The sequence below is a fragment of the Rattus norvegicus genome, chromosome 20 (genome assembly GCF_036323735.1).
Source record: "Rattus norvegicus strain BN/NHsdMcwi chromosome 20, GRCr8, whole genome shotgun sequence".
Taxonomy (NCBI): Eukaryota; Metazoa; Chordata; class Mammalia; order Rodentia; family Muridae; genus Rattus; species Rattus norvegicus.
The window spans coordinates 55,947,848-56,013,379 of NC_086038.1; the positions used below are offsets into that span (position 1 = coordinate 55,947,848).

At 45.8% G+C, this 65,532-nt stretch overlaps 3 protein-coding genes and 1 pseudogene across 39 annotated transcripts; 1 reads left to right on the top strand and 3 right to left on the bottom strand.

Annotated features, from left to right (window-relative positions):
* Positions 1-31,203: 31,203 nt before the first annotated feature.
* On the bottom strand, positions 31,204-42,380 carry LOC102556677 (uncharacterized; annotated as a pseudogene).
* A 6,751-nt stretch (positions 42,381-49,131) lies between these two features.
* LOC103694460 (uncharacterized) lies at positions 49,132-52,603 on the bottom strand. 32 transcript variants are annotated; one of them, XM_063279646.1, is made up of 9 exons: positions 52,473-52,603; positions 52,022-52,159; positions 51,235-51,282; positions 51,102-51,128; positions 50,945-51,007; positions 50,731-50,811; positions 50,384-50,407; positions 50,051-50,173; positions 49,629-49,862 (listed from the first exon to the last, which is right to left on the bottom strand). In XM_063279646.1, exons 1-9 carry the CDS (start codon positions 52,498-52,500, stop codon positions 49,837-49,839), a joined length of 558 nt encoding a protein of 185 aa, XP_063135716.1. In that variant the 5' UTR covers positions 52,501-52,603; the 3' UTR covers positions 49,629-49,836. The 32 variants fall into 32 exon arrangements, with proteins under 32 accessions (XP_038955268.1, XP_038955264.1, XP_038955266.1 ...); XM_063279645.1 differs by having other exon boundaries at positions 50,372-50,407; XM_063279643.1 differs by having other exon boundaries at positions 50,384-50,449.
* A 43-nt stretch (positions 52,604-52,646) lies between these two features.
* Cd99 (CD99 molecule (Xg blood group)) lies at positions 52,647-57,293 on the bottom strand. Of its 6 annotated transcripts, NM_001100804.1 has the most exon segments (9): positions 52,647-52,812; positions 53,016-53,129; positions 53,316-53,360; positions 53,570-53,620; positions 55,256-55,333; positions 55,522-55,554; positions 55,997-56,050; positions 56,415-56,450; positions 57,161-57,241. In NM_001100804.1, coding segments are annotated over 9 exon segments (498 nt in total). In that variant the 5' UTR covers positions 57,231-57,241; the 3' UTR covers positions 52,647-52,795.
* A 636-nt stretch (positions 57,294-57,929) lies between these two features.
* Positions 57,930-60,728, top strand: Dhrsxl1 (dehydrogenase/reductase X-linked like 1). The gene is made up of 7 exons (XM_039099361.2): positions 57,930-58,068; positions 58,496-58,518; positions 58,932-59,000; positions 59,355-59,414; positions 59,630-59,726; positions 59,840-59,911; positions 60,401-60,728. Exons 2-7 carry the CDS (start codon positions 58,503-58,505, stop codon positions 60,699-60,701), a joined length of 615 nt encoding a protein of 204 aa, XP_038955289.1. The 5' UTR covers positions 57,930-58,068; positions 58,496-58,502; the 3' UTR covers positions 60,702-60,728.
* The last annotated feature ends 4,804 nt before the right edge of the window (positions 60,729-65,532 follow it).

Sequence of the window (65,532 nt, forward strand, 5' to 3'; positions counted from 1 at the left end):
CAGGAACTTCAAGTCTCCGAAGGAAAAACTTGAAGACCTCAAAAGATGGATCTTCCATGCTCATGGATCAGTAGGAACAACAGAGTAAAAATGGCCATCTTACCAAAAGGAATCTGAATACTCAATGCAATCCTTGTCAAAATTCCAACTCAATTCTTCACAGAGATAGGAAGAGCAATTCTCAACTTCTTCTGGAATAACAAAAAACCCAGAATAGGGAAAACAATTCTCAACAATAAAACACCCATTGTTCTTAACTGCTAAGCTAACCTTCTAGCTGCTTTTTAACTTAAATTTTATTTTTGTACACATTATTTGAAAATAAACTACATCTATTTCCCCCTTCCTGTCCTCTCTCAATCCTTCCCCAAAATCTTCCCAGCCTATTTTTTTCTTTTTAGGTATGTGTGAATAGTATGCCGAAATATATGAATAAAACTTGCTGAATTCATTCCTCTTGGTCATGTGTATACGGTTTCAGGACTGACTGAAAACAATTGCACCTGATAATCTGTTTAGAAGCTTATCCTTCCCTGAGGATAATTTTCCCACTTGCAGAAAATTCTACTTTTTAATGATAAACACTGTGCTGTGGGCACAAGGTTCTTGCACCTGAAGATCACTAGGAAACAAGGAATGTCAAATATATAGAAGGACATAAAATACCTGCATTCAATCCAAATGGCTGTGAATGGATTTTGTTAATGACCTGGTGACTCCTTAGAGGAGATGTCATGTGTATTTTGTGGCTAGCTAAACTCAGTCCTATTGGTCAGAGTCCACATCAAATTACAGATCTTTTAGCAATAGAATCCACACCCATGGTCGCATGTAATTTGTAACAGGTCCCCCCTTTTTTTTACATTTTTCTTTCATTGGATATTTTTATTTACATTTTAAGTGTTATCCCCTTTCCTGGTTTCCCCTTCAGAAACCCACTACCCAATCCCGCCTCCCCCTGCTTCTGTGAGGGCGCTCCCCCAACCACCCACTTCCCCTCACTGACATTCCCCTACACTGGGGCATCAGGCCTTGACAGGAGCAAGGGCCTCTCCTCCCATTGATGCCCAACAAGGACATCTTCTGCTACATATTTGGATGGAGCCATGGGTCTATCTCTGTGTACTCTTGGGATGGTGGTTTAGTCCCTGAGAGCTGTGGAGGTTCTGATCAGTTGATATTGTTCTTTTTATTGAGTTGCAAACCCCTTCAGCTCCTTCAGTCCTTTCTCTAACTCCTCCATTGGGGATGCTGTTTTTAGTTCAATGGTTGACTGTGAGCATCCACCTCTGTTTTAGTCAGGCTCTGGCAGATTCTCTCAGGAGACAGCTATAGTAGGCTCCTGTCAGCGTCTTCAATATTGTCTGGGTTTGGTATCTGTATATGAAATGGATCCCCAGGTGTTCCCCCCCCCCTTTTTTTTTCCGGAGCTAGGGACCGAACCCAGGGCCTTGCACTTGCTATGCAAGCGCTCTACCACTGAGCTAAATCCCCAACCCCTGGTGTTCCCTTTTCTAAGAAGGACTGAAGCATACACACTTTGGTCTTCCTTCTTCTTGAGCTTCATGTGGTCCATGGATTGTATCTTGGGTAATTAGAGCTTTGGGGCTAATATCCACTTATCAGTGAGTGCTACCGTGTGTGGGGTTTGTTTTTGGGTTTTGTTTGTTTGTTTGTTTGTTTTGTGTGTGTTTGTGTGTGTGTGTGTGTGTGTGTGTGTGTGTGTGTGTGTGTGTGTGTGTGTGATTGGTTTATCTCACTCAGGATGATATTTTCTAGTTCCATCCATCTGCCTAAGAATTTCATGAAGTCATTGTTTTTAATAGCTTAGTAGAATTCCATTGCATAAATGTACCACATTTTCTGTATCCATTCCTCTGTTGAAGGTCATCTGGGTTCTTTCCAGCTTCTGGCTATTATAAATAAGGCTGCTATGAACATAGTGGAGCACGTGTCTTTGTTATATGTTGGGGCATCTTGTGGGGATATGCCCAGAAGATGTATAGCTGGGTCCTCAGGTAGTTCAATGTCCAATTTTCTGAGGAACCTCCAGACTGATTTCCAGAATGGTTGTACCAGTCTGCAATCCCACCAGCAATGGAGAAGTGTTCCTCTTTCTCCGCATCCTTGCCAGCATCTGCTGTCACCTGAGTTTTTGATCTTAGCCATTCTCACTGGTGTGAGGTGAAATCTCAGGGTTGGTTTGATTTGCATTTCCCTGATGATTAAGGATGTTGAACATTTTTTAGTTGCTTCTCAGACATACAAGATTACTCAGCTGAGAATTCTTTCTTTAGCTCTGTAGCCCATTTTTTAATAGGGTTATTGGATTCTGTGAAGTCTAGCTTCTCAACTTCTTTACATATATGTATATGTATATTAGCCCTCTATGGATGAAAGATTGGTAAAGATCTCACAATCTGTTGATTGCCGTTTGTCCTAGTTACAGTGTCCTTTGCCTTACAGAAGCTTTGCAATTTTATGAAGTCCCATTTGTCAATTCTTGATCTTAGAGCATAAGCCATTGGTGTTCTGTTCAGAAAATTTTCCCTTGTGACAATGTGTTTGATGCTCTTCCCCCACTTTCTCTACTGTTAGTTTGAGTGTATCTTGTTTTATGTGGAGGTCCTTGATCCACTTGAGCTTTGTACAAGGAGAGAAGAATGGATAGATTTGTCTTCTACTTGCTGACCTCAAGTTGAACCAGCACATTTGTTAAAAATGTTGACTCTTTTCCACTGAATGGTTTTAGCGTATTTGTCAAAGATCAAATGACCAAAGGTGTGTGATTTCATTTCTGGGTCTTCAATTCTATTCCACTGGTCTATCTGTCTGTCTCTGTACCAATACCAGGCAGTTTTAATCACTATTGCTCTGTGTTTTAATCATGGTTTCTATTCCTGCGCAAAACATCATGATCAAGAAGCAAGGTGATGAGGAAAGGGTTTATTCAGCTTACATTTCCACATTGTTGTTCATCACCACATTGTTGTTGTTGTTGTTGAGTTATTGGAACTCAAGCAGGTCAGCAAGCAGGAGCTGATACAGAGGCCATGGAGGGATGTGTCTTACTGGCTTGCTTCCCCTGGCTTGCTCAGCTTGCTTTCTCATAGAACCCAAGACCACCAGCCCAGGGACCACCCCACCCACAATGGGCTGGATCCTCTGCCTTGATCACTAATTGAGAAAATGCCTTACAGCTGGGTCTCATGGAAACATTTTCTCAACTAAGGCTCCTTTCTCTGTGATAACTTCAGCTTTTGTCAAGTTGACACACAAAACAAGCCAGTGCGCTCTGTAATACAGTTTGAGGTCAGGGATGGTGAGCCCCCCAGAAGTTCTTTTACTGTTGAGAATAGTTTTCTCTATCCTGGCTTTTTTGTTATTCTAAATGAATTTTCAAATTTCTCTTTCTAACTCTGTGAAGAATTGAGTTGGAATCTTGACGGGAATTGCTTTGAATCTGTAGATTGCTTTTGGAAAGGTGGCCATTTTTATTCTATTAATCCTGCCAATCCATGAGCATGGACAATCCTTCCATCTTCTGAGAACTTCTTCGATTTCTTCTTTCAGAGACTTGAAGTTCTTGTCATACAGATCTTTCACTTGCTTGGTTAGAGTCACACCAAGGTATTTTATATTATTTGTGACTATTGTGAAGGGTGTCATTTCCTAATTTGTTTCTCAGTCTGTTTATTCTTTGAGTAGAAGAAGGCTACTGATTTGTTTGAGTTAATTTTATATGAAGCCACGATGGTGAAGTTGTTTATCAGCTTTAGGAGTTCTTTGGTGGAATTTTGAGGGTCACTTAAGTACACTATCATATCATATGAAAATAGTGATATTTTGACTTCTTTCTTTCCAATTTGTATCTCTTTGATCTCTTTTTGTTGTCTAATTGCTCTAGCACCACAAATTAACTCCAAATTGATCTTGCACCTAAATGTTAAATGCTAAGGATAGAACTTATAGACAATTCTAGAGAAACTAGGGATCTCTGAGTTTTTTCATCCTGCTAAGGATGTTTCTACACACAATCCTCTGCTTGAAATGTTTTGCCTAGATGTATGTTTTACAACCATAGTGAAGTTCTTCTGAAGCCAGGTGGCTAGAACCACAAGGGACCTCACAGCTGGCCACTTCTGGCCTAACTTCCCACCAAGGCCCAAGGAAGACCCACCACCCCAACTCCCACTGCTCAGTAGACTGCTCCTCCATTTTTTGGGCAGTGACCCAATACTCATCATGTCAAGGGTTCAGAGCTTGACTGAGTTCCCCCTCAGAGGACCTAGCATCAGCTTTTAGACCACCTCTCACTGAACCCTTCAGGCCTGCTTAACTACAGGTGAGGGGGAGCCTGCAACATGATACCCTAAAGAACACTCTTTTTAGTCTGACAAACACTGGTTGGACAGAGAGTCTTGAGTAACATAAATACCTCCCCTAGGGTTACCCTGTGCTGAAGGGACACAGCATAGTGGTTCCCGGCTCAGACGTCCAGTCCAGGGCTAGACTTTTTCCAGATGTGCAGAGATTTACATTCCAGTAGCACTTGTGCCTGTCATCCAATTCCCTAACCATCTCTGAAAGGACCCATCACTTTAGTTTCCTATGCTCAGCAGCCTATGCCTCCCCTTGAGGGCAGGTGACCCTGAGCTCACCATGTGGCTACTTCCCAGCTTGCCTGAGCTCCCCTCACAGCACGCAGTTGGCACTTCCCTTGTTTCTCCTGGAATCAAGGTGGATAACTTGCATAGATCATTATTCAACTTGCAGGGGAGTTAATCTGTCCTACAAGTGGAAGGATTCCCAGAATATTAACAGTTGTAGAGAAATTTTAGGAAACAAGATTTTTGTTTTGTGGCTTTATTCTGAGTTTAGATAAAGGTTGCTACTTTTCACTTGGTAGGTATGAGAAAACCCTGGGGAAAAGCAGGAAATAGATTACAAACGCTATAGAGCACATGTGTTAGTCAGCACATCTTTTTCAGTGGGAAGATGGAGAAAAATCTGTATTGGCAAAGCTGTATTTATAAATATACCTGAAAGAATGAATCTCTCTATGGATGTAGAAAGTGTATTTATTAAAATGTCTCACAAGCTGTGCTCCAACTAGTCCAATAATGGCTATCAATGAAATGTTAAAGAAGTCTGTAGTGGTTCCATCCCTGTAGCTCAGTGTATAAGATGGTCTTTCATATGTTCTAGAATTCCAAAGAAGTAGGCTCTAGTGCCAGTAAAAAAATAGACTTGGTAGACAGAGGAAAGACAAGCAAAGAGAAAAAGCTACCATCTTTATTGTCTTTCATATATGTAAGCTGCAAACAGAAGCCTAGACCTAGATTAGAGGTGGATCTTTTCACCTCAAAACATCCAGATTAATGTAGGGTTTTCCCAGTGCAAAAATGATAATTAAGAAAATCCCCCCAAAGCATCCAATTCTCTGGGTTTTAGTTAATTCCAGAGGGACTTCATTTGACTTCCAAGCCATCACAAAAGCCAAGACAGAGGAGATGTGAAAGATTTTTCCTGTGGCAGGGAAAGACAGCATGGGAGTCATTTCCAAAGCAGTGATTTCCTTCAAGAAAGGAAGCATTGGGTTTTTACTGAGAGTGTGTATATGCTCACTTATAAATTGGCCTACTCCTAGGTATCCTAAGTTAAACCCTCTTCTGAATGTGTTCACAGTGTAAAGTCAGAGATATTTAATGGCACTCTTAGCTCAAAGTCATGCAGAAACATATGTAAATCATAAAAAAAGGTAAGTCAGAAATGCCTCTAAAATGTTCATTGATGGATGACATGCATCCCCAAAGAGCTGCAGTGGGCAGGTGAGCTTCCTGCAGATGGCCCACCATTTTGCCTGGAAGTGATAGCTGAATCCTGGAAAGGCATTGCCTCAGGAGCTTCATCCCAGGATTGCTTCTTGCTATTGAAATACCTTCTCATGTTTGTCATTGCTGTAATCCTCATTTTTCCGACATGGTGTGATTGGGCAAAGAAAGACCCTTTTACTTATAGTCTGTTGTGATGTATTCCTTGGTATTAGCACACCCTATTAGCAAATTTCTTATAGATCAACATGAGGATGAACTTTCATTAATTAATGAGATTTAGATGAATTAATGATTTTATAGAATTACTGATTTGATTCAAATAATTTTAGGAAATTAGAGAAATTTTAGGGAGATGGTTTAAGCTGTTTTGACAGAAAGACATAATAAAGTTATAATCAAGAAAAGAATGTGCCCACTCCTTATTGAATAGTAAGTAAAGGCTGTATGAAAAGGAATACAATGAGCTTTCACCCACTACAAGCACATAAATTGCACTAGAAAGAAAATAGAAATTAATGACTTGTTCCAAGAAAAAACCTCCATTCTAAGTCAGGTCCAAGGATGAGACCACAAGTGTGTACCATGAAAGTAAGGCCATGAACTAGAAGTGGTAATTGCATTTAAAACTATTGCTCTGACCTTATAATGACCAATGGAATAAAAGAAAAAGAGAACTATTGCTTTGAACTTATAATGAACATATGAAAGGAAAAATAAAACTACTAGTATATTACTAAAAATATATTACTTAGAACTTATAATCGGCCTATAGATTAAAAGACAAATAAAACCACTCCTTTGAACTGATAATCAACAATCCTGCTACAATTCTCTTTTGGTCACATTTTATTTGTTTCTGAATGAGATCATTTTTCTTGTCATATAGAAAATATTGTCTTAGGGGATGTAATTGGAATGAAGGAAAAAGTAAAGTTTGCATTGCTTCATCCACCAACAAGGCATATATATATATATATATATATATATGGTGTGTGTATATATAAATATGTATATATGTATAAATGTATTTATCTGTATATATAAAGTTGTTGGAGCCAGCTCATTGGAGCTTTTTTTACATCCAAATATGTGTGTATGTATATATTGTGTAGGGGTCTGTGTATATATGAACATGTGTATGTGTATACCTGCGTATAGGTATGTATGTGCATATATATGTACATGTGTATATGTATATATGTGTATATGTATATATTGTGTAGGTGTGTGTATATATGTACATGTGTATATCTATACATGTGTGTAGGTGTATATGTGTAAATATATGTACATGTATATATGTATATATGTAAAATGATTGGAGGCTGCTATGCCCTATACATCCAATGTGTACATATGTCTGTCTGAATGTATATATGTATGTGTATGTGTGAAATTGTTACAGCTTGCTTGTTAGAGCTTACCTGTTGGAACCTGCTTTGCTTCATCCAATGTGTATATGTGTGTCTGAGTGTGTATATGATGTTCTCTTTATCTTTTTCTTTCTTGCTGGCTACTTAAGAGTTAAAATAGGGTCCTTTCTGTGCTCCATCTTCAGTCCACACCTCTATCTACAATAGTGGATCCCCTCCCCACACCACAGCTTTGCCTGCCCGCCAGGAGGCCTGCTGCCACCTGAGACAACCAGGCCCAGAGGCCTGCTACTACCAAGGACTATGAAGCCAGCCAACACCAGAAACAACCAGATAGCTAAAGGCAAGGGCAAGAACACAACAACAAAAGCCAGTGGGATATGGCATCATCCAAAGCCATATTCCTACTACAGCAAGCCCTGGATAGCCTAAAACACCAGACATGCAAGACCTTAAATCTCATCTCATGAAAATTACAGAGGCATTTAAAGAGGAAATAAATAAACTCCTTAAAGAAAATATAATCAAACAGGAGAAGGAAATGAATAAAACTGTTCAAGGCCTAAAAATAGAAATAGAAACAATTAAGAAAACACAAATGGAGGCAATCGTGGAGATGGAAAACCTAGGAAAGTGAACAGGAACTACAAATGCAAGCATCACCAACAGAGTACAATAGAAAGAAGAAAGAATAGCAGGCATAGAAGATACCACAGAAAAAATGGATACGTTAGTTAAATAAATGCCAAATGTAAAAAATTCCTAACAGAAAACATCCAGGACATTTGGGACAGTGAGAAAAGATCAAACCTAAGAAAAATAGGAATAGAAGAGGGAGAAGATTCCTAGATCAAAGGCCCAGAAAAAAATCTTCAACAAGATCATAGAAGAAAACGTCCCTAACCTAAAGAAAGAGATCGCTATAAACATAAGGAAAGTTTACAGAACAACAAGAACATTGAACCAGAAAAGAAAGTCCTCCTAGCACATAATAATTGAAACACTAAACACAGAGGAAATATTAAAAGCTATAGTGGACAAAAAGGCCAAGCAACATATAAAGGCAGCCCTATTCGAATTACACCAGCCATCTCAACAGAGACTTTAAAAGCCAGAAGAGCCTGGACAGATGAGTTGCAGACCTAAGACACCACCAAAGTCAGCACAGACTCCTATACCCAACAAAACTTTCAGTCATCACAGATGGAGAACTATAGAGAGAACATCTTGTGTATTATGCGGATGTATCATCTGTCAATTAAAAGCCTACGGCTTAGGTAGTAAGTAGAGAAGAAACATCCAGGAGGCAGAAAGGATTCTAGGATAGAGCAAGTTAGGAGATTCACCAGGAAAGTGTGGCAACATGGACGCATGATACCTGAGCACAGGTAACAAGCCATAGAACATAGAATATTCTGTTCTATCTAGTCAGATAAGAACCTAGTTATGAGTCCAAGGTATTTACAAATATATTTTGAGTCTGCGTTTAATTCCTGGGGGCATGGAGCTGAGAGAAGAACCAGAACCCCTACAACTTCAATCAAATGGCACTCAATGTGATGGCAATTAAGCTGTGAGCCTAAAAGGGCCCAGCTCAAAAGCAGGGAATAGTCAGACTAGCTGGACAAGATGTGTGGAAAAGAGAGAGAGAGAGAGAGAGGAGAGAGAGAGAGAGAGAGACAGAGAGACAGAGACAGAGACAGAGACAGAGACAGAGACAGAGACAGAGACAGACAGAGACACAGAGACAGACAGAGACACAGAGAGACAGAGAGAAACAGACCAAAACCAAAGCTTCCCTGAACAAGACAAGTGACTTCTTAGCCAAGGAGCAGGTACCTGCAGAGAAATGGTATGGACAGAGAATTTTTTTTAAGAAGTCCCTACTAAATTTACAAACAAAACACAGAAGTCCGGGGCTTCTCCCAAGGGCAAAGCACAGCAGTGGCCAGCCAAAGGGGAGGAACCAACGCCAGGTTACACACAAACTGAATGCAGCCAGTACAGTGGCAGACGACGAAACCTGCAGAGACTTTCTGGAGACCACAGCTGTGGGATAAGCCACTTCAGCTTATCCCAAGCCTAGCACAACAGGTCAACCCAGTCTCATCCTATGGGAATTAATGCTCAAAGGTCATGTCTTGCAGAAATGCAGCCTAGGTTTGCTGCTATGGAGAGAATTGGATGAAAGCTCCAAACACCTCTCCCTGTAATCCAAGGGGCAGGGGTATAGAAAGGTGCGGCACAGCATCTGAGCTAAATAGCAGCAGACACAAAAGACAGAGGCAGGCGGAGACCTGTGAATTCTAGACTAGCCTGGTCTATACAATAAAGCCAGTGCGGGGCCCTGTACTGTTAAGTCAGCCACTTGCAAATGACAATCTCAAATTCAAAATGACATATTCTTCCCTAAAGTTACTATGTATGTTTCTGCTTAATGATAAATACAAATATCCTAAATAATTGGAAAAATAAATACACAACAATGTTGAATGGATATAAAGAGAAAGGAGAATATATGCATATTTATCCACATAGATATTAATTTCCAAAGAGGGGAGAAAATGGGAATTGATATAAACACATTCAATGGTACATAGATAATAAATAAATAAACTCAGGTCATTGATCATGGGAGCCAAAGTCAGGGACACATAGGCTGTTTTGTGAGATCGAGGCCAGCCTAATCTACAGAGCAAATCCAAGTCAGCCCAAGCAAGACAGAGAAACCTTGTTTCAGATGATGATGATGATGATGATGATGATGATGATGATGATGATGATGATTATAATAGCTTTAATTGTTTTAAATTATCAAAATGATGGTGGTTATAAGTCCTATGCTTGTGATGGTATTACAAACCCTCTATGAGAGAGGTCAAAATAAAAAGGGAGCTAGTAAATGGCATTGCTCAGTACTTGTAAAGACTTCAAACTGCTGGACCAAGGACATGCTCTGTTGAGAGAAAGGTTTGTGTTAACAGGAAAGAAGAAAAGGCTTTTGTGGGTTGTCCTAGTGATGTTTTTATTATGATGCTAATTACACTTCTCCACGAGGGGCTGTCCAGGAGAAGGAGTGAAACTAGCACTCCTTGCTTGGAACCTTCTCCCCACTTTAACTTGTAAAATAAAGGCTAGAGCCTGCGATTGGGCAGGGGAAGGGCAGGTGAAGCTGAAGAGTTGGGGGGAGAGGGAGAAGGGAAGAGGGGGACGATGGAGGAGAGGAGGTGCAAGGAAGATGGAGATGAGTTATGTGGCCTGGAGAAACCTCAAGTTATAAGGGATCTTTGCTGGGGAATAGAGTAGTGTAATGGTCGATCTGCCCAATCTAGGCGCCCAGCTTGTATTCATATTATTTGAGTTGTGCTTTTCATTGCACCGGGCTTACCTGGGTTGGAGAATTTACCACAACAAATTGGTGCCTAACGTATGGATTAGAACTCAACTAACCTGAGATAAAAGTTCTCTGCTCCCCACCCCATAGGGCTCTGGCAGCGATCTGGGCTGCAGCAGTGGTGGATTGAAAGCTGACTGGGTCTGAGGGGTCTACAGAGAACTGCAGAGAGGCTGCCTCCCTCCAGGCAGAGAGCCACAGCCTGGGGCAGCACCGCAGCCTGGAGCTGGGCTCGAGCAGCGCTGCCCGGTAAGAATCCTGGGGAGGGAGCGGAAAACATGGAGCACAAATGCCTGCAAGGTAGTTTTCCCGGCAGACACAGTGATGTCTACGCCCTGGAGAGCCTTTCTAACGTGTTTGCTTCTTCCAGGTGTCCCACCGCGTCTACACAGGAAACGGACAGCCAGGCTGGATCTCTGAACTGCTTGCTTGCGACAGATTGCCTGAGATCCGCACAGGAGCAAGCACTGCCAGCTTCAACCCTGGGAATAAAAATAAATAAATAAAAAATAAAAAAAATCGGAGAGGACTGCAGTGTTCTGAATCGAACAGCAGAGGGAGACAAAGGTACAAAGGGCTCCAGATCAGGTAATAAATTGGTATAAAGAGAGATGTATAACATTTTTAATACTTAAAGATGAGAAACATAATAAATACCTTTTGGGCCTCATGAGGTGATATTTTTGAATGGCCTGACAGGGATGGATTTAGAGGAAATAGACACCTTACCATTTACTAGTATTGCAATATTTCTTCTCTTGATTTACTATGCCTTCTCAAAAGACAGGACCCTAGATAAAAAAAAAAAAAAAAAAAAAAACTTCTCGCCTTAGAGAAAAGACTACAAGCAACACTAGAACTGAAGGCACAGGAAATTATCGATCAGATTAAGAGACCTAAAGATGAAAGTGAAGGTGGGAGACAGGAGCTGGAAAAGATGTTAGAACAAAAGATACAACAGCTCATAAATCCGACTGCGTAGCAAAGAGAAAATAATGAGGATTGGAAGCAAGACTTGGAGAATAACCTTTTAAAATTAATCAATCAAAATAAAATGGGCAGCAGACTATGAGGATTGCAATATAAAGAAAAAATCAAAATGTAGAGGCAGAAACTTGAACAGAGAATACAGGAACTCACGGGACGGGAGGAGCAACAAAAGGAGAGGTTGAAGCGTGGACATAGGCCTTAAGGGAGGAATTTAAAATTTCAATTAAGGAAGATACTCAGGTAGAGATAGAAGATGAAATTAGAGAAAGCCAACCAAAGGTGATTAGAAAAGAAACTTTAGTCTATTCACTTAATATACAGCAAAGACCTCCAGACGATGATCATCCACAGGGCTATCAGGAATTTGAATGGCAACCCATGGATGTGTTAGAACTGAGGAAATTTAAGGAAAGTGTCACTAATTTTGGAATGCATTCACCATTTGTAGAACAAATCCTGATTTCTTGGGCTATTAAAAATAAAATAATCCTCCAAGACTGGAAAGATATGGCAAGAGCAATACTAGAGCCTGCTGCAAACTTACAATGGATCTCAGGGTGGAGAGAAGGGGCGAGGGGATAGCATGACAAAATAGAGCCAGGGGTAGAGAGATTTCCACAAACCAGCTGCTTAATGAAGGTCATTTTGCTGAGGTAGAGGTGCAGGCTGTATGTGATGAAGAAACGCTGGCATTGTGTTGATTGTCAGCCTTAAAGGCCTGGGACAAAGTCACAGAATCAGGGAAAAGACTTGAGCCATTCACTCAAGTCATACAAAGTCCTAAAGAAAACTTCCCTGACTTTTTACAAAGTCTAACCTCAGCTATGGAAAGGAGTGTATCAGATTTAGCAGCAAGAAAGGCAATAATTGAATCTTTAGCCTTTGAAAATGTGAGTACTGAATGCAAGGAAGTAATCAGACCACTGAGGGCAAGGTCAGCATCAATAGATGAGTGGATTAGACATTGTCTTAGTCAGGGCTTCTATTCCTGCACAAACACCATGACCAAGGAGCAAGTTGGGGAGGAAAGGGTTTATTCAGCTTACATTTCCACATTGCTGTTCATCACCAAAGGAGCACAAGTCAGCAAGCAGGAGCTGATGCAGAGGCCATGGAGGGAGGTTACTCACTGGTTTGCGTCCCCTGGCCTGCTCAGCTTGCTCTCTTATGGAACCCAGGACCACCAGCCCAGGGGCAGCACCACCCATAATGAGCCGGATCCTCCTCCCTTGATCACTAATTGAGAAAATGCCTTACAGCTGGGTCGCATGGCAGCATTTCCTCAACTGGGGCTCCTTTCTCTGTGATAATTTCAGTTTGTGTCAAGTTGACACACGAAACCAGCCAGGACAGATATACAGCTGATTTTGGATCTTGCTCGACTGAATGAATGTAATAGAAGAAGCTGCCACTAGAAAGCTAGAGGTGACCTGAGATTTCAAATGTTTTAATTGTGGTGATCAGGGTCATCTCAGAAATAACTGCAGGAAAAACCAAAGCAATACCAAGAAGGGGCCTATGCCTTCTGAAATATGTCAAAGATGTGGCAAAGGCCAACGTTTGACTAGGGAATGTAGAGCAATAACAGACAAATGGGGCCACACCCTAACAAAAAACTCCCAGGGGGGGCTCTCAAAGGCCCCAACACCAGGCAGGAAGAGTTCTCTTCCTCAGAACAATTAAATGTCAGTTTCAAAAACAGATGTTCTGAGACCAGACAAGGCTGAGGCAAGTTCTGTAGACAATTCCAAAAACCTCAAAGGGAGCCAAAAACAAATATTGTGGCAAACTTCTATTGATGATCAAAGGCCAAAACTAAAAGTACTAGTAAATAATATTGAAATCGAAGGAATTGGTGACACTGGAGCAAATGTCACCATCATCTCTCCAAAATCTTGCCCTGCTAGTTGGCCACTTCAAGACCTGGATATTCAATTTCAAGGAGTTGGGACTTCGTCTCAAATAAAGCAAAGCACCAGGTGGCTTAAATGTATTGGACAGGAATTCAGGTAGGAAAATTGAGACCATATGTGGCTGATATAGCCATATGGGGAAGAGATCTATTACAGCAGTGGAAATCCAAATTAATATCCCCTCGGTTGCAGTGTCTGGCCATGAAACCTGTCAGGCTACTAATAAAAATTTTAAATTAGTCAGGGAACCTTATCAAAGGCAGTTACAGACTGCCCAAGCTGTCCATGAACAAGATACAGCAGGGGCTGACGATTTAGCTCTACACAAAGAAGCCACCTTTGATAAGACACCAACAGCCTTACCACTAAGGTGGTTGACGGACCAACCCATTTGGATTGATCAATGGTCTGTGACAAAAGAAAAACTACAGACATTAGAACAGCTAGTCCAGGAGCAGCTGGAGGCTCAGCATATAGAGGAGTCAACCAGACCTTGGAATTCTCCAGTATTTGTCATTAAAAAAAAATCTGGCAGATGGAGGATGCTGACAGAGCTCAGAGAGATTAATAAGATTATTCAGTCAATGGGTTACTTGCAGCCTGGGATCCCATGGCCTTCCTTGTTGCATAAGGAATGGCCAATCACAGTGATTGATCTAAAAGATTGCTTTTTTCACAATTCCTCTCCATGAATGTGATATGTAAAGGTTGGCTTTCTCAGTACTTACCTTCAGTAGAGGTCACCCAATAAGAAGATATCATTGTGTCAATATTTTGTACAACAGCCATTGGAGATGATTCACAAACAATTTCCCCAACCCATTACTTATCATTATATGGATGGCTTCCTATTGGCTGATCCAGATATAAATATCCTGGAAAGTATGCTTGATGAAGAGAGAAAAAAAACCCTTGTCTCTCTGGGGATTGCAAATTGCCCCTGAAAAAATACAAAGAGGGGATTCTATTAATTATCTAAGGTATAAAATAAGTCTGCAAAGGGTTAGGCCACCAAAGGTGCAAATCAGAAGAAACCAATTAAGGACCCTTAATGATTTTCAGAAGCTACAGGGAGGTATTAACTGGCTGAGGCCTGTGATTGGCTTGGCCACTCAAGAGCTAAGCAATTTTTGTCAAACCTTACAAGGTGATAAAGATTTAAATAGTCCAAGGAAAGTATCATCTGAGGCTGAGAAGGAGTTAGGTTTGGTAGAAAGGATATTGCAGGATGCACATCTAGATCCCATTGATCCAAAGAAGACCTGTGTCTTGGTCATCTTACCTTCTACGCATTCCCCCACAGGAATCCTTGTGCAGAGGGAAGATTATATCTTAGAATGGATTTTTTTAGCACATAAACAGAGTAAGAAGCTAAAAAAACTACATTGAGAAGGTCTCTAAATTGGTACAAAAAGGAAAAATGAGACTTCAACAATTAGTAGGAATGGATCTGGCTGAAATGTGGAAACTTTTACTAATGCAGAAATTGCCTCATTATGGGCACCTGATGAACACTGACAAGGAGCAAGCAGTGATTTCTTGGGAAAGAATAACAAAGACATCCTAGAACTTATGGCTTCAGTTCATAAAAAATTTAATTGGATTCTCCCTCGTATAATAAAGGGAACGCCAATATCTGGAGCCCCTACATTTACACTGATGCCAGTAAATCAGGAAAGGCAAGATATAAATTAAAAGATGTAAGCAAGGTGGCTGAGAGTCCCTATAAGTCAGTTCAAAAATCTGAATTATTTGCAATACTCATGGTGTTGTCAGAGTTTCAAGAGTCTCTTAGTAAAGTAACTGACTCTCAATATGCAGAAAGGGTTGTTTTACACACAGAGACCGCTGAACTTATTCAGGATGATTCCGAATTGACTTCACTATTTATTCAGCTACAACAAATGATTATAAATAGAATATATATATATATATATATATATATATATATATATATATATATAACACAAAAGACCTCATACAGGTCTGCCAGGCCCTCTGGTGCAAGGTGATAATGAAACTGACCAGATATTGATAGGAAGTATATTAGAGGCTTCAGAATTCCATAAAAAACGCCACGTTAGCAAAGGTTTAAAGAAAGAACCACTTGGCAACAAGCCAAGGAGATTGTGAGGCAATGTCCTATTTGCTCATTATATAACCAAACTCCATTGCCTACAGGAACTGACCCTAAGGGTACCCAAGGAAATGAAATTTGGCAGATGGACATCTTCCATTTTACAGTTTGGTAAAGTGACATATGTGCACCATACTATCGATGCATATTCAGGATTTCAATGGGCAACTGCCTTAACGTCAGAAAAGGCTGATTCTGTAATTACACATTTGTTAGAAATTATGGCCATTATGGGAACACCCATACAAGTTAAAACAAAGAATGGTTCAGCCTATATCTCTATAAGATAAAGCAGGTTTTTGCATATTATAATATAAAACATGTTACAGGCATATCACCCAATCCTACGGGACAAGCGATTGTGGAGAGATCTAATCGAACCCTAAAATAGATGCTAAATAGGCAAAGGGGGGCAACAAAAAAACCCCAAAGAGATTGCATAGTGCTTTATTGACCTTAAAATAAATGCTGATGAACAAAACACCACAGCTGCTAAAAGACAATGGATTGTGGGAAAAACTACTGAACTAAGTCAACCTGTTTATGTTAAGGATAATCTAACATCAGAATGGGAAGTGGGAAATGTGTTACGCTGGGGAAGAGGTTATGTCTATGTTTCCATAGGAAAAGAAAAGCTGTGGGTTCCTTCCAAGTGGATAAAATCAGACATGACAAAGGGAGACCTGAAGACCTTGGCGACAGAGAAGAAAAGGGAGATGAACATAGTCTCCCCACATATACGTCACCTATTTGTGGGGATGTTTATGTCTCTGTGTATGGAGACAGCTCTGGAACCCGCTGAGACTAAAATGTCTATACACAGCCAATAGCATTTATTGGGTACAAATTTCTCATAACTTGTGATTGCATACCATCGTTTAAGATGGCATGTATACAAAATTATATTACAGTTTGATTATGTGATCAAACTAACCTGAAGAAAGGCGGTCATCTTTCTTTATTGATCTTCTTTAATCTTTAATATGTGCACCCTGCACACTCCATGAGAATGTCTTTGCAGAACCATATGACACTTGAAAGCTTTGTGTACTACAGGATGAAAGAAAAGAAAGACAGCCCTGACAAGATCCACACTCCGGATGCTGAAGTTCTGGGACCTTCCATTCTAGCTCCGCATTTGATTCTACCTCAACTACATTGAAGCTACTTCTTTTAAAATTTGCTTCCATAACTTTTCCAGAACAGCTAGCTTGCCTGTCCAACCTTTCAGACTGTCACAGTCAAGATGTCAGCTAAGCCATGAACTTTCTCAGCACAGAATGACAGGAAGGCAAAAGATGCTGCTGGCTCTCCTTTGACAAAGGCAATTTTCCTATTTCCCTTTGTTCCCCAGATGGAAATTCTTTGCCCCAATTCAGCTGAAGCAGACAAAAGAAGATCATCATCTCAGTTCCTTATGTAGGGGTGGATGGTTCTGGTTATTTTATGAGTTATAGACATGTTGTCATTTTAAGGCATACTTTACAAAGGGGGTGGAAGAGAAAGGGGAGATATAGTAATATCATAGAGGTTAGAGAAATGGACAAAGAGGGATAGGTTAGCAAATTTACTCTTAAACAAAATAGTACATAGCTATATCTTACATCGGTAGAATTCTTTGTAATTGATACAAAGTTGAAGTTATAATCTCTCACATTGGTACAGAGTTTATTTGATACAAATTTAAGATTTTCATTGGTATAAAAATCTTATACCAATCTTATTCTTTTTTATATAAAATTGGAATTAATATTGTTACTCTTTTATAGGCATTGTGCCTATACAACACAGTGAAGGATACAAGGCTTAGACCCAATCCTATAACTGCTATTATAAACTGTTTTTAGATGATTAAGCAATACGAGTTAAGGACCAGATAGCAAACTCATGGTTCCGAATTAATTAAAATGGCATTTTTGAGATAATTCAATTAGAAATGGCCTGGACTGGAGAGATGGTTCATTGGATAAGAACACTGACTGCTCTTCCAGAGGTCCTGAGTTCAATTCCCAGCATCCACATGGTGGCTCACAACCATCTGTCATGGGATCTGATGCCCTCTTCCATGTGTCTGAAGACATTGACAGTGTACTCATATACATTAAATAAATAAATAAATAAATAAGTCTTCATTAAAAAAGAAAGAAATGGTTGAGAGTAGTCAAAGCCTAACAGTTCAGAAATGCTTTGCAGAGAAAGATATCTTCAAAGGCATCAGAAGTCCACAGTCTATGACATTTATGGACATTTCTTTATTAAAGCTTATTTGACTTGAGACCTCTCTGCTCCTGACAGAACCCCTTCCTTGGATTCTAAGAAGAAATTGAACATCAATGGAGCTGCTCCAATTGTGGCGAGACAGCCACTAGGCAAGAATTGCCTCAATTCATCTACAGACAAAATACTGTCCAGAAAAAGAATAAACTATGCAGAATAGTCAACTGATAATCTCTTCCAAGACAGGGTAATCAATCAGCCCTTCAAAATTCTGCAATACAAAGGTCTGTCAGATGATCCTGGGCCATAAGGCTGAAGTCTGATGCTCCAACTTTTTGAGGAATGCGGGACTGTCCAGGTGATCAGTGGTCTCTATAAATTGGCTTAGTATTGGGAGCTATGTTTTATGCTTCACATATTTTCAGGTAATATTAGTTGTTCTTGAATTTCTGACGGGGTTGAAGACTGGTTGAAACCCAAGCTGTTTAGCATTGAGAAAGATGATATAGATTTAAGAGGATGGTTTTCAGGTGACATACAATCTAAAACCAGGACATAGGTCAGGTGTAGAATTCTAAGTCTTTTAAGTTAGGATAGATGGCAGATTGCTTTCTTTAACGGACAAAAATGACAGACTGGGTGTTAAGTGTATCTTATACTTTATAAATTATAGAATAGTAATAGTGGTACTGGATTTATATCTAAGGGAAAAGAGTCTTTTAACTGGACAAAAAGGGGGGAATGTGGGTTGCCCTGGTCTGTTTGTATTTTGATGCTAATTACACTTCCCCAAGAGAAGCTGCCTAGGACAAGGAGTCAAACCCTACTCAGGTCCCTTCATCTGGACCTTCTCCCCATTTTAAATGCTCGAGCCGGTGATTGGGCTTCCCTCTGGGCAAAGAAAATATCTATGTTTGAACTACAGACAAATCTATCTAAAACAGACAAATGGATATAAAGAAGTTGACTGCCACGCTCTGCCAAGGCAGAGTAAGCAAGTTCTTCATATTCCCTGCTAGGCTGAAAATACATGCTCCAACATGATAGAGAATATTGAGGACTGTCCAGGTGATCAGCTGTCTCTGTCTCTTTCTATAATTTTTGGAAGCTGCATCCCTGTACTAACTGCATACTCAATATTTATTCCTTCACAGGTCCTCTTATGGGGTTAAAGACTAGAGAGTCATAGTTTTACTATAGGTTTGAATTGTTTATGACTTTAAAAAATGTTCTAGATCTAAGAAGGTGGTTTTACAATGGTAATACAAATTAAGATAGAAATTGTGTTAAAAACAAAACTTTGAACGTACCAAAGTAGGATAGATGATAGAATATGTTCTAAAGTTCCAAAATACATTAGACTGGACATTGTAAAAGTATATTACACCTTATAGTTTTCATAATTGTTTCCTAATTATTATAATTGCATTCAACTTATATTTAAAAGAAAAAGGGTCTCTTTGGACTAAAGGGGGGTATTGTAGAGAAAATATCTTGTGTATTTTATGGATGCATCACCTGTCAATTTAAAACCCTATGACTTAGGCAGGAAATAGAAGTGGGGCATCCAAGAGGCAGAAAAGATTCTGGGAATGGAATGAGGCAGGGTATTTAGGAGGAAGATGTGACCAGATAAATTCATGTACCTGAGCACATGTGGCAGAATGTAGACAAGAATAAATGGGATATTTTAAATTATATCTAGTAAGAGAAGAACCTAGCTACATGGAAAATGTATTTGTAAATTATTTTGAGTCTGAGTCTTATTTCTGGGATCATGGGGCTGGGAAGAAAAATTAGGGTTTAACTTTAACAAAGAAACAAAGATATTCCATAATGAAACCAGCTTTAAACAGTATGTATCTACTAATTTAGACCTACAGAAGATACTAGAAGGAAAACAGGAAAACTCCAACAAAAGGAGGGTAACTACATCCAAGAAAACACAAATCCAAAAGAAGAGAAACAACACACACACACACACACACACACACACATACACACACACACACACACACACACACACACATACACACACACACACACACACACACCACTACCACCACCACCATCAAAATCACAGGAACTAACCACATTGGTCATTAATACCTCTCAACATCAATGGACTCAATTCACCAATAAGAAGACACAGGCTAACAGTGTGGATGCATAAACAGAATCTGTCACTGCTGCATACAAGAAACACAACTCAGCAACAAATTTAAATACTACCCCTAAGCAAAGAGCTGGAAATAGGTTTTCTAAGCAAATAGTCCTAAGAAACAAGCTGGAGTTGCCTTTCAAATATCTACTTTCAACCAAAAGTAATTAAAAGAGAAGAGAAAGGACACTTCACATATGTATCAAAGAAACAATCCATCAAAATGACATCTCAGTTCTGAATATCTCTGCCTCAAATGCAAGGCACATTCATAAAAGAAACATTTCTAAAGCTTAAGTCACACATCAAAACTCATACATTAATAATGGTAGAATTCAATATCCCACACTCACCAATGGACAGGTTATTGAGACAGAAACTAAATAGAGAAAAAATGAAACTAACAGATGTTATGAACCAAAATGGATCTATCAGATACCTATAGAATGCTTTATCCAAACATGAAAGATTATACCTTCTTCCTGGTGCCTCAAGGAACTTTCTCCAAAATTGTCCACATACTGTCACAAAGCAAGAGTCAACAGATAAAACAAGACTGAAATAACCCCTTTGTTGTGGATTTGCCTTATTGCTTTTACTATGTTAATTGGGTTCCCAAATATCACAGGAATTAACATGACTGTACGTGATATGCTGAGGGACCCTGCCCCTAGCTGGTTTTAATTGGGAAATAAAGGTGCCAGTGGCCAATGGCTGGGCAGAGTCAGAGGAAAGACTTCTAATTTTCTAGACAAGGGAACTATGGGAAGAAGAAGGATTGAAAATTGTCATGATGGGGAAGCAGGAAGATCGGGCTTGATAGCTGGAGAATGGAGAGTGTACAACTATGGAAGAGCCAAGGAAGAATGCTCTCCACCACATGTTTGGGTCTAAGGTTGCAAAAATGGAATTTAGATTTTAGTAAGTAATAATTCAGGAATAATGGAGGTGAGGTGTTAGCAATGTGGAAGTTTGAAAGTGGCCTAATCATTGAATTGTTTAAGGCATATTAAAATAGACTGTGTGTGTGTGTGTGTGTGTGTGTGTGTGTGTGTGTGTGTGTGTTTCATTTAAGAATTCAGCACATTTTGGCGGGTAGGGAGGAATTCACACTGCATCTGCTGGCAGGATGATTTGAGTAGCATTAAGATATGCAACTCCTTGCATTTTATCATATCACCATTGACAAAAGTTGGACTTCAACAACAACAGAAACAACAGAAAGCCTACAAGCTCAGAGATACTGGACAACCCTATATTCAATGACCACGGAAATAAGGAAGAAAGAAAGAAAGAAAGAAAGAAAGAAAGAAAGAAAGAAAGAAAGAAAGAAAGAAAGAAAGGAGGAAGGAAGGAAGAAAGAAAGAAAGAAAGGAAGAAAGAAAGGAAGAAAGAAGTCAAAGACTCTCTAAAATTCAATAAAAATGGAAGCACAAAATACTCAAACTTATGAGACACAATGAAAGCAGTTCTGAAAGGAAAGTTCAGAACACTAAATGCCTTCATAAAGAAATTGGAGAGAACTCATTCTAGCAAATTAACAGTACATCTGAAAGCCCTAGATCAAAAGGAAGCAAACACACACTCAAGAGGAGTAGATGCCCAGAAATAATCAAATTCAAAAATGAAATCAACCAATTAGAAACAAAGAGAACAATACAAATAATCAATAAAAATAAGGGCTTGTTCTTTGAGAGAATCAACAGGACAGACAAGCTCTTAGCCAAACTAACTAAAAGGCAGAAAGACAGTATCTAAATTAACAAAATCAGGAATGAAAAGGGAACATAACAACAGAAAATGTATTAGTCCTACTTCAAAAACTTGTACTCCATGAAACTTGAAAATTAAACAAAATGGAGGATTTTCTAGAGAGATGTTACTTACCAAAGTTAAATCGAGATTAGGTAAACTACCTGAACAGTCATATAACCCCTAAGGAAATAGAAGCACTCATTAAAAGTCTCCCAACCAAAAACATCCCAGAGTCAGATGGTTTTAGTCCAGAATTCTAGCAGACTTTTAAAGAAGAGCTAATACCAATACTCTTCAAACTATTCCACAAAACAGAGACAGAAGAAACATTGCCAAACTCATTCTGGGAGGCCACAGTCACACTGGTACCTAAACCACACAAATAGTCAATTAATTCCAGACCAATCTCCCTAATGAACACTGATACAAAAATACTCAATAAAATACATGCAAACCAAATCCTGTACTATAAAATACTTTGGTGCAACTCCAACGAAGCAAGTGAAAGACCTGCATGACAAAAACTTCAAGTCTCTGAAAAAAAGAAACTGAAGGAGACATTGGAAGATGGAACGATCACCCATGCTCAAGGAACAGTAGGATTAACATAGTGAAAATGGTCATCTTATCAAAAGCAATCTACAGATTCAATGTGAGTCCCATCAAAATTCCAAAACAATTTTTACAGGCCTTGTGTGAGAAATCCTCAACTTCATATGGAAATAAAATCAAAAAACCCAGGATAACTTAAACAATCCCTTACAGTAAAAGAACCTCCGGAGGAATAACCATTCTTGATCTCAATCTGCTCTACAGAGCAATAATAATAATGATAACTGTGTGGTATTGGTATAGAAACAGACAAGTTTATCAATGGAATTGCATCCCACATACCAAGGGACAAATGATTTTGACAAAGAAGCCAAAACCAAACAATGGAAAAAAAGAAAGCATCTTCAACAAATGGTGCCGGTCTAACTGGCAGTCTGTAGGTAGAAGAATGCAAATAGAACCATATTATTCACCCTGCACAAAACTCAAGTTCAAGTGGATCAAATAAAACTGGATACATTAAACATAATAGAAGAGAAAGTGGAATAGCCTTGAAGGCATTGGCGCAGGAGACGATTGTCTTAACAGAACACCAAATGGCTCAGTCTGTAAGATGAACAAATGATGAATGAAACCTCATAAAACTGATAAGCTCCTATACGTCAAAAAACACCATCATTAGGACAAAATGTCAACCTACAGACTAGGGAAAGATCTTTACTAATCCTACATCTGACAGAGAGCTAGTATCAAAAACATATAAAGAACTAAAGAAGTTAGGCCCCAACAAAACAAATAACTCAGTTAAAACTGGGGTACAGAGCTAAACAGAGAATTATCAACAGAGGAATCTTGAATGACCAAGAAGCAACTAAAGAAATGTTCACCCTAAACATCAGGGGAAAGCAAATCAAAACAACCCTGAGATTCCACCTCACACCAATCATTAAGGCTAAGATCGAAACCTCAGGGAACAGCACATGGAGAGAAGTGAACTCTCTCCATTGCTAGTGGGAGTGCAAACTTGGACAACCACTCTGGAAACTAACGTGGTAGTTTCTCAGAAAATTGGAAATAGTTCTGCCTGAAAACACAGCTATATCGCTCCTGGGCACATGCCCAAAAGATGCTCCCCCATACTACAAGGACATGTGTTCCACTATGTTCGTAGCAAGTTCATTCATAATAGTCAGATGTCCCTCAAGCGGAGATTGGATGCAGAAAATGTGGTTCATTTACACAGTGGAATACTATCCAGCTATTAAAAACAAAAACAACGTGAATTTTGCAGGCAAATGGACAGAACTAGAAAATATCACCCTGAGTGAGGTAACCCAGACCCAAAAGGGCTTACACGCTATGTGCTCAGTTGTATGTGGATTTTAGCCATAAAATACAGGACACCCAGGATACACTCCACAGACCGAAACAAGAAGGAAGGGCCAAGTGAGGGTCCTTGACTCTCACTTAGATGGGATAGTAAAATAATCATAGGAGACAGATGGAGGGAGAGAAATGAGTGGGAGCTAGGGAGTGGAGGGGAATGGGTGTTCAGGATCGCTTGTGGGGAGAGACAGAAGAGAGGGCCAACGGGCTGTGAGAGCGAATGGATCTGCAGCTGGTGGGTCTTGGGGTGGAGTTGAGGGGCGTCTGTAAGATGTACCAAAATCTAGGATGGGGGAGGCTCCCGGGCATCTATGGGGGGTGACCTTAGCTAAATCTCATAGCAATGGGGATGTGGAACCTGAAGAGGCCACCCCTGTAGCCAGGAAGGACCCCCATTGCAGGGATACGGACATCAATCCACCCACAAAACTTTCAATCCAAAGTTTGTCCTGTCTGCATGAAATGCAGGGACAAAGACAGAGCAGAGAGCGAGAGAACGGACAACCAATAGCTGGCCCAACTTGAGACCCATCCCATGAGCAGGTTCCTGACACTGCAGAAAGGAGCCTAGCACAACTGTCCTCTGAGGGTTCCACCCAGCGGCTGACTCAGACTGATGGAGAGACGCACAGCCAAACGGTGGGTGAGCTCAGGGACCCTTTTGGAAGAGTTAGGGGAAGGATTGAGGATAGGAAAGACACAGGAAGACCAAAGAGTCAACTAACCCGGACCCCTGGTGGCTCTCCAAGGCTGAACCATGGACTGAGGCTTTTGGCAGTATGTGCAGCTCAGTCTTCGCATGGGTTCCCCAAAAACTGGAGCCGGAGCTAACCCTAGAGCTGTTGCTTGCCCGTGGAATCCTTGCCCCTAACTGGGTTGCCTGTGTCTGGCCTCAGTGGGAGAGTTTAATGCCTACCCCTGCAGAGACCTTGATATGCCAAGGTAGGGAGATGCAGGGGCTTTGGGGAGGAACCTCCATGCTCTCAAGGAGACTGTGAGGGGTACCAGGAAGGCAGGCAGTGATTGGGATGTAAAGTGAATAAATAAAGTGATTAATAGGAAACAGCAAAACAAAGAAACAAACAAAAAAAAGGTTAAGAGTTCAAAAATGTTTTGTTGCTCACAGAGAACACCAGTCCCACGTAATTAACGTTTCTCCCATCAGCACTACCAGGGCTGACCCCGTATGTAAATCACCTGCTGCTGTCAGCATTTGGGGGAAGGGATCGGCTGCCAACTCCACACTCCACTCTCTGCTGACTTCGATCTAAACCCAGGCCAATGGTGAACAGAGGTGATCCTAGAGAAAAAGTCTGCAGGTTCCACTGAGTCCTGCCTTCGGCTAGGAATCTGCGACCAGAGCGTCCTCCTGGGCTCAGGATCCAGAGCTCTGCCCCCGGGACAGAGGGCTCTAAGTGAGAAAGCAGGGGTGAAAAAGGAAAAACAAAAATAAAAACAAAAAACAAGCAAAAAAAAAAAAACAACTCCACAAATTCCAGGGCAGGACTTAGGCTTTCTGATGGACCTGGTCAAGCAGCAGCACCATCCCCTTATTTTTCCCAATAGGGCGCTTAGCAGCTACCACTACCCACATAGATCGCCAGGTGTAACCTCCTAGATAGAAACCATTCCCAAACAGGACACCATCTAAGGGGGAACACGAGCATTGCAGAAAATGTCACCACTAGGTGTCGCCCGACAACCACCTCGACCATCAAAGAAACAACACAGATGCCCCTCAGGTACTCATTCCCTCTGGATGGTCCTAGCTCAGGGGGACGAGCACACACAGTGGAGCGGGGGACCCACCACTTCTCTGAGTGGCACAGACAGTGGCTGTTGTCTTGCCCGAACAGAGTGGATACGGGCTGGACTGGCACTACCCCCCTCAGGTCTGCAAAACAAAAGTATGACCCGAAGCTGTGAAAACGGGCGAAGTCACTAAGAACAAGGCTCAAAAAGTATGTGACTAAGGAATCAGTGAGTGGGACAAGGGACAAGTAGGGGAAGGAAGCTTCCAAACCTGGTGTGAGGGTAGGAAGGTGGTTACTTATGCCAGTGGGAAAGGAGCGCGGGTCGGGAGTGAAGCAAAGGATTGATTGCTAGGTCTTTTTTTTCCCTCTCTCTTACCTGGAAGCCTCGCCTCTCACTCACCAGGTGAGGGAGAGAATTGGAGTGATAAATCTTTTATTGAACCAGGAGAAGAGAGTCACACTAGCAAAAGGAAAACTTTTTACACAAGCAAATATGCATACACACACACATACATACATACATTCATATAGACATTCACACACACACACATACTCATACAGTCCTGTTGGGTCCCAATACTTATATTTACACACACACACACACACACACACACACACACACACACACCACAATCTCTACGTGCATATTCACATAGAGCAAAAGCCCAAGTGCAAAAGAACTCGTTCTTGATGAAAAATAAGCTCCAACCTTTATAGCATAGAGAAAGAAAAAGTTTCTACCCTGTTATTGCTGAATGAATTAAACCCAGATCTGTAGGGGAAAGGGCTTTGTTTTCTTTAATAAGACTGAGCCTGCTTTGCTGTTAAGAAAAGCCCTGTTTCATACAGAAAATGTGGTACATCTACACAATGGAATATTACTCAGCTATCAAAAACAATGCCTTTATGAAATTCATAGGCAAATGGTTGGAACTGGAAAATATCATCCTGAGTGAGGTAACCCAATCACAGAAAAACACACATGGTATGCACTCATTGGTAAGTGGCTATTAGCCCAAATGCTTGAATTACCCTAGATGCATAGAACACATGAAAGTCAAGACGGATGATCAAAATGTGAATGCTTCACTCCTTCTTTAAAAGGGGAACAAGAATACCCTTGGCAGGGAATAGAGAGGCAAAGATTAAAACAGAGGCAGAAGGAACACCCATTCAGAGCCTGCCCCACATGTGGCCCATACATATACAGCCATCCAATTAGACAAGATGGATGAAGCAGAGAAGTGCAGGCCGACAGGAGCCGGATGTAGATCTCTCCTGAGAGACACAGCCAGAATACAGCAAATACAGAGGTGAATGCCAGCAGCAAACCACTGAACTGAGAACGGGACCCCCATTGAAGGAATCAGAGAAAGAACTGGAAGAGCTTGAAGGGGCTCAAGACCCCATATGAACAACAATGCCAAGCAACCAGAGCTTCCAGGGACTAAGCCACTACCTAAAGACTATACATGGACTGACCCTGGACTCTGACCTCATAGGTAGCAATGAATATCCTAGTAAGAGCACCAGTGGAAGGGGAAGCCCTGGGTCCTGCTAAGACTGAACCCCCAGTGAACGTGATTATTGGGGGGAGGGCGGCAATGGGGGGAGGGTGGGGAGGGGAACACCCATAAAGAAGGGGAGGGGGAGGGGTTAGGGGGATGTTGGCCCGGAAACCGGGAAAGGGAATAACATTCGAAATGTAAATAAGAAATACTCAAGTTAATAAAAAGAAGAAGAAGAAGAAGAAGAAGAAGAAGAAGAAGAAGAAGAAGAAGAAGAAGAAGAAGAAGAAGAAGAAGAAGAAGAAGAAGAAGAAGAAGAGCCCTGTTTCATGCCATGGTAAGGAGAAGCCGGCTCTCTGTTCTCTCTGCTCTCTTTGCTCTCTCTGCAGCTTCTTTATCTCTCTTCGTCTGTTTTTCATGCTTTATTACATTTGGCACTGTTCTGCTGTCTCTGTCTTCTGCCTTAGTTTCTAATTCTCTCTCTGCATTGTGCTCTCTCCTGCTACCTAATGTCTTTGTTTCTATTGTTCTGTACCTTTCTAAAGGAGAGTAGATCTCGTGGGATCTATCTCAACAGTTCTCTGTAGGTATTGAACATGAATTCAAATCATAAATGGGATAAGAAGCTTACAACAGAGATGTTTACATGTGCTTCCACGAAGACTAGTTATCTAACTAGACATTCATTTCCTGTCACTAGCTCCACAGGTTCATTGAGAGTTAAAATCTATAATTCTCATGTCTAAGTTAAGAATGAAGTTTTGTATAGATAAATGCGGTCTTCTTTTCTTAAAGCTACAATAAATCATCTCTTCCCTTTTATGATCCTTGGTTAATTGTTTTACAGTCCCAAAGGGAGGTGTTCGTAAATCATAAATCTGTATCAATGCCTGCATTCTAGCTAAAAGGCAATAAACCAGTGACAAATGAAGATTAGCAGAGTTCTAATTGCAGTTTTCATATCATAAAAGGCTCTAATTGCAGCCCTTATGTAAAGGGCTTAATTACTGCTAGTATAATTGTAGGGATTCTTATAGATCATCATTCAGGATTAAGAAGTCATCCATTTATCTGTATATCATCACTAGAAGAAACCACATCTTTGTTGGTCTGCAGAAAATCTGCCCAATAGTGTGGACTAATGCCCGGGGATTGTATTTTAATTTAATAATGACATGAAAGGCATATCAATAGCAGAAATCGATCCTAAAATATCATCATTTGTACCTTTCTCCAAGGGCTCATTCAGCACAGTTCACAAGCCACAGTGAAACTATCTCAAGAATATCACCTGCTAGCTTTTAATCTCTCCTAGATGGCTTCTGACAATCATCATCATCGACATCGTCGTCATCGTCATCATCATCATCGTCGTCGTCATCATCGTCGTCATCGTCAGCGTCGTCAGCGTCATCGTCGTCATCATCATCGTCGTCGTCATCGTCGTCATCGTCATCATCGTCGTCGTCGTCGTCATCATCATCGTCGTCAGCGTCATCATCATCATTGTCGTCAGCGTCGTCATCATCGTCATATCATCGTCGTCATCGTCGTCATCACCATCACCGTCATCATCATTGACGTCATCGTCGTCGTCATCATCGTCATCGTCATCATCGTCATCGTCATCGTCGTCATCGTCATTTTCGTCATCGTCATCGTCGTCATTTCTTCCCACCAAAAAGTAGAGGGAAGGGGGGCAATCTGGCTAGCAGATAATATTAAATCAAATTAAAAACTGAAGTACAGAGTTTCCCCAGAAAGCTGAAAAGGGGCAATTTTGGAAAGCAACAAGGAAGCAGCTTCTCCCACACCCCACCCCAATTCAACCAGCACCTTATCTGCTTATGTCCACCTCCTGAGAGCTGGGGCTGCCCAGTTTACGCAGTACAGCGTGTGGAGCCCAGAACTTCAGACACTCTACCCCGGGTGTCTCCCCTCCCTAGTAAGCCCAGCACACAGCGCTACCTTCCTTTGTCTGTTTTCTTGCTTGATGTTTTTTTATTCTAATCCAATAATTTTATTCATTTAGCTTTTCTATTCACTTATTTAGTTGGAACATGGGTTTCTCTACATAGCCCTGGAAATCACTAGCTAGATCAGACCTCACCAGCTGCTCTGTCTCCTGCTCTGTCTCCTTCCTGACTGACGAAATTAAAGGCATGTATGGCTACACCCAGTTTCCTTATTTCTTTAACCCCAGAAAGGTTTTCCTGTCTGTTTTGATTTCTCCTTCTCTTATTTTATTGCATGTTTAGTTTTTTTTGCTTTGTTTTGTTTTTTTTAATTTAATTTAATTTAATTTTTTTACTCTTCAGATTTTATTCCCCTCCTGGTCCACCCTCGGACTGTTCCACATCTTCTACCTCCTTCCTGCCCCCAACTATATTTTTTGGCTAATATGCACTTATTAGTACATACTATGCATGTCCTTTCGGGTCTGAGTTACCTCACTCAGGGTGATATTTTCTAGTTCTATCCATTTGCCTGCAAAACTCAGGATGTCCTCACACTTAATAGCTGAGTGGGATTCCACTGTGTAAGTGAATCACATTTTCTTTATCCATTCTTTTGTTGTGGGACATCTGGATTGATTCCAGCTTTTGGCTATCGCAAACAAGGCCACTGTGAGTATAGTGGAACACGTGCCCCTGTGGAATGATGGGGCATCTTTTAGGTATATGCCCAAGAGTGGTAAACAGACAGAGTGAAACTAATAGACGTTATGAATCAAATGGATTTCCAGAGTGGTTGTACCAGTTTGCAATCCCACCAGCAATGGAGGAGTGTTCCTCTTCCTCCACATCCTAACCAGCATGTGTTGTCACCCCAGGTTTTGATCTTACATTCTGATTGGTGTAAGGTGGAATTTCAGGGTTGTTTTGATTTTCATTTCTCTGACCACTAAGGACTTTGAACATTTCTTTGGATGCTTCTCAGTCATTCCTCTGTTGTGAATTCTCTGTTTAGTTCTATACCCCAGTTTTTGACTGGGTTGTTTGGTTTTTGTTTTTGTTTTTGTTTTGTTTTTTTGTGTGTGTGCTTAGCTTCTTGAGTTCTTTATATATTTTGGATATTAACCCTCTATCAGATGTGGAGTTAGTGAAGTTTTCTTCCCAATGTGTAGGTTGCCAATTTGTCTTACTATGTCCTTTGCCTTACAGGAGCTTTCCAGTTTCATGAGGTTCCATTTATCAATTCTTTATCTTAGAGCTTGAGCCATTGGAGTGCTGTTTAGGAAATTTCCCACTGTGTCAATGAATTCAAGGCTCTTTCCCACTTTCTCTTCTATTAGATTCAGTGTATCAGGTTTTATGTTGAGGTCCTTGATCCACTTGGACTTAAGCTTTGTGCAAGGTGACAAATATGGGTCTATTTCAATTTTTCTGCACAGAGACATCCAGTTAGACCAGCACCATTTAATGGTGTTCTAGTTACTAGCCTCCACGTAGGACCAGAACATGAACCCAATTTGCATGTGCAGAATTGTGAGGAGGCTTTCCTGATCCAGGTAATCCGTATTTTTTACATGAAAAAAAAAAACATAAATGTTGGAGTGAGGAAGAAATGAAGAAAGAAAGAGAGAGGGGGGAGGAAGGAAAGAAGGAAAAATAGAATATGGATTTACAGACAGAAAAAAACAACAACATAAACAAAGAATAGAAAAACAGAAAGACCCTGAAGGAGAGAACAACAGATTCCTGTTCATATTGTTTATGCTACTATTTGTACGAAAGAATAAACAAATAAGCAATGACAACAAAATCCTTAAGGAAAAAATGGGGGAGGGGAAGAAAGACAGAGAATTACTTTGCAATCAGCACCAGGCTTCTTCTCATCCTAACTTCACCCCCAAACCACCAGAACTAGCTCTGTTCCTGTGTGTGTGGCAACATCCCACTTTTATGCACTGTGGAGGATATAACCTTAGAGCCCAGCTCAGCCTCCTGACCCAATACCACATAAAATCCCAATTCCTGCTTTTCTTTGCTTTTATTGTCATTTGTTTGCTAATCCCAGGCAAATTGATTGCTTTAGTTTTAATTCTTACTATTTTTAATTGTGTACATGTATGTGTGCGTATGCTCACTCTTACTCAAGTGCAGGTCCTCAGAGAGGCCAGAGGCTTTCCTGGAGTAGGCAGGCATGATAGATAGATAGATAGATATAACAGATAGATAGATAGATAGACAGACAGACAGACAGACAGACAGATACCTTGGAGTAACAATGGATAGAAGTGCTGGGAATCTGAATTATGAGGGAAGAGAGAAGCCCTGGCCTAGGTGGCTGCCTGAAGCCTTCCTCTCAGTACTGCACCATGAACTGTGGATGTTAGCCATGTCACCAGTAATCCCACCACTCAGGTTCACGAAAGATGAAAATAAGTCACACTCCTAACCCCTAACCCTATCTCCAGGAGTTGTAATTTTTCATGTCTTTTTTTCCAGCAGCATGATAGCTAATGAAGGGCACCTGCAAACTGTGGCAGAATGCCCATCTATATGTACAAATAATGGGGCTCACTGTCTTTTGATTTGTTTGATTCTTTAATATCCGTGTGTGTGTGTCTGTGTCTGTGTGTCTGTGTCTGTGTGTGTGTGTGTGTGTGTGTGTGTGTGTGTGTGTGTGTGTGTGTGTATGCATATGATGGAGGTACGGTAGGTAGGCGGCATCCAAACTCTGTGTGAGTATCATTGCAGCAAAGGCAGCTCTATGTCATTCAGTTGTCATTATTTGCTTATTGTATTGTGTATGCATGCATGCATGTATATATGTATGTGTGTATGCATGTACATAGTTACCGTTGAGGCTTGCTCCTTTAAATAAAATTATACCCATTTTGGATTCAGTCTCCATTTTGTTCATAAGGTGAAATTAAGTTCAAGTTCTCAGACTCCATTTCCCAGAAGCAATTATCCACAGCTGACAGTGAAGAGTATTACTTCAGTTACACTGAATAACCAGTAAACCAGTAAAGTTATGGCTGAATCACCCTTGGTCGGTTATCTCAATGCACTAAAGTTCCTCTGTTCGCCATCCATCCACCAGCCCCTGTTCTTCACTCAGTGCCATACATCTGAAAGGTTGGCTGATAATACCTAGTAGGCCAACTGCTCCCTTCTTGCCTGTTGCCTTCTAAACTTTGAACTTTTTTTTCTAAAATGTTTGCTCTGAGAAATGTTTGATGTCAGAATTTCAGATGCAATTCAGGACTACGTCCCTGGTCTGACCTGTATTAAGCCTTCAATAAGCTAATCTTGCTGAACTGAGATCGGGTTTACATGGTTGATGTGGCCCCAACACTTACTTTTCCACTTACTTAGGTTTTATTTATTGAGAAAAACTTGAAACAATTCAGCAGGAGACAGGAGGACTGGTGTCCACTGAATTCTCCCTATTCTCCAAGCATCATCTATGGGTAAAGTTGTTAATTGTTTTTTGAAACACTGGAATTCCCTCAGAGGACACTTGGAAATTAGAAACTTAAGAAATTAGAACACGCATGTTCTGTAGTCTGACTATGGAAGGGCGATTGAGGAAAGGTATAGCAGTGGACACTAAGGAATACTTTAAGGGACCAGATGACTTATTAGACTAGTAGTTATATTGCTGAAGATATAGATACAGATAGTAAGGAGTCTGACTCCATCCTTGCCTGCTAAAAGTAATGGCAGTGGCCATGGATCAAGAGCACAAGAAATTCAGAATCCCAGTGCAAACCAAAACAATTTCTTTTAATGAGAATAACTAAAATCCAAAACAAAATTTCAGAACATGAGAATCAGATGCAAGTCCAACAGGCAGATGAACAGCATCCACAACTCCAATTTCTGTAGATATGACCACCTTGTCTGGGTTCTGAATGCATCAGTCATGTACAGAGTTCAAGACAGAAAAGTACTCAAAAAATATACTTGTGCCTTACATTCTAGGTTATCCTGGAAGATATCTATGGTGAAAGTATTCCATGGCCCCTATATACTTACTCCCTGAGAGCCCTGCTTACTCCTTCCATGAGCCTTGAGTTGACCTTGAAGGTCTGGATAGAACCAGATGCTGCTGAACGCCTTCTCCAAATGACTGTTCCTTGACATCCTTTGATGGCGTCTGTTGATAACATTGACCTAAAAAGCAAAGCAGCTCTCACTGTGACTGCTTAGTCCCACCTCTTTTCTCAAATATCTTTGTTGACTACTTGGAGATCGGTATAAATGCATATGCCTCGACATAAGACAATAACTTGCAGGAGTTGATTTTTCCACCATGTGGGTCCCAGAGACTGAACTCGGGTATGCATGTTTGTCAACAAATAACTTTATTCTCTGAGTCATCTCACCAGACTTTTTTAAAAAGTAGCATAAAGTCGGCTACTTTGACTTTCAAAATAGTGTCTGTAAAAATTAGCCTTGCATTTTAATATTATTGCTTTTATTATTTTGTCTTTTTCTTCTATTGAAGATTTTTTATTATATGTATGAGTGGTCTATCTGCATGTACACCTGCATGCCAGAAGAGTGCTTTGGGCTTCTTGGAATTGAACTCAAGGTCTGGGGAAGAAGAATAGTCAATACTTAACTACTGAGCCATCTCTCTAACCCCATTACTTCTGTTCTTATATGCCTTGTTGCTCCAGTTTATTTTCTAATGAATGTTCTCTTGGCATAATAAAGGTGATCTTCCAATCTGCACCCAGAAGGGACACACATCTCCAATGACATGTTCATCTTGGGTATCAATTACTGAAAATCAGAGTTCGGAACAGAAGGTTTCTTTCTGTTTATAGTTATCCTGGAACTATTTATATAAACCAGAACCTTCTGCTCCCTGATATTTACTTATCTCTGTCCTCCTGCTTGAGTTCTTGGACTACTAGTGGGCCACCACCATGACAATAAGTTTCTTCTTGGTGTCCTACAACCACAAACAATTAAGTTCCTATTAGTGCATATCGCATTAGCTTAGATGATTCAAGACATCTGACTTGGCTTCTAGACTAAGAACCTGTAGCTGGGTATGTAGAAGCAGTGTTCCATTGGGCCAGACAGAAGAGCCTAACCTGAGTTTCCCTATGGCATTCAGTGCCCTGGATTCCCTAACAGTTTCATGTGTTTGAAAGTCCTTTGGAGTTTTGGCAGGCTGAAAGATAAGCAGGAGACCCACTAAAGATCAATTGTCCCTTTCCTTTCAAACTGAAATTAGATTTCTTTTTGAGAGAGGATAGGTGCCTGTGGTGTGGGTGACTCAGGTCTCCTCCAACTTTTGGACTTGGAGCCCACCAAGCCAACTATGGGAGAAGGCACAGCTCAGGTGCAATAATACTTACTTCCACGAGGTGGCACCCCACACCTTGTATCCACATTCTTCAGGACAAGCACCTGATGATGTTTGTCCAGGAGAGGTCACATCCACACCACCCTTCTGTTTCCCTTTTTGTTGAGTGGGACCACTGAGTCCTACTAAGTGGAGATCACCCTTATAGACAGCACAGAGCTTTGGTCAGAATGCAGAAATGTGATGTTTTAAGTCCTGTCACTCGTATGAATTTCAAGTTGACATTGTGCTCTATTCTATCATATATGCTTTTGTTGATACTAATATAAAGGTTTACGAATTAAAAAGGCAGAGGTAAATCATTTTATCTACAGAGAGTATGATAACATTTATGAAAACCCCAAGGATATCAGTGAAAAAGCTATGGCCACAAATGATCTTGTTAACGTCAGCACTCATCTTTTCTACAGTAAAATTTCGATTTTTCAGAGCCTTTTCTATTCCTTGGTTTTTTTGAGGTTTTAGTTGTAACAAAACTCTTCATAGCTGAAATGAGAACAGCAAGCAGCTCTTTGACACTGTTGACTGCATCACTCGGTATTCCCGGTGAGTCAATGCCTGCTGTCTCTCAACAGTCATTTTGGCCATCTTAGTCATTCCTGGCCCACGATTTTTTGTGTAAGTGACCAAGTCTTCCACAGTCTCCACTACCTCTACCACTGTAAGGTATTCCAAAATTCTTTTGCAAATTCTAATAATCTTAGGAACCTCAGCCTCATCAAAGGTAAACAGTAGGTCAGATGAGCTAGAAAAGAAGCCCCTAGAACTGTGGATGAGATAATCCTGTGCAGGAACAGAGTGTGGGTCTGACTGATGCATCTGAGCTGCCTGGACAAGCTTGGTGCAAGCATTCTCAACTTTAACAAATGCTGGCGGCACATCTCTCTTCAAAATCTGATCTTCAGTGGTCTGAACAGATTCTTTTCCAACCTGCATGAGGTTGCTGACGATGCCTGCATGGTGATGGTCATTTGTAGGGCTGGGAGCCAGGACTGGCCCATTTTTCTTAATATTCCCTTTTTTTTTGATTCTGAGTCATGGTCTACAGGAAAGAAATGACACAAACTGATCAATGCATCACCTTCTGAGTTCTTTGTCTTGTCTTTGTTGTTGTTGTTATTGTTGTCTTTGTTGTTGTTGTTGTCTTTGTTGTTGTTGTTGTCTTTGTTGTTGTTGTCTTTGTTGTTGTTGTTGTCTTTGTTTTTGTTGTTGTTGTTGTCTTTGTTGTTGTTGTTGTCTTTGTTGTTGTTGTTGTTCTCTATGCTTGCTCTCCTCTAGATGACAGTTATTTAAATCCAGTTTACGTGCAAAGAATTGTAAGCAGGCTCTTTTATCTAAAGAGTACCCTTGAAATAAAATGAGAGTCAAAATAAGAACTTGTTTTGACTCATAATATGTGGAAAATATATGTGTATGTTTGTAGACAGAAAAGAGAGCATGAGAACACAGAGAACCTAAGGAAGAGCAACTGATGCCCATTTTTATTGTTTAAGCTACTATTTGTTTGGGGTAGAGTGTCCTTCCTACTTTGCTCTAACATGGACTAGAGGTTCCTTAAGCTTATCTCACAAAACGGTTCATTTTTTTAGATGGATTCCAGAAAGAAGGAAAGAAGGAAAAAAGGAAAGAAAGAAAGAAAGAAAGAAAGAAAGAAAGAAAGAAAGAAAGTCTAATTAGTTGTAATATCATGATTAAATTAGAGCTGTTCTGTGAATGAGAGGAAAAAATCTATTAAATGAGTAATGCAGGGATTAGAGATGAGCACCACCACAACCAGCTTAAAAAAAAAAGAAAAAAGAAAAGAATAATATTTTCTATATTTGCAAGCAATCCTAATTTGTTATAATGTCCCCTTTGTGTACTTGAATTCAACTTTGCTTTATTATGGAAATTTTACAGAGTACTATCTTCAAAAAGTACTGGACAACCTCTTTGTGTGCAGGCAACTGTCGCCTGCTTTAATTTTTTTTTCATAACACAGGACCTGCGACAGGTATAAACACAGCTCTAAGGAGAAAATGGAGGAAATTCTGAAATCCCAAGCACAGAAGTCAGCTCCAGTTGACAACCACAAGTAAAGGCAATATTGCTTTTCTCTAATGAAGTCTCAACTGGGGAAATAATGGCCGGCCTGGGTTGATTTCCGTGGGAAGGGAACATCTAGGGAGAGCTTAGAGATCGGAAACTATGATCAGAATCTAGTGTAAAAAAAATACAATTTCTATTATTTAAAAAAGCCCCCCTCCTCCCTCCAAAAAATAGCAAAACATTATTGATTCTAACTGTTCCTTTTCTGTATATCAGACCGCTCCCAAACTTCTAGGTACTGTGAAATTCTATCCCAGTTGGACTATCAAAGATAAAAAAAGGGAGCCACCTACATGGTTACAGGAATCCATCATCAATACTAGGTATACTTTCCAATATGTGTAGCTGTTCCTAGGCTGTTCCCAATACTGAGTCCTTTATGACTCAGGTAAACTTGGTTGGTAATTCTTAGAAATGTATGGGTCCTGTAGGGTGTGTGTGCTTTATTAAAAACCAAAGCTATGGTTGTTGTAAAAGAAATTAAAACAAGGGTATAGACATGACAAGAATTTAAGATGCTTGATTTTTGTGCAAGCTTTATTTACCTAAACATTCGGCATTAATTAAAAATAAAAAATCATGTGAATATTGTCCAGATTCAGCCTTGAAATTGCTGAGCTGTCAAGAGGCTGAGTGAGAGTGAGTGAAGTCCTTTTTCCCTTAGCGTGTGTTATCAACCCCATTAAAATTTCCTGAGACCTAGGTATGAGTGTATTGTTTTGTTTAGTTGGTTGACTCCAGGCAGGGACATCCTGAGTTGGAGCAATGGGGAGTGTGTCTGTGTCACAATACAAAGACCTCAAAGGACAGTGGGTTGTCAGACGTTCACACGGAAATCATGACTAATTTCATGCAGAAAACTTGGCACTGGAGAGTCATGGCTTACAGCACTGGTTTCTTCCCGTGGCCTCTGTGGGCACTTGGCATACTCAAATAATTCAGAGACAGACACAGGCCTTCAGACCCAACTCTTCTCAGTGGTGAGGGTGCTGGAGAAGCGAGCAGAGCTCTCGAGGGAGAATTTAGCTAGCTTGAAAAAAATAACTGGAAACTATATTCATTCATTTTCTTTATTTTATTATTGAGTGTACAGTTTTAGAGTGTACATTGGTAGTGGACTGGTTGGTACTTAGGGTAATATGTAGGTCAAGAAGAAGGGGTACCTTTCTTTGCTGGGATCATCCTTGCTCTGGGAGGAAGGGCAGTGAGTCCAGATGGGCTGGTATGTAGTCCTGGTGCTTTACCAAAAACACTTTGATTTTGGCTTCCCTTCTGATTTCCCAGGGCAACCTGGAAACCATGCAGGAAAGAAATGGAAATCATATTAAACAAGTGAGCAAGCAGGAGAAAACAAAACTAAAATCTGTCCATTAAGTTGGGCCTAACAAAGCAAGCTCACAGTCCACAAAGTCTGATAGTCTGAGACTCATCCCTGGCTGGAAGAAGTGAAGTGAGTGTAGTACACACACAGACACACACACACACACACACACACACACACACACGCAGTCTATCATTTCAGAGTGCACACACACATAGCCACCAATGTTCACATCACTTGGCCACAGCCTCTAGCAACTTCCTTTGTTCCAGATTACAGGGTCGGTTATGGTGGCTCAAGCCTTTAGTTCCAAAATCAGATCTCTGGCTTTAAGGCCTTATGGTCTATGGAGTAATAATAAGTAGAAAGAGAAAATAAATTGAATATTGCTTTGTTAGAACAGTTATAAATTTTAAGGAACATTATGGCTTGATATTCAAATGCTCTGGTTCAGTAGCACCTTCCTCCCAGTTCTCAGCCAATGTTTCTCAATGCCTGCCTGCCTCCTCCTCCATGATGCACCCCATCTGAGGGTGTGTGTGTGTGTGTGTGTGTGTGTGTGTGTGTGAGAGAGAGAGAGAGAGAGAGAAAGAGAGAGAGAGAGAGAGAGTCCATAGCACAACCATCACTGGAGGATTAAATAAAGACAAGACAGGAAGGCCAGAGGGATCTGTTGACCTAGCCAAATATTTTATTTCTTCACTTTATAGGAATAAAAAGTAACAAAACACTGCTGCTGTTTCCACAACCACCACCACGACCACTACTAACAACAATAACAACGACACCTCTATTACCTCCACCACCTCCACAATGGACCAGTGCTAGAGCAGACAACTCCCTGACTGGGAAGAAGGAGAAAACTGTGTGATCCGCCCACCATGCTCAGGCTGACCAAGACCTGGCTAACTGTGTGGTATGGGTGGTTTCAACAATGCTCCTGGAGGGAGAGGGGGGACATTCCAGGGGGAGTAACGAAGAGAACCAAGGAAGGGAAAAGAATGGCACTGGCAAGTGTCAACCTCCAAGAGCCCCAAAGGCTAGGGGTGACAAGCATTCCCTTGTTCACCACCAGTCATACAAATGAGCAAAGACTCCCCTGTCACAGACAGATGGCCACGCCTCTCTCTCCTCTGTGTTCTCCATGCATGCTGTGATGGCTGCAGCACTCCGGTGTCCCTCCTTCTCAAGGACAAACCAGGCAACCGATCAGCCTTTGGTGACTCCCCCCAGGCAGCCCAGAACGCCTCTGAAGAACCTCACCCAGGACACAGCCTAACACATCCCCATGTTCCATCAAGGTTTGATGCATTCCCAGAAGGCATGGACAGGCATCCAGAGGCAGGCAGCTCAGGAAGCAGAGGTGAAATAGATGTGAATGATTGTGAGCAGGATAAAGCAGAGAAGCAGGAAGACACTGGGAGAGCAGGAGGAGGAAAAAGGCTCCACCCATGTCTGCAGTTCAGGAGAAGAAAGGCCTAGGACAGGCCCTGCTAGTAAACTTCCATGTGCAGGAAACCCCTACAGTTGCACACATATGAGGGACTGATCAATGGGAGAGCTACACTGAGACAGTCATAGCCCCAGGAGGAACCTGGGGCCACAAGTGTGTTCGAAGTGACGAAAAATGTGTCCTGCAAGTCACACTCATTCTTGCAGCTAACTGCATTCTTAACCAATGCACGAGCCATAAGGATCTTTAGGTTGGGAGCGAGATGGAGGCAGGCAGGACCTCACCCTGGAACTCTTACCTCAAGTGCTAATGATGACCCAGTTCCCTGTCTGTCCTCTGGAGGGAGAGGATATAGAGAGAGTTTGCCTCAAGCTTCCCTGCACAAAAGATCAACAAAAAAGAAAACATAAAATGGCTCAGGAGCAAGAAAACAGTTTTACTGACACAGAGCTCCACAGCCAGCACCAGCAGATCACAGAAAGCAGGCAAGGCAGGCACATGTGGCAAGGGCACCAAGAGGGAGGCTCCCAACCCAGACCACAGCCTCAGATGCAGCATTGGACTTGAGTCTGAGGGAACTGGACTGGGAGGAAGCCAGAGCCCTCCCCTCTACCCCTCTGGTAGAAATGCTGGTGCTCCCTGGGTCTTTAACCTCCCTGTGGAAATGTGACGCCAAGGTACACGAATAGGGGCAGGGTGCACACACGAGGTCAGATGCGTGGTGTCATGGGATGGACTGGATAACACACTGCACCAACCCACATGCTCTGCCACCGTAACCCAGAGCTGAGGTGGAGGTGGGGAAAAACCACTAGCACACACCGGCCAGAAAACAGGAAGGTCCGTGTGCCACCCAGTGAGGTAAGACAAGTAGAGAAGCTGGACCGGTAAGATTCAGACATCAACAAGCTGCGGTGACAGGAGGCGGTGGCAAAGATGGCAGATAACGAAGAACAGAGGTGAACAGGACACTGCCCCAAAACACACTGCCTGCCCCACACACCCTGTGTCACCAGAGCAGGTGGACTGCTATGGGTGCCCGGATGGACCAGACCAGACCAGACCAGGCCTACTTTGCTGCCCTGAATGCCAATGCTCACATGACATTCCTGGGCATGCCTCCCAGCAATGGGAGAAGAGCAAACTCAGGACTGCTGGCGGCAGACCTGGGAATGACAATTGATGCCTGCTGTCTCTCATTTAGGATCCTACCCCAGGTTCACAAACATAAACATGTAACAAATTTCACTTCCTCCAGATAGTCAAATTCTACCCTCTTCTCCGTGCTCCGCCAGGGCCGTGGGCTGACCCGGGAGGGGCCGATCTGAGGGCCTCACTAAACCATCCAATCGAAAGGGCAGGGACTTAATCAATGCAAGCTTACGACCCGCACTTACTGGGGAATTATTGGGGAATAATTGCAATCCCCGATCCCCATCAGATCCCCATCACGAATGAGGTTCAATGGGTTACCCGCGCCGGCGTAGGGAAGGCACACGCTGAGCCAGTCAGTGTAGTGCGCCTGCAGCCCCAGACACCTAAGGGCGTCACAAACCTGTTATTGCTCAATCTCGGGTGGCTGGATGCCACTTGTCCCTCTAAGAAGTTGGGGGATGGGGGTTGCATAACTAGTTAGCATGCCAGAGTCTCGTTCGTTATCGGAATTAACCAGACAAATCGCTCCACCAACTAAGAACGGCCATGCACCACCACCCACGGAATCGAGAAAGATCTGTCAATCCTGTCCGTGTCCAGGCCGGATGAGGTTTCCCGTGTTGAGTCAAATTAAGCCGCAGGCTCCACTCCTGGTGGTTCCCTTCCGTCAATTCCTTTAAGTTTCAGCTTTGCAACCATACTCCCACCCCCCCCTCCCCGAACCCAAAGACTTTGGTTTCCCGGAAGCTGCCTGGCGGGTCATGGGAGTAATGCCGCCCCATCACCAGTCGGCATCGTTTACGGTCGGAACTATGATGGTATCTGATCATCTTCAAGCCTCCGACTTTCGTTCTTGATTAATGAAAACATTCCTGCCAAATGCTTTCGCTCCAAGAATTTCACCTCTAGCGGCGCAATACGAATGCCCCCAGCCGGCCCTCTTAATCATGGCCTCAGTTCCGAAAACCAACAAAATAGATCCGAGGTCCTATTCCATTATTCCTAGCTGCAGTATCCAGGCGGCTCGGGCCTGCTTTGAACACTCTTTTTTTTTTTTTTTTTTCCCAAAGTAAACGCTTCGGGCCCCAAGGGACACTCAGCTAAGAGCATCTGGGGCGCGGGACTGGGACGGGCTGTGACTCGCCTCGCTGCAGACTGCCCGCCCACTCCCAAGATCCAACTACGAGCTTTTTAACTGCAGCAACTTTAATATACGCTATTGGAGCTGGAATTACTGCAGCTGCTGGCACCAGACTTGCCCTCCAATGGATCCTCATTAAAGGATTTAAAGTGGACTCATCCCAATTACAGGGCCTTGAAAGAGTCCTGTATTGTTATTTTTCATCACTACCTCCCCAGGTTGGGGAGTGGGTAATTTGCATGCCTGCTGCCTTCCTTGGATGTGGTAGCCACTTCTCAGGCTCCCTCTCCAGAATCAAACAACTCCATCGAAGTTCCTGGAAAGGCCACACCCACGAGAGAAATCAGTCCCGACCCCGAGGAGGGGAGGACTTCTGTTTTCTACCAGCCATAGGAGTGCAGCTGAGGAAGGGGTGAGGTGACACCACAGCCCGAGCATACAGCATGCACAACAGGCACCATAACCTCGATGTGGGAACTGCCAAAACCGGGATGAGAGCGGGAGGGATGCACAGATCAGACGTCACCTGGGGATGAGAGACAGGTGAACTGGGAGCCCATTGCCACCAGCGTTCACAATGAATGATCTTCGCAATGAATGTCCATTCCTGCTCTTGTTCAGCTAAGGCCACAACATGGATCCACCAAAAGCTAGAGCAGCCTATGCAATCTGAACAACAAGGGCGATCATAGGAGGACAAAACGTGCAAGCTGTGAAATGAAAGTGAGCATGGCGAGCGAGCACACCAAGAACAATGGAGAAAGCTGGACAAACTGCCAGGAGAAAAACTCACAGTGACATCAAGCAGGGGAGGTGGACCTTGCAGGACAAGCGTGGAGAACCATGCTGCTAATGCTGGCAAAAAGGCTTTAGGCACAAAGCCAGAAAACAACAACAGCAACAAAAACCCCAACCACTTCCCTGCTTACCTCCAAGAAAGCAACTCTGTGAGGTGGGCAAAGCAGTGCACTCGGGAGGCAGGTGGCAGAAAGACCAGGACACACCAAGCAGGGACTTGTACAGACTTGGGTACTCAACAACAAAACAAAACCACAAAGTCAGAAACTGATCACAGAGGAGCACCCCGCCCCTGGCTCCACAATTCCACCCAGTACAGGTGACAATGGCCGAGGAGAAAGCAGGTCCGAAAACAATAGACAGTCCCCAGTTGTCAGAAGCCACCCAGAGAGCGCACATGAAGTGAGAAGTATGTGGTGTGTGCAGGTGTAGTGTCTGGCACTCTGAGCCCCTAGGGCAGAAAACAGGTGGCCGGATAATCCAACAGCCTTAAGGTTCCTTTAATAACACCAACCACAGGACAGTGTGCCAGCACACACCTCCAGGTACAGATCGGACAGACTGCAAAGATCAAAACAATAACGGGACAGGGAGGAAATTCACAGGCCACATGGTAAACCTGGAAGTCATGCCTGGTACGGTGTCCCAAAAAAGTCCCCATGAACAGGAGAATGAACCTCCAAGGAAAAGTCAGTTGACCTCACAGCCATGAGATGTAGATAGACAGGGCCATGCTAGAATGTCCTCGCCACAGCATTATCTCAGTCTCAAAAATCTAGAGCCCTGGACCGAGGGACCAAAGGGCTCCTGGAAAAATTTTAAATAAAAAGACTCTGAAGCTCCGGAGAGACCAGGCTGGGCCCCAATGGCTTGGAAACCTGGGCCACATCATCCTCTTGGCCTCTGAAATCCAGAGCCCTGCCCTCCAGGGACAGGGAGAAAGGAGGGAAAAAGGGAAAAAATAAAATTCCCCGGGTGGGGCTTAAGCCTTCAAGTTGACCTGATCCAGCGCCACCAACCCTGTAATTTGTCTCAATAGTGAGCACAGCAACTAACATTCCCCGCTTAGATCTCCCAGGACCACGTCTTAGAGAGAACGCACCCTCACGTGACACCATCTCCGGGACAAAGGAGGCGTTTGCTGGCTGGAAGGGACTCCAGACCTCTGGCCAGCTCAAGGAAGGGGCTTCCCGTCCTTGTCATCAACCGGGGAAACTTGTCACCGCTAGGTGTCACCCGACATCGGTCTCGATCAAGCAAACCAATGCAGACCACTCCTCACGCACGCACTCCGTCTCTCCGCAGGGTCCTCCCTAGCTCAGGGGGACGCTCACCCACGCACAGTGGTGCAGGTACCACTTCTCCCGAGTGGCACAAACGGTCCCTGCTCTCCCGCCCGAGCACAGTGAACGCGGGATGAACTCGGCCCGACCCCCTCAAGCACCCCAAAAAAGTAGGACGGCGCGGTGAAAACGGGCGACCTGTCTCTAAGGGGCAGGTTAGATGAAAGGTGGTGTGGTTATGAGCACTGACTGCTGTTCCAGAGGTCCTGAGTTCAATTCCCAGCAACCACATGGTGGCTCACAACCATCTGTAATGAGATCTGATGCCCTCTTCTGGTGTGTCTGCAGACAGAGACACTGTACATGAAATAAATTTAATAAATAAATCAGTTAGTGGGGCAATGAACAAGAAGAATTGGAGGAACGTGGTGTCAAAGTAGGGTGTGCCGGAGGGAGGGGGATGTCCATTCCAAATTATTCAGGTCTCATTTTCAAAAACACTTAGCCGCCTGGGGTTTGTTGTTACTTTCTGGGCTTTACTGACACTACTGATGCCTGGCCCACTTTTGGAAGATTGAACACAAGAGTTAGAGCAAATTAAAAGAGCAATGGAATGATTAAAATTCCCATTTGTATTTTATCTCCAGAAGTAAGTTTTTAATGGTGATTTGTTTTAAATGCTTTCACTTTGGCTAGGAAATAATTATTTTATTTTTCTAGAGGATAATCTGATCTTTCTCATTGTCTCCGAATGAAGCCTCCCATAGTGGGATTGGATCACATCTAACTGAATTATTGGGCATGGGAATTGTCAAACCGGTGGAACAATCTATTTGCACGTCAAGACTGCCAAGGACATCCCCCAGCGTTTCCTCTCGTTGTGCCCTTCCTCAGCATAGTTCACCATCTTTCAGGTCCTAATGCATGTGCATGTGCTCCACCTCCCTGGCATGGCCGAAGAAATGGGCCACTGCTGCACCCTCAGTGGACTGGAGAGAACTCAGGATCTTAGCCCGGCAAGGCCTTTTACCTTCATCGGGACACGATAATTTTTTAGAAAAACACCTGACTTGTGCACACCAACTTGGGGGAGTCCCACACAAGCCCCAGCCCAGGCTCTGCTTGCTCACCTTCGCCACTCCATGCCTGCCGCCAGAGTGCAGCCAACCATACCACACTGGAGGTAGAAGGGTTGGTGGAGGTGAGATGGGGAAAGGGAGAGGTGCACAAGGGAAGGAGTCTAGAGGAAGGGAGAGCAGGAAATACTGCCCAGACACTTTTGGACCATCCGGTCTCATGCTGGTATTTAGCCTTAGATGGAGTTCACCAGTGCTTAAGGCTGCATTTCCAAGCAATCCGACTCCTGGGAGATCCGGTCAGTGGACACTACTGCACTTGCACAATCCACTGGTCGGTGCCTTGATCAGAAGGACTTGAGCGACCCTTGAATGTCACGGGATTGGGGCTTCCATATGTGACATTTCTGGAGCCCTGTGGTGGGGATTTGGTACTGGGCTCTTCTCTGTTCACTCATCTTTACTGAGGGAATGTTGGTTAGTTTCTTTCTTCTGCTGACTAATATGATTAAATTCGGTGGGCTGTCACATCTGATCAGAGGTTGCAGTCCCAGAAGGGCACACTGCATAGTGAACATTGGGGGTGCAGGGTGGACATTTGGGTACATTGGTCTCCATGGAAGAGAGCGAAAGGAAAAAGTAGAGATCCCGTCCATCTGGAGCAAATGAGGTGAGAGGGCAACTGTGGATTGGTTTGGAATGCAGTGCCTCAGAGGGAGAGGTATTTTCCATCACCCACACGTCTGCCCTGGGATTCTAGGGACATTGCACACACCATGCACTTCACCAGGGCCAATGCACTCAGCCTTTCACGATTCACCCAGGAAACCCACGCATAGGAGGATGCACCACGGCATCCGACAGGCAGGTGTTGGCCTGGGCAACCCCCAGTCAGACCTGACAGAGAGCCCAAGAATGGGCCACCCACAGCACGAGCCTGGCCAACCTGCAGAGGACCAGCATGAATTGAGGAAGAAGGATGGAGGCAGCAGAGGTACAGAGGTTTTTAATGATTTCTTCTATTTCTTTTTGGGATATGGGCCTGTTTAGAAAGTTTACCTGCTCTAGAGTCTACTTTGGTGTATGATGTCTGTCTAGCAAACCATCCATTTCGTCTAGATTTCCCAGCTTGTTGAGTATAAGCTTTTGTAGTAGGATCTGATAATTTTTTTTAATTTCCTCTGTTTCTGTTCTTATATCTCCCTTTTTATTTCTGATTTTTATTAATTTGGGTATGGTCTTTGGGCCCTTTAGTTTGGCTATGGGTTCATCTATCATGTTGACTCTTTCAAAGAACCAGCTTTTGGTTTTGCTGATTCTTTGTATTGTTCTCTTTGTTTCTATTTGGTTGATTTCAGCCCCAAATTTGACTATTTCCTGCCATCTGCTTCTCTTAGGTGAGTTTCCTTCTTTTTCTTCTAGAGCTATCAGGTGCTGTTAAGTTGTGAGATCTCTCCAGATTCTTTACCAGGGCACTTAGTGCTGTGACTTTTCCTCTTGGCACTGCTTTCACTGTGTCCCATAGGCATGGGTGTGATGTGTCAACATTTTCATCAAAGTCCAGGAAGTCTTTAATTTCTTTGTTTTCTCCCTCACCAAATTATCACTGAATGAGTTGTTCAGTCTCTAAATGTTTGTGGGTTTTCTGTTGCTCTTGCTGTTATTAAAGACCAGCCCTAGGCCATGGTGGTCTGATAGGATGCAAGGGATTATTTCAGCCTTCTTGTGAGGGTTGTTTTGTGATCAATTATTTGATCAATTTTGGAGAAGGTACCATGAGGTGCTGAGGAGGTGTATTCTTTTGTTTTAGGGTGAAATGTTCTATAGATATCTGTTAAATCCACTTGGTTCATAACCTGTATTTGTTTCACTGTGTCTCTGTTAAATTTCTGTTTCAATGACATGTCTGTCCATTGGTGAGAGTGGGACGTTGATGTCTCCCACTAATATTGTGTGGGGCTCAATGTGTTTTTGAGCTTTAGTGAAGTTTCTTTTATGAATTTGGGTGCCCTTGCATTTGGGGCGCAGCTGTTCAGAATTGAGACTTTCTTTTGGTAGACTTTTCCCTTTGATGAATATGAAGTGTCCTTCCTCATCATGTACGATAACTTGTGGCTGAGAGTTTATTTTACTGGATATTAGGATGGCGACTCTAGCTTTTTTCTTGGGACCATTTACTTGGAAGAGCTTTTCCCATCATTTTACTCTGAGATAGTGACTATCTGTGTAGTGAGGTATGTTTCTTGCATGCAGCTCAATGATGGATCTTGTTTGCATATCCAGTCAGCTTTTGCCTTTTTATACGTAAGTTCAGTCCATTAATGTTGATAGACATTAAAGACCGGTTACTGTTGGTTCCTGTTATATTTGCTTTTGTATGAAGCTTTATGTTCTCGTTATCCTGTCCTTTGGCTTTGTTGTGAGATGCTTAATACATTGCCTTCTCTTTGGTGTAGGTACCTTCCTTGTGTTGGAGATTTCCTTCTAGCATACTCTGCAGGGCTGTTTTGGTAGACAGATGCTGTTTGAATTTGGTTTTGTCCTGGAATATTTTGCTTTCTCCATCTATGTTGATAAAGAGTTTTGCTGGATATAGTAGCCTGGGCTGGCATTTGTGTTCTCTTAGAGTCGGCCTGACCTCTGACCAGGTTCTCTTGGCTTTCATAGTCTCTGTTGAGAAGTTTGGTGTAATTCTGGTATGTCTGTCTTTTTATGTTTCTTTTCCTTTGTAACTTTTAATACTCTTTCTTTATTCTGTATGTTTAGTGTTTTAACTATTATGTGACAGGAATATTTTCTTTTCTGGAACCATTTGTTTAATGTTTTGTAGGCCTCTTTAACCTTTGTGGCCATTTCTTTCTTTAGGTTGGAGAAGTTGTCTTCTATTATTTTGTTGAAGACATTTTCAGGTTCTTTGCTTCAATATATGAAAACCCACCAACATAATCATCCATGTGAACAAACACAAAGAAAAAAATCACATGATAATCTCCTTAGATGCAGAAAAAGCATTTGATGAAAATTCAACACTCCTTTGCGTTAACAGTATTGGAGAGATCAGGAATTCAAGTTCCATACCTAAACATAATAAAAGCAATTTACTGCAAATCAACAGCCAATATCAAATTAAATGGAGAGATACTTGAAGCAATCCCACTAAAATCTGACAAGGATACTCACTCTTCCATATCTAATCAGTATAGTACTCAAAGTGCTAGCTAGAACAAGACAACAAAAGATATCGAAGGGATACGAATTGGCAAAGAAATAAAGGTATCACTATTTGCAGATGACATGATAGTCATACATAAGCGACACCAAAAATTATACCAGAGAACTTCTTCAGCTGATAAACAACTTCAGCAAAGTGGCCCAATATAAAATTAATTCAAATAAATCACTAGCTTTCCTTTATAGAAATGATAAATAGGCTGAGAATGAAATTAGAGAAATGACTCCCCTCACAACAGCCACAGATAATATAAAATACCTTGGTGTAACTCTAACCAAACAAATGAATGATCTTTATGTTAAGAACTTCAAGTCTCTCAAGAAAGAAATCAAAGAAGATCTCAGAAAATGGAGAGATCTCCCATGCTCATGGATTGGCAGAATTAACATAGTAAAAATGGTCATTCTACCAAAAGCAATCTAGAGATTCATTGCAATCCCCATCAAATCCCAACAAAATTCTTCAAAGTCATGGAAAGAACAATTCTCAAATTTATCTGGAATTGTAAAAAACCCAGAATAGCAAAAACAACTCTTAACAATAAAAGAAAAGCAGGGGGGAATCACCATTCCTGACCTCAAGCTCTACTACAGAGCAATAGTGATAAAAACTGCATGGTATTGGTGCAAAGACAGGCAGGTGGATCCATGAAATAGATTTGAAAACCTAGAAATAAAACCACACACACGCACTTGATCTCTGACACAGAAGCCAAAAATATACAACGGGGGAAAAAAGCATCTTCAATAAATGGTATTTGTCTAACTGGCTGTCTCTGTGCAGAAAAATGAAAATAGACCCATATTTGTCACCTTGCACAAAGCTGAGGTCCAAGTGGATCAAGGACCTCAACAGAAAACCAGAGATACACTGAATCTAACAGAAGAGGAAGTGGGAAAGAGCCTTGAACTCATTGGCTCAGGGGAAATTTCACATACAGAACTCCAGGGGCTCTAAGATCAAGAACTGATGAATGGGACCTCATGAAACTGGAAAGCTTCTGTGGTCGCCTATGTTGTTGACGAGAGTTGTGTCTCCCAGCGCCGCACCATCACCGAGACTCCTCCCCGTCTATTGTGTGATGGCTCTGCCAGCGTCTGGTGTCGTGGGAGTATCCCGTGTCCCCGTTTTCCCTGTGTAAAACAAGAGTCTTTCCCTGAGATAGCCCAGGGCATCCTTAGCATAAGACATGGCTTCTGCCCCTATTTAAATTGCCCAGAGCGTAGCATGGGGTCCGGACCTAACCGCGCATCAGCCAGAGCTGAGTCCACGTTAAGGAGACTTTAAATCTTTAATCCGGTGGAGGGACTCCCCACCCCCACCCCCCGGGAAGCCATGTTAGTCCTCAGATGGATCTTCAGCCGTGCAGAGAAATCTCATCTCCGAGAAAAGCTGTGCTGACTCGTGTCGCCTCGCCGTCCATTGCCGAAACAAGAGAAAGAAGTGCGGCTTCTGCTCTCGGACCCGAGCACGAGGAACACCCCTTATCCACTGTTGCTGGCCGTTATGGGGCAGGCTCTGAACGGCGGCCCCGGCAGCCTCTGATCTGAGCTCTGCTTCCCCAGCCCCTGCTGTGGACCTTTCCGTTCCCTGCTAAGGGCGGAAGCCCCCGCACTGTGCTCCTCCTCCTCCCCGAGCTTCCTGTGGGCCGCGCATTGCATCCTGGGCAATTCAGTGAGTGCAGATGCACTCCAGGCGCGACCCCGCCCAGCTGATGCTATCACCAACCCCACTCTTATGGCCTCATCACAGACACACACTGAACCGTGTGAGGGGCCATGCCTTCGCTTTATTCCCACACCCGGGTCAGAGGACCCGAGGCAGAGCCAAAACAGGAAGTCCCCGCTCTCTCCTGGGCGGCAGCCATCTTGCCTCAGCCGGAGGTCCCAGGACCCGACCCCACCCGCCCCCATTCCACAACCCGGCGCGGCAACGTCGTCGTCCGGGAGTCGCGCAGAGGTCAGAGCGACGTCCTTCTCACACTGGCGCCGACTCCCGGGGCCCTAAGGGCGGAGCAGGAAGGATGGAGGCGGGATCAGAGCGGTTCGGGAAAGGGAGGCTCCGCCCAGCCGTAAAGTCCCTGGGCTCATTTCAGGTTTCGGGCGGGACTTCTTGTTTATGATTGGGACTTCCTGTTTGGGGCATGAGTTCCCTGTGAAGGCGGAGCGTCGGGGGAGGGGTGGGGCCTCACCGCGGTTCCCTAGGCACCAACGGGGGCCACGCCCCGAGCGGACGAATCCGACCCCCGCGCCGAGCAGCGCTAGGACCACAACCGAGACCGCAGGAGACAAGATGGCCGCCAGGGGGGTGGAGCCTGCGGGGTGGGACCAGCTTAGACAGGAAGTAAATGTGGGAAAGGCAGGAAGTGAGGGGCGGGAGCAGGAAATGATTGACAGGCGGGCGGGAGAGCGCAGCACTGACAGGAAGCGAGGGGGCGGGTCCACGACATGATTGACAGGTGGGCAAAAGTCAGAGCCCCATTTCCGGTGACAGGTGAGACCCCTCCCCTCACCATGAGAATCACCTGGTTGGTCCGGGTGGCCACCTCCTGCGGGGCGAGAGGAGGGCGGAGTTGGGTGAGGCCACGCCCCTACGGCAGCCGTCAATCAAGGTCAGGGTAGGAAGCCCCACCCCTGAGGCCACATCACCAAGTTCTCATTTATGTGATTTGAATATTCGCCTGCACGATTTGCATAAATCTAAAGAACGACGCCCACCGCGTGCCTTTGCATCTGATTTGCATAAAACCACAGCGAAGAAGCGAAGGTTTTGCTGATTTGAATATTCATAAGTGGGGGGGACACCGGAAATGGCAGGAAACAGGAAGTCAGGGCCACACCCCGCAGCGGCCCGCCCACCTCACATCCTCACCTCCGAAGCCCTCCCCGTCCTCGTGCGGGGGGCGGGGCTGGGGGCGGGGCTGGGGGCGGGGCCTTGGCCTAGGGTCCACATCTGCAGAAACAGGAAGTGGATGGTGTTCAGCAAGAAGTCCTGCCCTCTACCACCCCTATACTCTGCTCCACTTCCCATCTCTGCCCCGCCCCTTGCTGTCACTTCCTACCTTTGCCCAGTCCCAAGCACTTACTTCCTCCTCCTCCTCCTCCGTGGGGATCATGGGCCCAGTCCTGAGGGAGCCTGGGGTAGAGGCCTGCGGGGGGCGGGGCAACAGGGCGGGGACGACGTCACCAAGTGTTGGGGCCAGGGCCCAAGACACTGCCGGGGGCGGGACCTGTGTCACTCACCACTGCTGGGCCTGGGGGTCGTGGGTCCTGGGAGAGGGGGGCAGAGTCAAGATGGCCACCAGGCCACGCCCTTCACCCAGGATACGCCTTTGCCCAGGCCCCGCCCCTTGCCCCTCACCCCGCCCCCGCTCACCTGGCTCCTCCAGGGCGTCTGCGAGGTCGAAGTCGCCGCCATTGTCGCCTGTGGGGGGAGGGTGTCGGGGCCGGGGTCGCCGGTGGCGGCAACATCACTTCCGGTCCCGCGAGCCCGGCCTCTCACCCAACCCCGGCCCCTCCCACCGCCCAGGCGCTGAGGCAGGGGCGTGGCTGCCAGTGTGCGGTAGGCGAGTTGGTGTGCAGAGCCCGGGCAGCCCAGCGTCCCAGGCTGCTCAGGACCGGCTGGACCGGATTCCACGCCCGGGCAGAACTAGTTTGAGGTGCCTCAACCCCACCCGGGGGCGAAACCGGGATGAGAGTAGGGGGTGCCCCGAGGTCGCAACGATGTCCCTGCCTCAGCTCTGTCACTCGCGTTGCTGCTCCTGCCTCGGCTCCGTCACTCGCGGTGATGCCCCTGCCTCGGCTCCGTCACCCGCGGTGATGCCCCTGCCTCGGCTCAGTCACTCGCGGTGATGCCCCTGCCTCGGCTCCGTCACTCGCGGAGATGCCCCTGCCTCAGCTCTGTGACTGGTGGGTGACCCCCGGCCTCAGAACTGTCACCCGCGGTGATGCCCCTGCCTCACGCTAAGCCCGCGGCCCCCATGATCCCCGCGATCTCTGGCCTCAGCTCTGTTACTGTCGATGATGCCCCTCCCTCAGCTCCATCACTCACATTGATGCCCCTGCCTCACGCCATTCGCCACAGCTTCCTCCCCACCCTCCGCCCTTCTCGCGGACCCCCGACCCCAATCCGCTCGACCCCGACCCGGCCACGCCTCGCTCACCCCTGACTCGGACGAGGACCCCAAGGAACAGCAGCAATGGCAGCGGCAGGCGGGAGGCCGGGCTGGCTCTGGGGTCTCGGCGCGAGGTCGCCATGGCCGGGGGTGTAGGGACCACTGGGTCGGCGTAGGCTCCAGGTTCTGGGGTGCAAATGGGGAGTCGGGGACTGGGGCTCAGCGGGGGTCAGGGGTCAGCCACGCCCACTCCCGCGAAGGCCACGCCCACCGCACTCAGATTTTTCCAGCCCGACTGGCTTGAGCACTTGTGGTTCCCATACGTCCGGCCCTGCCCCGACAGGCCCCCACCAGGACGTCAACGCCTGCGAGGCCCCGCCCACCCGATCGTGATGCTCCGAGAGAGGATAAAAATGGAAAATCTACGGCAGGGGAATGACCGCGAGTGCGGTGCGCGGGGCTTGGGAGCCTGAGGGGCGGGGTGACGAGTTTCACTGACCAGGGAGTGGGTAGGGCTTGAGATTCATTGGAAGTGGGTGTGGTTCAGGCCGCAAGTGACTTGAGGGAACGAGGCTTGCGCGTTGACTGACTGCTGAGTCAATCCCCGCCCCTCGCCCACCTGAGATTCCACACCCGGCCGCGGATGATTGACAGGCACTGTGCGGAGTCAAACTCAAGGGCAGAACTGGTTTATTCTGATCCCCGGCCCTGCCCCACCCTCCGGCCCGACCCTGCCCTCTACAGGCGACCCGCGTGGATTCTGGGACCTGGGGGGCGGGGCCGGGGTCCAGGCGATGTCATCTGGGTCGCAGGTCAGTCAGCCTAGACGGGGGCGGAGCCTGTGGGGTGGGGGCCAGTGGGAGACTCCGGGTGAGGGGCAGGGCCTGGGCGAACAGGAATCCCCGCCCCTTCCACCACTGCCAGTAGGGGTCATGACCCTGGTCCCCTCCCTCTCCCCTGACTCCCGGTGACCTCGCCCAACTCCGTGACCCACCCGCCAGGACCTCGCACGAACGCCCCCAACCCCTACGACCCCTCTCACCGCCTTCCCGAAAGCACAGGCGCCGCTTCTGATAGGCTACAAAGCTGGACACAGCCCCCGCGAGCGCCGCCAGGACTGCAGCGACCACACCTGGGATTAGGCCCTGGGGCTGGCCTGGGGGGAAGGGAGAAGGGGTACTTGGGCTAGACATAAAGCTGGACTTCCTGCCTTCACATGATGTCATCAGCATACAAGGGGGGACTTCCTCTTATGATGTTGGACAAACTTCCTGTGCCCAAGGGATGACGTCATCCCTGTCGCGGGTGGGTGGGGCGCTCCCTTAGGGGCGGAACTTCCTACCTTCCGACTCCGCCCCATCAGTACCGCGGTCCCCCGCTCCGCCTCCTGTGGAAAAAATTCCCATGATGCACAAGGTGGGCGTGGGGGCGGGACACTCAGCCCCCAGGCCACGCCCACTCCAGCCTTGTGGCTAGACTTAGGGGGTGCATAATGGAAGGGGCGTGGCAAACACAAGAAAGGGAGTGGGAGATAGAGCAGGCAGTGCCACAGGGTGAAGGGCGTGGTCTCCCAGAAAGGAAGAGGCAGGGCCTCACCTCGTCCCCCATGTCCAGCCACATCCTCCAGGTCTCGGTCAGAGATTCCTCCTGAGGAAAGGGCGGCAATGCCAGCATAGATTAGTACAAACTAGCATAAATTAGGGTGGATTTAATAGGGGTTGGGTGGGGCGGCTAACTACCTGGCTTGTATAAATGAGCATAGATTAATAATGCAAAGGCCTGCAAGAAGAGAAGGCATCAAGTTTACATAAATTTGCATTAATTTGAATGCACCTTCCTCCTCTCCCGCCCAATCTTCCTCTTTGGCCAATGAGTGACCTGGTCCTAACCTGTACCCACCCACACCTGTGACATCATCCCACAGATCATGTAAGGATCAGGGAGGTCCTGAGTGGGGCCAAAGGATGCTGCATTTGCATAGAATACCAAATGTGCAAGGAAAGGCAGTGAGCATCTTAGCATTAATCTGCATAAATTAGCATAGATTATTTTTACAGTGAGGGAAGGCCTCCTAATGGGAATTACCATAAATTAACATGGATTACAGCACAGCGCAAGTCCAGTTATTTGCATAAATTAGCATGAAAATAGTGAACATAAAAACAAATGGTGCTATGAAGAGCAAAGGAAAGGCTTTTAGTTTGCATAATTTACAATGCACACAGGGCCAAAGGACCCGATTTACATAAATTATAATACATCTTGAGGTACAATAAGGAAGGGGGAGGTCATCCGATTTTCATAAATCAGCTTGACACCCAAATCCTCATAGGGTAGAGACCAAGATGGGCCACGCCTAATTTGCATATATTAGCATACACACAAGGAAAGACATTTATGGGTAAGTCGCTCTTAGCATGGGTCAGCGTACCTGGCTTGGGTGAGTGGGGCCGGGATGAGTGTCATGACCATAAATTAGCATAGGCGTTTGCATGCGTTAGCATTGAGGGTGGGGCCCCAACGGAGGAGCTGAGCAATCTGCACAAGGGGAGGGGCATTGGCATAGTGCTGTGTGATTTCATCGCCAAGACGTCATCAATGATCCAGGTGACCCGATTAGCATAAAGGTTGGATGCCAACCCTCATTAACATAGACGGGCAGGTAGTTAGGTCAGCAAGCTGTGGGTCATTAGCACGAGAAGGCCTAGGGCAGGGTTCATAAGCATACATTAGCATATGTGCCCTGTTACCAGATCTGCATTACCGTGGTTCATTAGCATAAATTGCAATAAGCATCCAAGGACCATAAATAAGCATGCACATGAGCTCATTAGAGTAAAATAACCAACTAATGTAAATTAGCATAAGTCATGAATTAGCATGCATGCTCTCAGTCAACACAGATCCACCATCAGTGGCATATTAACATAAATCATGACAACCCTAAAATTATCATAAACCAGTGGATGATTACCATAAGTTACCATATACTCTCAGTGCATGCTGGCTTCCCTTTTGGCTAATTTGCATGAATAAATATACACTTGGTACAACAGTCAGCATAAGCACTCTCCTCTGGCAGATTAGCATAATCAGGCTAATTAGCATAAGTGAGCATACAGTGCCGTGTTCACCATAGATTAGCACTCTTGTGGCTAATTACCATAAACTTGTGTATTTCCTCCCACACAAGCCCCAGGCCCCGCCCTTTCAACCTCATTAGCATGCAGTTCCCTCATTAGCATGTACTCGCCCTCGTTAGCCTGTACCAGTCATGCCCACCTGAGTCTCTGGGTGGCCCAGGTGGCTTCGGATCAGGCTTGGGCCGGCTTCCTGGCCTCCGGGGATCCTCATCAGCACCTGGGTGGGCAGGGCAGGAAGTGAGGCCGCCAGGGACACCCCAACTCCTTCCTAGGAGGTCCTGCCCTCATCCCAACATGGGAAAGTCCCAACCCAGGCCTGTCTTGGGGACCCTCGGCCTCGCCCCCATTGCCATCGCCTTCCCCTCCCCCGGGCCACTTCCTGTTCCAGCCTGTTTCTGCCCTCACCGCCAGTCAGTGCCTCCTCCAGGTCAAAGTCTCCTGTGGGGTGGTGGCAAGAAGTGCATGAGTCAGACAAGAAGTGACAGGAAGTAGGTACAGGTCACAGGAAGTGTGAGTGAAAACAGGAAGTGTGTGAGGAAACAACAGGATGTGACAGGAGGTGTGTGCAGCTGACAGGAAGAGCTTCCTCATCAGAGGCAAGTGGTTGAAGGACAAGAGGAAGTGCTTGGGTAGGAAACAGGAAGTGCAAGAAGGGAAAGGGGAAGTGCGTTGCCTCAGGCTGAAAGTAGGTGTGCAGGCGACAGGAAGTTCATAGCTGTACACAGGAAGTGCCAGAAGAAAGTGTGTGAGCAGGACAGGAAGTGGGGTAATAAAGAGAGGAAATGCATGTACCAATAACAGGAAGACCAAAAGCAGCAAACAGTGTGAGTCAGTGCCCCACAGTCCTCGTGGGCGTGGCCTCCCTGACTCTGGGCCTCACCTGAGGATGGCTTCTTGGGTGTCGGGGGCTTGGGCGTTGGCTTCTTGTCAGTGTCTGAGGACAGGAAGTCAGCGCAAAAAACAGGAAGGCAGCCGTGTGGACAGGAAGTCAGGGTGAAAATCGGACGTTGAGGCAAGAACAGGAAGTCAGGGTGGGAACAGGAAGTCGGGGTCGGGTAAAATAAAGCCATTTTTAAATGGAGGCCATTGTCTGTCGGCCGATTTGCATATTCTTGAGGTCACTGCACATTAATTTGCATAATTGGGGTGAGGACAGGACTTTCAGATCGAAATTTTCAGATTTATGCAAGTTTATTTACATATGAATTTATGCACATCTTAATCCCCGGAAAACTTATGTAAATAAGGCATAGATCATGAAAGCCCCGCCCACCCGAAGCCGGGTCCCAACCGCTCACCCTCCAGGGCATCGTCCAGTCTGAAGTCACCATCACCTAAGCAGTCATCAGGGCGGAGGAAACAAAAAGTAAATCATTAGCATCTCATTAGTATCTCATTAAAATATCAAAATAAAGTCCTGGTTTCAGAATATCTACTCCCACTGACCTCACTTCCCATTTCACCAACCACGCCCACCGCCACGCCCTCGGGTCACGTGCCTCCCTGACCCATCCCGGGCTGTGGAGATGCTCGGGTCCCGCCCGTGTGTGACTCGCCAGCGTCGCCCGGGGGATCACAGGCGTCGCCCAGGGGTTCGCAGGGGGGTCAGAGGTCACCCCCCCGGGCTCCGCCCTGGGCACTTAGAAAACCCAACACTCTATCCTCGCCCGGCCGTGCTAGGGAAACAGAAAGTGATGTCATGGGCACCGTGCCGTCAGGATGGATGCACGGGGTCGGGGGTCCTGGTGCGGCCAGGGATTCTGGGAATCGGCCCCGACTCCCGACCCCGTACCCAGGCCCGTAGGGCGACTGCCCTGCCTCCGTTGATCCCGCGGAATCGCGGTCATTCCTCTGCCTCGGGTTCCGCACCCCGCTGCGGCCACGCCCGGGTCCGCAGTAAACGGCGGGGAGAGGGCTACAGCAGGGGAGTGGCCGTGTGTTTTCGTTTTAGGCCCAGCCCCGCGACCCCCAGTCCCACCCGCGACCCCGGGCCCCGCCCCGCGACTCCCGACCCCTGCGCGTGACCCCGGCCCCGCCCTCTCACCTGCGCCGAGCGCCAGGACCCCGAGTAGCGCCAAGGTTATCGCCGCTGTGATTCCCGCCGCGCGCGCCATGTCTGAGTGAGTGACGGGCCGGTGGAGGGCGGCGCCCCGCCCGAGGAGGCTACGCCCACCCGAGGAATCCCCGCCGGGGGCTGGAGTGATGGGCCGGCGGGGCAGGGCAATATAACGGGGAGGCCACACCCACCTTGCAGAGGCCACGCCCCCAAGGCTGGTCCACCGCACTCATACCTCCCCACACACACCCCGCCTCAGACTACTCGTCACTCACGGTCATCCCCCTGCCTCCGCTCCGGCCGGTATTCGCTCCCGCCCTCCAGGTCTCCAGTGAGGCCCCGCCCACGGCTCCGCCCCCGCGTCGCGTCACCGCCGCAGACACTGCCGCCGCAGGCCCCGCCCCCCGCGCTGCAGCGGCCGAGCCGCAGTCCCGGGTCCGCTCTGTGCCGCGCCGGGGCCTGGGGCCGGGGCGGGGTCGGAGGTCGCCCTGAGGTCACCGGGCGACCCCGCGGCCTCCGGATCCTCACTTCCGGTCCCGGCGCTCGGCTCCACACTCACGGTCATCCCCCTGCCTCAGCTTTTCCCTGTTTTTCGCTTATTTTCCGTTCCTTCTCCGCCCCCCCGGGGTCGCGGCGGGGTCGGGGGTCGCCCCGGGGTCGGTGGGCGGGGCCATGCAGCCGCTGGTGTCGCCCGTGACGAAGGCGCTGCTGGTCGCGCTGTTCGTCTTCGCCATCCTCCTCATCCTGTACGTCATCCTGTGGTACATCTGCCGCGACGCGGACTGCGACCACGGCCTGTGACCCCGGCCGACCCCTAACCCCGGCCTGTGACCCCCGGGAGACCCCCGATCCCTGACCCCCGACCTCGGAGGACACAGGCGGCCACATCCACTGCGGTGAGCGAGCGCGTTGGGCGCTGGGGGGCGGGGCCGGGCCCTGGAGGGGAGCGCGGGGGTCGTGACCTTGGTTGTGGCTCCGCCCACCGACCTGTGACGTCGTCCAAGCCCCGCCCCATGGACTGCGAGCGACTGTCGAGGGCTCAGAGTGACATCACGGGGTCGCGACCCTAGCTTTGACTCCACCCACAAAGGTGTGAGTGAAGGGAGGACAAGCTGTGACATCATGGGAATGCCTGGGGTCGTGACCTTGTCTTAAGCCCCGCCCACAGGACATAATAGACAGCGACCCTTCCTTGGCCACGCCCCCTAGGTTGTGAGTGATGGGTGGGAGAGGCTGACACTGTAAACCCGGTCCCCTCACCCTCCACCCGGGCCCTGTGGCCATCGTGACCTGGGCAACCCCTGACTGAGCTGAGCCCCGCAGGCTGGGCATGCGGGTCATCGTGGGTGAGTGGGGCGACCTGGGCTAACGGGGAAGGATTAGTGGGGTGGTTTGGGATGATGGGGCAGGGGGAGGCATGGGCTAAATGGGGGACAGGGTACTGGGGGTGGTGGGCTAAGGCCTTGGCTAATTGGCTCTACCCTGGACTACCCTGGGGTGGAGTGGGAGGTAGGGCAGCCCAGGCTACTGCAGGTCAGGAGGGCAGAGCCTGGGCTACCTGGATGCAGGGGCGGCCTGGCTTAGCGTTGTGGTCAAGGTTGCAGCCTGGAGGGGTGGGATGTGGGGGTGGCGGCCTGGGCTGCCCCGGGGTGATGGAGCCACCTGGGAACAACACAGGGGTCCCGCCTGGGGTAACCTGGTATGGCCTAGGCTACCCTAGAGGGTCGGCCGCCATCTTGTCATGCCCACCCCCCTGCAGCTGGGAAGGAAGTGTGCAGAGGCCGTGAAGTCATCGCCAGCATCTGGGCAGAGTCTGGGCCAGACAGTGGTGAGGGGCGGGGCCTGGGGACAAGGGCGGGGCCTGCAGGGTAAGGGATGAAGCCGGGGCAGGCCTAGCGTGGAGTGGGCGGGGCTTGGGTGATGGGTGGGGCTAATGGTCCAACTAACTGGCTTGAATGGGGCGGGGCCTAGCGCACTGGTGGGCGGGGTCAGGACAGTGCCTTGGGGTGGGGACTTTGGGCCAGAGGCGGTGCATGGGTAGAAGGGGGTGTGGCTTCGCAGACAGGTGGGCGGGCCTTGATCGATAGGTGACTGAATGCCAACTGACACCTGGGGGCATGGCTGGTGCGTTCCTGCATCGCTACAGGAAGTGACTCCACCTTGAACCCTCTCTCACCCCCAGCGCACTTCCTGTTCTTGGACCTGGCGTCTCTGTCCTCCATGTGCAGCTACGTCAAGAAAGGTGAGGGAGGGTCCTGGGGGCGGGATGCATGGGTGGGGCAGGGCATATACAGAGTAGCTCATCTGTAGTCAGCGTTGGCCGGGTTTGCTCTGGTATGCAAATCACCTTGTGAATATTCATGATTGCGGTGGGTTGGTCTGTTCTGATATGCAAATATGTTCATTAATATGCATGGTTATAGTACTAAGTTAATAATCATGCCCTGCTTTAATTAGGTATACAAATTGACACGGAAATATTCATGGAAATGTTGGTTTTATTGGATATGCAAATCAGGTCATTAATATGCACGGATCACCTCACCACGTTCTGGTATGCAAATAAGGTCGTGAATATTCATAGAAAGAATGAGCCAAGTTTCACATCGATGTGCAAATCAGCTCCATGAATATTCACAGCCAACACTCGTCTCTTATGTGAGTCAGCGCTCATTTACATATGCAAATCATCTCGAGGATTCTCGGTGCCTACCAGCGCTTCCTGGTTATGCAAATCAGGTCATTAAAATACACGGTGAAGAGTACTTCATGCAAATTGGCTCCATGAATATTCACGGTTGACAACGCATTCTTGACATGCAAATGAGCTCCTAAGTATGCATGGCCAACCTCACTCAGTCCAGACATGCAAATGAGCTCACAAATATTCACAGTGGTGTTCATTTACATATGCAAATAGTCCCGTGAATATTCATGGTTCTGGTGGCTGCTGTTCAAGGTGGGTGGGGCCTTTTCCCTGTGTGACCCCCTTTTACTCCTGTGACCCCGCATGACCTCATGTGTCATCCCTGACCCCATGTGATCCCCATGTCCACTTGAATCCTCACGACCCTAGCTGACCCCACAGTGATCCCAAGGTGACTCCAGGAATCCCATTGACCCTGAGTGACCCCGATTGACCCCAACATGACCCCGACTTACACCACAGTGACCCCATTGACCACGAGTGACCCCATATTGACCCCAACCCCCTGCCCGCCTTCACAGAACCTGCAAGAGGGTGCCTGGGCCTCACCGTACCCAGCGGCGTCACGGGAGCTGGAAGAGGTTGGAGGTCTCCACCTGTGGAATGAGGTGGAGGCAGAAACAGAGCCGGGATGGGGGGAGGGGCAGGGGGCGGGGCCAAGGAATAAAGGCTTCGTCATCATCTGCCTGCCTCAGATCCTCTTGTTCTTCACTCGGGGTCATCCCCCTGCCTCACATTTTACTACGGTTCATCCCCCTGCCTCAGACCCTCCCTCACCGTGACCCAAAGAGGGAGGTGGGGCCGGGACATCACCCCAAGTAGACATGGGCATCGTCTGTCACTCACCCCACACAGGAGGGGGCGGAACTCGACCGGTGAAGGATGCCCGACTTAACCCCATCCCGAGAGAGACTCAGATGCCCGGGTCACCCGGCCGCGTTCATTGTCCCCCGAGCCTCGCTGTGACATCACTTTCTGCCCGTGTGATGGGACTTCATGCCTGAGATTCACTGATGTTTTGGTTTTAACATCACTACCTGTTTAACACGATGTCACTTCCTGTTCAAACTAAAAGATTTTCACCCATGATGTCACTTCTTGCTGATGTCACTTCCTGTGCTAAACTCACTAATTCCCGGCTGTGACGTAACATCTAATAAGGGTCAGAGTCGGGGATTGGGGATCAGGGTTGGGGTCAGCGGTCGGGGCCGGGAATTTAGTCTAGGGGTCGGAGGTTGGGGGTCCAGGGGTCAGGGGAAAGATTAGGGTGGGGGTTGGGGTTTAGGGTTAGGGGCTAAGGGCTTAGGGGTTAGGGTCAGGGTTAGGGGGTTGGGGCTGGGGCAGGGTTAGGGCTCAGGGTTAGGGGTTAGGGGCAGGGTTAGACTTGGGGTTGGGGTTAGTGTTTTAGGGTTAGGGTTATGGGTAGGACTAAGGGCTTAGGGGTTAGGGTCTGAGTCCGGGTCGGGGTTAGGGTAAGGGTAGGGTTAGGGGTTGGGGTTTGGGCAGGGTTAGGGTTAGGGTTAGGGCTCAGGGTTAGGGTTAGGGGTTAGGGTTAGGGTTAGGGGTTAGGGTTAGGGCTCAGGGTTAGGGTTAGGGGCAGGGTTGGGGTTAGGGTCGTGGTCAGGGTCAGGGTTTAGTGGTTAGGATTAGGGCTTAGGGTTAGGGGTTAGTGGTCAGGGTCAGGGTCACCCTGCTGTCCCATGTCTAGCCAGGGAAGCGAACTTGGAAACCAGACAGCAGCAGCTGAGCGTAGGCCGTGTCTTCCGGTCTCCCGACCCCCATCACTCGGGAAAGCCAAGGACCCGGTTCTCAGGCTACTGTGCAGCCTCCGGGCCTCACGGTCCAGTACCCGGATAACAGCAGTGAAGCCATCGATGATGTTCATTGTTTTCACCCTCCATGCTCAACTCTTAGCGAAGCAGAGCCTATACCACATCTTCCGCCCAGGATGTCGGTCCGTCCGTCCGTCTGTCCTTCCATCCTGAGCCAGGACCAGGGAGAGAAGTTGCCTCAGTTGGCGGCAGAGGAGGCATCCGGAAGCTGCCGATGCGTTCCTGAAACAGGAAGGGCTTTTACCCTTGTATTACAACATGAATTAAACCCTCATTTGTGAGGAGAAAGCTTTGTTCTTTTTAACGACGCTGACCCTGCCTTGTGATTAAGAACGGACCTGTTCTGTCCCGCGCTAAGGAGACGCCTGCCTGCTCCTCTCTCTGCAGCTTCTTCTTTCCCTCTGCGTCCTGCACACTGCGCTCTTAGTTTTTTATGTCACCGTACAGTCTCCAAGTTACCCCGCTCTGCATTCTCCTCCTAAGCTTGCTCTCTCCATCTGCTCTGATGCTACAATGCTGCCCTTCCTCAATGCCTTTTCTCCCAACACTGTGCCTGTACCTCCAAGTTCTTCTTGAGTTCAATTCTGTCAACAAAAAAAAAAAAAGTTCTCTTGTGTCCTGACTAAAAAATTATCCTCAGTCCTGTTCTAAAAAGTTCTGTTCAGATCTGACTAAAAAGTGTTCTGTCTAAAAGTTTCTCCTCAGCTCAGTTATATTTCTTCTCTTTGTCCTCAGCACTGACCATATTTCAGAACACATGATCACACGGTAAAAAGTTCATCACAAGTTTATGCATAACTGAAATCATACATTGAAGTGGAAGTTTGCAACAGAGAATGTTTACATGCATATCATTAGGAGCAGTTATCTGGCTAAACATCCATCACCTGTCACAGCTCCAGAGGTTTGTGGAGAGGATAAAACCATGCCTAAGTTATTAGTGAAGTTCTGTATAGATAAACCCAGTCAGCATTTTATCATCTGTCCTAGCATCCACAGTAAATCATTAGTTCCCTTTTTATGACCTTTGGTTTTATAACCTCTTGGGATGTGCTCTGGATAGTAGAAGCAATTAACTGGGGACAGAGACTGGCAAAGTTCTCACTGCAGTTGTGACTATCGGAAAGGACCTAATAGCAGTCCCACTATAAAAGAGCTTAATAATCACTGATATAATTTTAGGAATTCTTTTTTTTTTTTCTTTTTTTCGGAGCTGGGGACCGATCCCAGGGCCTTGCGCTCGCTAGGCAAGCGCTTTACCGCTGAGCTAAATCCCCAACCCAATTTTAGGAATTCTTATAGGATCATCATTAAGATTTAAGTAATCTATTTGTCTAGACAGCTTCGCTACAAGACATCTCCATAGATCTGCAGAGATCTGCTCTAAAGGGTAGACTAATACCCTGTGATTATGTTTGTAATACTAACAGGAAAATCATATTAATAACAGGAATCTACCTCAGAATTCTGATAGATACTGAAGACCAGCTGAGACACAACAACACAGACTGAAACACTATTAAATAGCCATTGCTGGGGGCTGGGGATTTAGCTCAGTGGTAGAGCACTTGCCTAGCAAGCACAAGGCCCTGGGTTCAGTCCCCAGCTCTGAAAAAAAAAATAGCCATTGCTGGAGTGAAATAGTCTAATAAATCCACTTTCTACAGACAGACTCATCCTATCAGGTTCATCCAGAGAACCTTTACTAATTCAGCTCAAGTGTGGATGTGTGCTCACCTTCCTGAGGGAGACGAGGAGACGAGGAGACGTGCTGGTTAAGGACAGTGCTCCATGGGGGTTTGTCATCTGCTTCCTGTTTGTCTCCCAGGGTTCTCACCTACCAGGTGAGAACTAGCTGCAGTTTACCTAAGCCCGCCATGAAGAACTCAATCCAAGTCAATTTAGAGTATTTGGGGCAGCTTTCTAGGGGGTTCACTGATCCCAAGGATCGCTAGTCCCAAGGAGGTCGGAGAAGTTGCTATAGGGAGGGAGAATGAGGAGACAGAGAGAGAGAGAGACAGACAGAGAATGACAGAGACAGACAAAGAGCTCGACATGTCTGGATTACATAGGAAGTGCTTCTGGAGGAGGGAAAGCCCAGCCCCTGGGCTGGAAAGTGCAGGGTACAAGCTAGGGTACTAGGGTACAATGAGCGCTGGAGGCCCCAATGTGCACTTTAGCTGCTTGTCCCAGGTCTGAATCTCAACAGCCACAAAACATAAATCTTATTTTCCCAAAATCTTTCTCTAATTACTAATATCCTGGGCCCCCTTCCGCTTGTGGGACTAATGGATAACTTACTGCAAGTTGAATAATGGACTAAGGGAGCCTATTGAGTGCTGCGAGGGGAGCTCAGGCTGAAGTCAGAACCTGGTGAGTGAGCACAGGGTCACTGCCCACAGGAGGAGCAGGCGACTGGGCAGTGGTTAGGGACTCCCTGGGGCTGGTCGGGGAGACAGATGGGAAGGCTATTGGAGGACGGGCACAAGTGCTACTGAAATGCAAACCTCTGCAGATCTGGAAAAGATCTGGTCCTGGTCTGAAAGCCCCGCCCAAGAACCTCTATACTGAGTCCCTTATGCACACTCTAATCCTGAGGAAGGTGCTCGTGTCAGTCAAGACTCACTGGCCGATCAAAGCCTTTAGGCGTGACAGTCAGAATAGGAGGCGGGTTCTTCTGCGGGCCATGCAGCAGGTTCCTCCAGGTAGCTGAAGGGCTTGAATGGTCCTCTGTCCTGCAGGTGGGTGCTGGGGATCGAGGTCAGGCAGGCTCTGCAGTAGTGGCATGGTGACCTCAGGGTCACTGCCCACACGGGAGGAGCAGGGGCCGGGCAGTGGGAGCTGACGTGGTGGGTTTTTCCTGGGACAGGGTGGGAACCGGCAGCCAGATGTGGCCACCTATGCGGTCTCTCGTGGTCCTAGCCACTCGCTGGACCCAGCAGAAGCCTCTGAATAACTTCACTGTGGGGCTTCATCCCTGCAGAGCATTAGAGAGAGTGACTTGTGAGTAGAAACATCCTTGTCAGGATGCCAAATCCAGAGAGCCCTAGTTTCTACAAGTTCCATTCTTAACATTTAACATTAAGGTATAAGATCCATTTGGAGTTATTTTGTGGAGGCTGTAAAAGGCATCTCATGTGCTGGGTAGTGATCCAATATCAAGCTGTGATGTAAAAGAGTAGAATTGACGGTGTAAATGATTTACTAATTGTTAGGATATCGTAAGTCACACCAACAAGAACTTAGCTGAGGGAGGGCTGCCTGTAAAGCACCCCACAGGTAAGTGTGCTAACCTGGCCTGCTAGAGATTAAAATGCCAGGATTGTCCAGAAATATGGCTCCAAGCCATACCAAAGGAAGCAACCCTGATTTACAACCAGCCACCATGCCCATCCCCATGTCAAAGAGCAGGCCTCTAACAAGCTGCTCAGTGGGGCATTACAGGAGCACAATCAACATTAGGGCCTGGTGTGCAATAAACATTCAGTTCTTCTTGAGAAAAGCACAGTTCTGCCAAATGGGCAGGATGACACCCGGTGACCACCATTTGAAAAGGTAAAAAACCATGGTTATGTTGAGTGCTGGGCAGATCAAGCAAGGCTTTCTTTCCTCGAGGTCCCCATGAACGGAGAATGACATTGCTCCTTCTGAAACCCAGGAACAAGCTTGGCAGAGCCAGTAACAGTCTAAGGCCTAGGCCTTGTGAGCTTTTCCTGAGGCCCCAGGTATAGAGAGAAAACAGAGCTCCTTCTCTACACCAGGAATATGGCTGGGAGAGATGGTAACGCTCAGGGGCCAGGGCCTTGGGGAGGGGTTGCATC

What these genes read in the sequence shown, in the direction of transcription:
- LOC103694460 (XM_039099335.2), bottom strand. Translation starts at nt 51,276, where the DNA reads ATGGCGGCGACTTCGACCTCGCAGACGCCCTGGAGGAGCCAG. An exon ending in GTGCTTGGGACTGGGCAAAG is followed by an intron (nt 50,812 to 50,920) that starts GTAGGAAGTGAC and finishes CTGTTTCTGCAG; the next exon opens with ATGTGGACCCTAGGCCAAGG. An exon ending in GGACGGGGAGGGCTTCGGAG is followed by an intron (nt 50,450 to 50,730) that starts GTGAGGATGTGA and finishes CGGCTGCCGTAG; the next exon opens with GGGCGTGGCCTCACCCAACT.
- Cd99 (XM_063279500.1), bottom strand. Translation starts at nt 57,230, where the DNA reads ATGGCGCGCGCGGCGGGAATCACAGCGGCGATAACCTTGGCGCTACTC. An exon ending in ACTGGACGATGCCCTGGAGG is followed by an intron (nt 56,051 to 56,414) that starts GTGAGCGGTTGG and finishes TCCTGTCCTCAG; the next exon opens with ACACTGACAAGAAGCCAACG. An exon ending in GGCTGGACATGGGGGACGAG is followed by an intron (nt 53,361 to 53,569) that starts GTGAGGCCCTGC and finishes TTTTTTCCACAG; the next exon opens with GAGGCGGAGCGGGGGACCGC.
- Dhrsxl1 (XM_039099361.2), top strand. An exon ending in GTGCAGCTACGTCAAGAAAG is followed by an intron (nt 59,415 to 59,629) that starts GTGAGGGAGGGT and finishes TGCTTTAATTAG; the next exon opens with GTATACAAATTGACACGGAA. An exon ending in TTCCTGGTTATGCAAATCAG is followed by an intron (nt 59,912 to 60,400) that starts GTCATTAAAATA and finishes CCGCCTTCACAG; the next exon opens with AACCTGCAAGAGGGTGCCTG.